The following is a 58,706-nucleotide window of genomic DNA, read 5'->3' on the forward strand; positions in this document are numbered from 1 at the left end:
CACTTTGGACATCCTAGGACGAGTGTTAATGACAGAGCTCTCCTGGGGTCTGACTCTCAGCGTTTTATGTGTGCGTCACTGACCGGCACGACCATTGGATGCAGTACTTGCAGTGAGCCTGGGTATGACCAACACTGCTCCTGTGGAGTCAGTGTTTCGGACTTTGTGTGGGAAATGCTCACCAGCCACCATGCACTGCAACTGAGAAGGCAAGGGGAAGCTGAGAGTATCCAGCCGGGCAGGGCTGGCTTTGCCTTCCTGAGTGTTTTCAAAAAGACTGTTTTATTTTAAAACATGCACAGGGTTGACAGGAACGACTTCAACTGCACGGAGGGGTCACTCTGATCACCTCTTCCTCTCTGCTGTGTCCATGGGCCACGAGATGCGGCTCATGAGGATGTGGCTCTTCTTTTCCATTGTTTGTGGTATCTTCTTTGTGGTAGTAGTTAGTTACATGACCAACCATCTGGCGATTATTAAAGTTTCGCGGTGGCAGGTTTTCCTACCGGCGTCTTACAACCTGAGACACACAAGAGACATAGCGACAATCATTGTCTTCTCTTGTTCCCTGACCTTGGCGAAAGACTGGGGTCTGCTCTGCAGGTATGGCAAACACCGAGACAGCCAGCGGGGCACAGGGGAGCGTACTGCCCACTCCAGCTGCTGCCCACAGGAATCCCCATTCCCCTCCAGATCTTGCCTGAGTTTCAAAGTGCACTGTTATTGGGCATGACATACATGGAAGATTGATTCTGACAAATGGGCTGACCTCCCACCCACATCAACAATTCTACTACTCTTCCCCCGCTCCTTGGTCACTCTCCTTCCATGGCCCAGTCCCCAGTCCTACTTTTCCTACTGCCTCCTTCCCCCCCCAACGCATCTACCCAAAGCTCCCTCATGCAGTCCTAGCATAAGATTAGATACAAAGATGCTATTGGTAAGAATATCCATACTCAGCGATATAATGCATATTCAATATAATCCACACATACACACACATTTTTTGGTTGGTTGTAGGGCTTGAACTCTGGGCCTAGGCCCTGTCCCTTAGCTCTTCAGCTCAAGGCGAGCACTCTACCACTTGAGCCACAACTCCACTTCTGGTTTTCTGTTGATTAACTGGAGATAAGAGTCTCATGGACTTTCCTGCCTGGGTTGGCTTTGAACCACAATCCTCAGATCTCAGCCTCCTGAGTAGCTAGGATTATGGACATGAGCCACTGGCTTATGTTAGTATCTCCTCTTCTGAAATCACCCATTATCTCTGTTAACAGTGCTCTGCTCACTCAGGCAGGCACTAGTGCATATACACAGAGCCTACTCTCTATACAGGGACCTTCACTTACATGATGACAGGACCTAGCACAAGGGTGAGTGGTCCTCTTACAGCTATACACTAGCTGGAGCTATGCATCCACAAAGTCTGTGCTAACATCTCTGGCCAGGACAACAGAGCAAGACCCAGGACTAGAGGAGAATCTCGCCACAGACAGCCACAAGGGATGTGAGCTGCACATCCAGTCAGTGCTCAACTCTGACCCCAGTCCTTGCCAAGACCACAGAGAGGGAAGCAAGCAAGAATCAGGACCAGTGCTTGCCACAGCCAGCCAAGGGATCCACACCCCATTCACACACCCCTCTCTGCTGGGACCAGAATCTTTGTGTTGTACAAGTCTGCCCATTTTATGACTATTGTGTTTTCTTGCTTAATTTTCTTTGCACTTTCTCTTTAGTTTCCTTGAGAAAATTCTAGACTGAATAGTTCTGTTTATATAAGAATAATATATATTATTGTTCCTTTTGGAGATGTAGCATAACCCTCTTGCTCTAATATATTCATAAACACGTTTATCAGAGGACGCTGCACTCACCAAGCATTTCTTCTAATCTGGTGGTGGCAGATTCCTGCACACTAAATATGTAGCCATCGTTTCTGAAGGAAAGAACAAGCTTCGTTACTGCACAGATCGGGGTGAAAAACAAGTTCTGCATGGATGGGTATGTTGTTCCCAATCCCACAGCCCATGGCGTTTTACTTATGCAGGCATCTGCAGCACTGGGAAACCCTGGTCTCGTCTCCTAGGCTTTGTGCTTCCTTCTCCTGACCACACTTTATGCTAGGTACATTTGCTCCCGCAGGAAACCACCAATCACCCACTCACCTCCCCTCACAAACATGTTCCCAAGTCTTTCTTATAGTTTCTATAGGTAGGTCAGAGCACTTGTTCCTATAGTTCCTACCCTCTTCCCTTCCTCCCTCCCTCCCTCCCTTCCTCTCCTTCCCTTCTTCTGTCCCTCCTTTTTTCTTGGTGCTAGTCTGGGGCTTGACCTGAGGGTCTGGGCATTGTCCTTGAGCTTTTATGCTCAAGGCTAATGCTCTACCACTTGAGCCACAATGCTTTTTTTTTTAGTGGTTAACTGAAGATAAGAGTTAGTTGTTTTGTTTTTGCTACTCCTGGGGATTAATGAACTCAAGGCTAGGGTGCTGTCCCTTAGTTTCTTTTACTCAAGGCTAGCATTCTACCACTTCCACCACAGCAACACTTCTGGCCTTTTCTGTTTATGTGTTACTAAGGAATGGAATGGAACCCAGGGATTCATGCAAGCACTTCACCACTAAGCCACATTCCCAGCCCTGGAGATAAGAATTTCATGAGCCAGACACTGGTGGCTCATGCCTGTGGAATCCTAGATCTGAGGATCTGAGGATCAAGGTTCAAAGCCAGCTGACCAAGAAAGCCCATGAGGCTCTATCCAATTAACCACCAGAAAACCAGAAGTGCTACTGTGGCTCAAAATGGTAAAGTGCTAGCCTTGAGCAAAAAAGAGCTCAGGGACAGAACCCAGGCCCAGAATTCAAGCTCAAAGCCAAAAAAAAAAAGTCTCATGGACTCTCCTTGCCCTGGCTTGCTTAGGAACACAATTCTCTGATCCTCTGATCTCAGCCTCCTGAGTAATTAGGATTATAGGTGTGAACCAACAGTGTCCGGCGTGTGTGTGTGTGTGTGTGTGTGTGTGTGTGTGTGTGTGTGTGTGTGTGTGTGTGTGTCCGGTGTGTGTGTGTGTGTGTGTGTGTTGAGCTCCATGTCTGACTTTCTACTCATGGACTTTTCTGCCTAAGCTGTTCTCAAACCTTGATCCTCAGATATAAGCCTCCAGAGTAGCTAGGATTAGAAGCATGAGCCGTTAGTGCCCAGCTTAGTACTTCCCTTCCTGCCTAGGTTTCACGTGGTACAGGATTTTCAGGTAGTTCACACTGACTGAATGACTATAATGTGTGGAAGGGTAGGCGCCACAGTGCATTTCCCATACATCTCTTTAAGTTTTTCAAATAGTACTTACACCTTCCTCTTCTCTACCACACCAAGTCGCACAAAAGCTGCTAAGGCATTTTTCTGCACATCAGAAGACAATACATCGTAACACTGAGAGGCACCTACAATGAGGAACAGAAAGGGTTAGTGGATTACTTTCATTCTCACCTAAAAGAAATCGCCAGACTGAGTTGTAACTGACCTTGATCGAGAAGCTGGTTTGTGAATCTCCTAACTGCAGCCAAGTACTGTTTCTCAGTGAAGCACTCCTCCTCTTCATCCAAGAGGTATCTGCAAATTATCTGATTACGAGAGGAGTAGAGAGGGTAAAATAGTCAAGTCCAGTAAATGTACTGCCTAGAATGTACATCTCCAAGGTCTGAGCAGGAAAAGCAGGAGAGTTCTTAGGACATCTCATTTGAGTTTTTATTAAATTTTACAATTAGAAGAAAGTCTGGAGCTGAGTATTGGTGGCTCATGCCTATAAGCCTAGCTACTCAGGAAGTTGGGATCTGAGGATCAAATTCAAATGAATATGAGACTCGTATCTCCAATTATCCAGCAAAGCCAGAATTGGAGCTGTGGCGAAAGTGGAAGAGCACCAGCCTTGAGTGAAAAAGGCCTAATTAGAACATGAGGCCCTTAGTTCAAGCCCCAATTTTTTTTTTTTAAAGTCTGAAATACTATGGACATTTGTTGAAATTGTAGTTCTCATTTTGGCTGGCTATAAGGAAGTTACTTACTACAGCTTCCTATCTCTTATGCCACCTGGGAAGACAGAAGCCAGTTAGGTGTAACTTTGGTCTTTTACTACACCTAACAGTATAGAGCGTGCTATGGTAGAAAGGCAGAACTTCCCTTTACCAGGAATCCCCTGGGCTGATAAACCAAGAGCCCTCTCCTCTCTAACATGCATGGCTACCACAGGTTGCATTTCCTGTGCCCTCCCTGTGGTCCTGGGGCAATTCCCAGGGGGCTTATCATCCCCTCCTTCCTGTCCCCCCTCCCACACACCTGATGAGCACCATCCCCCCTTCCTGTCCCTGCCCCCATGCACTCTCCACCCTCCAGACATGTACTTTCCCTCCCACACTAGCATTTAGTAGCATCAGTAACTGACATTATGAGGTATTCAAGGCTACATTCACTTAGAGCCTACTACGTATCAAACACCCCCAAATCAAGCTGGACATGGCCTGACAACAGGGCCTCATGAGTGGCTATCCTTTCTGGGTACTGAGGTGCTATCTGGTTCCATCCTCCTCCTCAGGGAGACATTACCCTCAGAGCAGAAATAAGAGCAGAGTTGGAGGGACAGTATTTGATATGGGGGCATAAAGAAGACTGCAACATTTACGTACCTGGTAACATTCCACAAAAGGCTTAAAGAGTCTCACTAGAAAATCTAACACAGCATCTCCTTTCTTTGTGATGAGGATATCCTTCCCAAAAATCTGTATGGCTTCGCTTTTACAAAGCAGGTAACAGCCTTCCTCAAAGTCCTTCAAGGAAAAAGGAAGCCATGGGCAGCACATTTAGCTACCAGGCACATGAGGATCAGGGCACGCAGTCCCACAGCCCTCCCACAATCACTCTGCCACACACTTGCCCTAGCACAACACAAACACCCATGGGGTCCCGATGGGGTGAAGTGCTGCCTCCTCACAGCCTGTGTCCTGATCTTAAACAGCAAGTGCACACACCAGTCCTAAAATACCCTTGAAATCCAGGCATCCCTCCCCCTCCTTCCTTTTCCCCCCACAGGGAAAGGCAAAGCTGCTTCCTGGCACAGCCCACAGAACGTACAGCTCTACCTGCCTTATTCTACCCCTGCCTGCCTGCCCCAAGAAGCCCAAGAGGCCCTTAGCCAGTCCCCGGAATCTGACTGTTCCCTGTAGTTCACACGCCAGGCAACATCACACTTGATATCCCCACAATGGCGCTGTGGCTGACCAAACAAACAGTGTGCTGATTTCTAAATACTTAACACAACAGAGTTATTTACAGTAGCTGTTTTGGCTGTTCAGAATGACCTTCCTCTTATCAATGTCTACAATATTAGCTAAGCCTGACCAGGAATCACAGCGATGTCTGGTGAGTTGTGGGCATCCTCATGTCTCATTGTGTTGCGAAGGGATGGACTCACACTAAGTGAGACACTGAAATCCAGATACATACTACCCGAGACACACCAAAATCCAGACACATGCTACGTGAGACATGCTGAAATGTAGACAAACATTACCTAAGACACATGCTGAGACATGCCAAAATCCAGATGCACACTACCCGAGACACACCAAAATCCAGACACACGCTACATGAGACACTCCCAAATCTAAGCCTGCAGCCTCGCTGTCATCTACTGTCAGGACTTACCCTGAGTGTGTTTCCTGGAAGGAATATGAACTCATCTAAAAACACATCACGCAGGAAGCGGAAGCAACTGAAGACATTCTCTGCAAAGAATCCATTACATGAAATCACAACTTTGCTTTCCACCATTAGGGCATACCGTGAAGCCCACGACACCCCGGCGGAGGTCCCAAGAGGCAAGCTGTTACCCATGTAATGGGGACACCAGCCCCAGCCTCACCCACAGCATCTGCATGCCACTGAAGCTCTCGGCAGGGACCCACCCTCCACCCCTGGGTGCCCAGCAGAGCAGGAAGGGACTTGTCCCTGTTTCCCTCTACAGCCCATCCTCTACATCTTTGCTACGTTTTTAGCATGCTGCCTGCGGACTGTGGAGGAAGCAGAACCACCAAACACTGCTGTGGCACCCACAGTGGTTCAAAGTCAGACCTGCACAGACACTGGTAGAACTTCTACCCTCATGTGACTCTCCTGGGCTCCCTGTCCAAGGGTTTTCAGGGGACCGGGGCAGACACTGCGGCCTTCAGCCCAGGCTCTTTCCAGAAGCACTCTTCAGCAGCCCACCTCCCCAGACCTCAGCTCCCCAGGGCACGTGCTAACGAGGCGCTGCCCACCTGCTCTGGGGTGAGGAACCACCAGAGGGTAAGAACTGGGCAACTGCTCACTGGCAGCACTCACTATCCTTCATGATAGAAAGTTTCCAATAAGGGATTTTAACTCTTCCTAGTTAAAAAGATTCTGCTTTTGTAAGACAAGGTCTCGCTGCATTGCATAGCCTGTCTAACAATGTGGGCAGGTCTCCTGACTTAGACTCCCAAGCAGCCGGGACTACAGATGTGGGACAATTGCTCCCTCCGATTCTAAAACTCTAAGCAGATGGCCACGTATTTAGGGAACAAACCTAACTTCTTCTGAGTGTAAAGCCCGGTCCTTGCTGGCGTGTGGGCTAAACAGATGTGGCCGCACTTTACAAGGCTCCAAACACTGCTCCCTTCATGGAACTGGAAGGCCAGGCCTCTTCCGAATTTCAAGGTCACACTCCAGAAAGTTACCTTTCCTGAACCCAGGTGTCATCTGCAAGGCTACAGCTACTAAGGAAGGACGGAGAAAAATGTTGAGCAATTGGTTCCTATAAGCTGAGCACATAAGGAGGGTGATATGCTGGACGAGGAGGCCGTCAACCACTTCCGAGTCTTCCAGCTTCATGTGCAGAGCCACCTGGTCTCCAACAAGGCTGACGAGGTTGGAGTGCAGAAGAAAGCTGGACTGGATAATTTCTTCTGGGGGCTTGTTATCTACACACAAGACAGTGGGGGTGGGGTGAGCACCCCGGCCTCCTCTGCCCCACCCTGCTCTCTCCACAGAGCTGGCAGTTGGCAGCAGTGTGGTTTCCAAAGGCCTGTGACAATCCAGAACCACTTCCCACACCCTGTGGAGCCCAGTGCAGGGCCATAGCCTGCAAGACTGCTAGCCACGGGCTTCCCGCCTCAGTGCCACCCTTGGAACACACCTGCAGCAGCGCCTGCCTTGGTGCCAGGCACTGACCCTTAGCTGGCCCAGCTCAGGTTCTACACTCTCTCTCTCTCTCTCTCTCTCTCTCTCTCTCTCTCTCTCTCTCTCTCTCTCTCCCCCTATGCGCGAACCCTATCCCTGGGAGCTCCGGGGCCCTCACAGTGCAGAGCATCCACCACTGGTCTCCACCCCACAGCCCTCCCCTCCATCTTCCAGGGACCACCTGGCCAGCCCTGTGTTCTGGAAGGACCCAACACAGGAGGGCCCAGTGTGAACACCAGGTGCCTGACTATAAAACCACGAGCTAGGTTTAAACAGAAAGTATTTCCAGCTGTGCTGCACAATTTTAAATGAAATTGTAAATGTGAGCTCACCATCCTTATGGCACCCCAGTTCCCAACACAGGGTTTGTAAGTTCCAGGGCATTTTCACCATGCCAACTTTATGTATATCAAACCCTGTAAGGCCAGCCTTCAACTCCTGATCACAAGGGAGGCAGACAGGGAAAGCCTCAGGTCACCACTCTCCACTCTGCTGCAGTACTCTATCCTCAAGGCTGAGGGTCCTGGAGGGGAACTGACTTGAGAATGGCTAGTCTCTGGTGGTCCCTGGCCTGGGCAGCCCATTGTGAGTGGGACAGCAGACGAGGGTTCTGCACCTCGTTGTCTTACGCAGGTTTTCAGGTCTGGGACACAGCATGAGGGCCGTGGCTGCAGCTCAGTGAACAAACACCTGCCCAGCCAAGGCCCAGCCCCAGCTTCACCTGGGCACCAGAGCCATAGGAAGCAAACACACTCGTGTCGCTGTATCACACACGTACCGGGCCACAGGAGGAAGCCTCCAAATGCCTGGGCCACGCCCTTCAACCACAAAGTCTTCTCTATCAGAGCATCAAAGTCCATGGATGGCCGGTTCTGAAGCAGAACAGCAACTACCAGGGCCCAGGGGCTCAGAACCAGGTTTTCAATTTGCTGAAGCTGTATCTTGTAGGCAACTTCGGCAACAAAGGCATGCATGTCCTCTGACTGTCTCTGAGGGATGCACCTATGAGGAAGGCACAGGACACGTTACACTTCTGCTCCCCCTCAGAAGGCCTCTCTTCTGCTTCTGCTCCCCTTAGGCCTCTCATGCTTCTGCCAACCATGTTCTCAAGCCACAGGCAAGAACGTTTCCCTGCTTTGCTACATTGTCATCTATCCGAACATCTACAGAGCCTTCTTAACATGTGACAAGAAATGCTAGTAGTTGCCATTCTAGGCAAAACAAGGATTCCTTGTTAACAGGATGCTACTTGCCTGCTGGGAACATGACCGCCTCTACAAACCCTAGCCTGTGGACTACTAGTGCACTCTGCTGTCAGAGCGAGCTGTGCATGGGAGGTCACTCAACTATGTGCCACAGGTGCCTGCCCCAGCCTTGGCCGACAGCCTGTTCACACCGAAGCCTACATGGAACACACACTTAGCTGGGTATAGCAGAGACATGCAGGGGACACACAAGCAGCTACAAGAAGGAAATGACAGCTAACACAGGTGCCTAACCTGTAACACCTGGTCAGGCCCACGCACACTCAAGGAAGGCTCAAGAGGAAGGTAGCAAATGCTACCTTCTGCTTTCTGTGATCAGGCTAGCTGCCAGCTAGGTACCTGTGATGAGGGAATCGCCAGAGCTCCTGATGGGCCTGGCTGGGCACTTGATTGCCTGTCTCAAGTGCCCACACATACTATCTAAATACAAACCATAAACCTCTAAATAAGAAAACATGTAAGGATGCCCTACAGCATGAAAGAAGTCCTGAAGGCTCAATTTGTTTTCCGGAGCTGGGACTCAGCCAGCCCACCTCTAGTGCCTCACCCTGTGACATGCACCTGTTAACAACAGCACCACAGCTTCCTGGCCTCCCAAGGATGACATCTTCTACATACATATCCTGCTGGCCTTTTTTTTTCCCTCAACACAGGGCTTGAACTCAGGGCCTGGGCACTGTCTCTGAGCAATTTCGCTCAAAGCAAGCATTCTACCACTTTGAACCACAGTTGCACTTAGTTTTCTGGTGGTCAGTTAGATATAAAGAGTCTCACAGACTTCCCTGCCTGAACTGGCTTTGAACTGTGATCCTCATATCTCACCCTCCTGACTAGCTAGGATTATGGTGTGAGCCACTGGTACCAGGCTTCATACAATTCTTCCTCAACTGAACCTTTCCATTGACAAACATAATATGACATGACTTCCTTGACAATGTGTGATATGAACGCAGGTAAAACAATGTTCAGCCTCCAGAGTCACCATTTATTTTGTGTGAGCCAGCACTGAATCTCCAACTCCTTGGGTGCTGTCCCTGAGCTTTTTTGCTCAAAGCTAACACTCTACCACTGAGTCACAGCTCCACTTCCAGCTTTTTGGTGGGTAATTGGAGTTAAGAGCCTCTATGCCTGGGCTGACTTTGAATCAAGATCTTCAGATCTCAGGCGCTTGAGTATGAGTAGCTAAGGTGTCAGTAGCACCCGGCACTGTACTTTTGGATTTTAATCCCATTTCTCTGTCAAGTATTAAAACACAGGCACTGCACCTGGGGACTAAGTTGTATGGATTCCGATTCATCCGCCCGGCTGCTAGAGACCGAAGAGACATGGGGTCTCCAAAGTACACATGGATGCTCCCAAAGTTCTCGGAGAGAACCCTTCTGGCCTTTAGCAGCCCCTAGAAGACACCAGACAGCAGAGAACAAAAGGAGCACGTTTGTAAGTCAGATGGTGGATATTCTCTACACTCAAAGAAAACAAGTTTGGCTCTCCTCACGTACACTTGTAGATTCTTTCGGTTTAGGAACTCCTAGAAGCTCATAGGCATAAAGACTTTCTTCCAAAATCTTATCATAACTGATGCTAATTGGGACAAGGTAGGTATCAAAAACTTCTCTTTTAAAAAATGGTTCCATCACAATGCTCAGGAGACCTGCAAACACAGGGAGAAAGGCTGTCATCATGCACACCCGAGGGCAGGGCACACAGATACGAAGATCCACAGTGAGCAGGCACAGTAAGCCCATAAAGAGTTCCATCAACAGTTATGTTTACAAAGAACAAGACTGTCTTGCAAAAAATAAGTTGAAAGCATTAAGTTCTACTTAGCAGGATAATGACAGCATACTGAAAGCCTTCAAGTTTACCATCTTTCTTCCTAGTCTGTAAGCCACCTACCAAATTTAGGAGTCAAGGTCTTGGCAGAACGGCTTCTTGTCCCTTCCAGGAAAAATTCAACAGGAGCATAACCATTCTTCAGGAGAAAAAGCAAAGCACAAAACGATTGCCTACTCTCAAAATAATACATGCTTCATTGCCTATTCTCAAAATAATTACATGGTTTTGTTTTGTTTTTTTTTGGAGGGGGGGGTGTTTCTGGGTATGGAGCTCAGGGCCCTATGCATGCTGGGCAAGGGATCTTCCACCAAGCCACACTCCTAGACCCATAAATGTTTCTTCTGATTTTTTCTTTCCCATGCCTCCCTCCACCCCAGCCCCTCACCATGGCAGGCAGACACAGCGCAGAGACACGGCTTAGGGTCGGGGTCCGGGAGGGTGGGCGGAGTAAACTGCTAAGAGGTCCGTTCAGACATTAAAGAATTTAAACAAGCAAGCAGAGCTGGAGTTATCATTGGCATTTACCCGCAACATCGTTTTTACGTATTCTGAGAACACAGCCCAGTAGAGTTTATTGCCACCAAAGGTACGCCTCATGAAAAAGGCCCCGGACATCCGGAGCAGCTCTCCAATCATCTTCATGCCTAGGAAGTCTGGGAAAACAAAAGCAGAATTAATTTATTAACAGTGAAGTGTCCCATAAGGATTGCAACCCAAGCACTGCTACAAATTTCATGCATGTGAGATGCTACCAATGATACTGATAGACTTCCTAAGACTCAATCCATAGAGACATTTGAGAGAACTGTGTGACGGATGCCTGTTGGATGGTGACTGGTGTCACTCTGAGCAGGGTGGGGGGAGGGGAGTGCTGTTAACTTATTTGCGTTAACAATCTGATTTTGAGGAACCCATCCTACAGAAATAAAAGCACTGATATAAAAGTATATTTCAACATGGCAGGCACCATGCCTATAATCCTAGCTACTCAGGCGTCTGAGATCTGATGCAGTTCAAAGACAGCTCAAGCAGGAAAGTCTGTGGGACTCGTATATCCAATTAACCACCTACCAAAAACAGCCAGATGTGGAGCTGTGGCTCAAGTGTTAGAGCATTGAGTAAAAAGGACATTGCGTGGGACACACACACACACACACACACACACACACACACACACACACACACACACACACACACACACACACACACACACACACACACACACACACACACACACACACACACACACACACACACACACACACACACACACACACACCTTCACCCAGACCCCTAGTATACAAACACCTAGATGGGAAAATTTATGTTATGTGTATTTTACCACAATTAAAAACATATTTTAAGCTCTATTTGTTAACCTAGAGGGATAACCACCCATATATTATCAAATAAAAAGGCCAAGGGAGGGCTGGGAAGGTGCCTCCGTGGTAGAGTGCTTGCCTTATATGCATGAGGCCCTAGGTTCGATTCCTCAGCACCACATAAGCAGAAAAAGCCAGAAGTGGTGCTGTGGCTCAAGTGGTAGAGCGCTAGCCTTGAGCTGAAGAGCTGAGGGACAGTGCCCTGGCCCAGAGTTCAGGCCCATGACCAACCCCCCCCCCAAAAAAAAAAGGCCAAAGGATTTTGCTTGTATATTATCCGGATTAAAAGCGCTGGCTTCCAGGGAGAAGAGGCTGCAGCAACTCTTCAAGTTCTTCAGTAGTTTAAGAACCACTACGCTCACCAGTGTGGATGGTACAGTTAACAGGAGGTAGAGGACAGACAGTACATACCCACCCCTGCTGCTATCACGGGCACAGGCAGGTCGTAGCTGTACAGGAGGAAAGACAGCATCAGGAAGTCAATGTAACTCCGGTGGCTAGGCAGCAGGACAACGGGGTGCTCCTGGATGGCCTGTTGCAGCTTGGAAAGACAGGTACATTGTGAATCATTTCGGTGGGCAGGCCACAGCTCAAATCAGAGTCCAGAAGGGCAGAGGGAATACTCATCATTTTATCTTCCTTCCTCATACTCACACACTGAAGTGGGTCTGATAAGGTCTAAGGGTTGCTTCAGAGCTCTAGGTCTGCACTTTCACTTAATGGGAGATTACTAAAAACACACACATTATTTATTTCTTTGTTCTTGGTCAGTTGTGGGGCCTGAACTCTGGGCCTAGGCACTGTCCCTCAGCTCTTCAGTTCAAGGCTAGCACTCTACCACTTGAGCCACAGCTTCACTTCCAGTTTTTTTTTGGTTATATGGTGCTGAGGAATCGAACCCAGGGCCTCAGGAATGAAAGGCAAGTGCTCTACCACTGAGCCACCTTCCCAGCCCCACTTTAAATTTTTTTAATATGTTTAAGTAGCTGTACAAAAAATTTCAACCCCATAAGTCAGTATGTGAGTACAATGTCACCCCTTCCATCTTTCTCCCTGTCCCTCTCCACACTGTATGTGTACAGAACACGTATCCATTAATGTGTTGCCTGTGTCAGCTTGGTCTGCACCTAAACAATGATAGTTCATGGAAGGATCCCACATAAATCAACTTAGAAAGCCTTGCACTGGGTTTTGTCATAGGAGAAAACAGAGCTGCTCTCAGAGATTTTTTTTTTCTCGGTCATAGGGCTTGAACTCTGGACTGGGGCACTGTCCTTGCACTTTTCAGCCCAAGGCAAGCACTCTTGAGCCACAGCGCCACTTCCGGTTTTCTAGTGGTTTATTGGAGGTAAGAGTCTCACAGACTTTCCTACCCGGGCTGGCTTTGAGCCATGATCCTCAGATCTCAGCCTCCTGAGAAGCTAGGATGACAGGCGTGAGCCACAGGGGCCAGGCCCAGAGATTTTGTTTTTAAGAAAGAAAAAGACCTATCAACTATTGGAAGAAAATAAGAGGGACGCAAGAGCCACTGCTGCCCTCCACTGTCCCGAGGGGAGAACAGGAGACACACCTCCACTTAAGCTGTCCTTGCTACTCACAAGGCAGGTAACTGGTAGTCAGCTGACACACACCTTTCAATGGTCCCCAGCCCCAAACATTCTTTGACAGACCCACAGGTTAAGTGGGCAACATGAAAAACAGTCAGAGGAAGCCGGGCACAGGTGGCTCATGCCTGTAATCCTAGCTACTCAGGAGGCTAAGATCTGAGGATCATCATTCAAAGAGAGCCTGGGCAGGAAAGTCCGTGAGACTCTTATCTCCAATAAACCACTAGAAAACTGGAAGTAGTGCTGTGGCTTAAGCAGTAGAGCGCTTGCCTTGAGCTGAAGAGCGCAGGGACAGTGCCTAAACCCAGAGTTCAAGCCCCACGACTGACAAAAAAAAAAAAAAAAAAGAAAAGAAAACAGTCAGAGGAGAAAGAATACTTGACAAAAAAGTAAATGCCAGGGTTAAAGCAAAATGTTTAAAGACCTGAGGAAGGGTGCAAATGGGCTAAGAGTTGACCTGGGAGAAAATGAGCAGCAAAACAAAGAAATAAACACAATGGTTATAGGAAAAGCTCTTCCTTACAGGGGACAACAGAAGTGAGGGAATTATACGGGGCAGCCATTAGCATAATAGGTTTGGGCCAATCATGGAGAATCAGGGCAAGTCTAATGGAAACAGGACACAGTTATTTTCAAGTGCTGCCCAAAGTAGGGTCTTTGCAGACACCTCCTTCACCAGATATCCAACAGTAAAGGGCAGACAGACACCGGCTCCTGAACATACAGACACACAGTTGCCTGGGCTTGAGGCACAGCAGGAGTACGCTCACACCACCTGAGCCGAGTTGTGATCAGTGACATTGTTAAAACCCAGCTCAAGGGCCATTATAAAATAACTGACCTAAAATAAAATAAAATAAAAATAAAGTAAAATAACTGACCTGCTATTTTAAGGGCTTAAGGCGCTAAGGAATCTGAACATAACAGGAGATCTAGGGTTTTATGTTAAACAGGATAAAATAGGTGCAGGAAATGAAGAGGTCTGAACTGCTACTGTCACAGCCAAGCTCAATGCTGTGGTAACTGGAACCTAAGAACATATCCTCACTCACAGGAAAATGTACCAGAGTAGCAGCAAATGGATAAAGGAAATACTAAAGAGCAATCTGTATTGGAAGCAAATACAAAAAAATTTGGCATTGCTTTTGTAACTTTAGTAAACATGTGACTAACGTGCATATAATCTTACCTTTACTAAATAAATCTCAAGTTTGTGGGCTTGTAGAAAAAGAGAAAAGAAAAGTCCTACCCTGAGCATTCACTCCAGTGGGCTGCCCTTGGGCTGCCTGTCACTGGGGGGGAGGGAAGACTGCTTTTAGCCCTCAGTACTCACTTTCTGAATGCCTTCTTCATTCACACACACCTTCGAGAAAATCTGTTTAAAAATTTTACTTAGGACAAAAGCAAAAAACCGAATAGCTCCCAGACGAAGTTTGTGACTCATTTCCTCCAGGATCTCACAGGCTTCCTCTCGGAGGGCAGTGACAGAGAGACAGCATTCCTTGGAAAGCTTAAAAGAAATGGAGAACAAGGATAGGCTGTGAAAGACGAACCAGAACTCCTTCTGTTCAAACCAGTCTGTCAGGTCCCAACAGACCCATGCACATAACTTAAAGATGGTGTGCTGTCTTCATTTAAATTGACACTCATTTTCTGACTTAGTAAAATAAACGATTTTCTTCTCTTCCAACAGAGTCTCATTCAGTAGCAAAGGCTTGCCTTAAACAGAAAAATCCTCCTGCCTTTGCCTCCCAAGTGCTGGGAAGATAGGGCACAATACGAAGCCCAGTGAGGATCATTCTATTTAGACAGATTAAAATCCAGAGAAACAGCTCTGTAGGACAGCATTTCAGAGTAAAGAAATCATTCCCCCTTCCCTTTGGTGTGCTTTAAGTTTCCATTTCAACTGTCTAAAGAAATCTGCTGCCCAGGTCCTGGCCATCATGAAGCAGCTGCAGGAGATGCTCCCAGGAGAGCACTGGAGTGACCTGACTGCCTCAGTTGAACAGGCTGCTGGTACAAAAGCCCCAAACCTTGCCTCCAAGGCTAACGACTGAAACCATGCATCTCACAGCTCATACAATAGTGAGAACAAGTGCAGGCGCTGAGTCAAGGTCACTCAGCTTCCATAGAAGCACAACTTGGAAGGTGGTGTAGTAGAGTCAAGATGGCTCGGCTAGCCTGGCACCTGTGGCTCATGCCTGTAATCCTAGCTACTCAGGAGGCTGAGATCTGAGGACCACCATTTAAAGGCAGCCCAGGCAGAAAAGTCCATGAGACTCTTTTTTTTTAATTATTTTTTTTGGGGGGGTCCGGTCATGGGGCCTGAACTCTGGGCCTGGGCACTGTCCCTCAGCTCTTCAGCTCAAGGCTAGTGCTCTACCATTTGAACCACAGCGCCACTTCCGTTTTTTTTTCTTTTTGCTTATGTGGTGCTGAGGAATCGAACCCAGGGCCTCAGACATGCAAGGCAAGTGCTCTACCACTGAGCCACCTTCCCAGCCTCTCCATGAGACTCTTATCTCCAATAAACCACTCAGAAAACTGTAAGTGGCGCTGTGGCTCAAGTAGTAGAATACTTGCCTTGAGCTGAAGAGCCCAGGCCCAGAGTTCAAGCCCAACGACCGACCAAAAAAAGGGGGGTGGGGCTCAGCTTCAGCAGGAGCTCAGCTTGGAAGGCAGGGCGGGGTGCTGGAGTCAAGATGGCTCAGTTTCAGCAGGAGCATGGCTCAGAGGGTAGTGTGCTAGAGTCAAGATATTTCATATCTTTTTTTCACCGATAATGAAATTCATATGACACTAGCTTAACCACTTGGAGAACAATCCAGTGTATTTAGGACATTCATAAATGTTAGGCAACCTCCTCAGCTATCTGACTACCTATCTCATCTTTGGGTTCAAATCACAGGGCAGGGCCTGGGATAAGCTGTTTCCTCTCACCTATGCCTATTTTACTCACAGGAAACCTCAAACAGTGAGGCTGCCAAGAAGGTTCTTACAACAGGATCAGAAAAGAATCCATACGAGATCTAAAGGAACTGAGGAATGAATGGGTGGGGTGGCACACACAGGCTGCACATACCCCAAACACAGCAGCCACAGCCAGAGAATAACTCCACAATTTGAATGAGAAAAGGGAAGACAAAGACTCAAGCAGAAACAATTTCCTAAGTTGAAAAATCCTTAGGCCTGTTTTTATTATTGCTCCTTTAAAAATACATTAAGATAAGCTGGTGCACTGGTAGCTCATGACTGTAATCCAAGCTACTCAGAAGGCTGAGATCTGAGGATCATGGTTCAAAGCCAGCCCAGGCAGGAACATCTGTAGGAAGTCTGTGAGTCTTATCTCTAATTCCACAAGAAATCAGTAGTGCCGCCGTGGCTCAAGTGGTAGTCAGCTCACCTTGAGCTGAAGAGCTCAGGGACAGCACCCAGGCCCAGAGTTCAAGACCCACAACTGACAAAAAAATAAAATAAAATTAAGATATATCTAACACAAAATTTACAGTCCCACAAATGCAGGCAAGCTCAGCAGACACTTAGCCATGCAACCTGTGGGCAGGGATGGGAGGGGAAGACAGGGAAAGCAAAGGAAGAGGTAACAATGCCCAAAAATATGAAACATAACCCCTCTATATAACACTGTACTAACAACAATAAAATTTTATTAAGATGTGCAGTTCTAAAACATTTTTTTCAGTGTACAGCTGTGTCACACTAAAGCCTTGAGCCCGTCCATAGCGGACAGAGATGTTATGAAAACCAGGCTGCCACATCTCTGAACAAGGCAGATGTAACCACTGGGAGATTATTCCATAGAGGAGCGAGCCTAGAGGTGGCCAGGAAACAGAAGTCAACCAAGAGCAAGTGAGTGAGGCAGACAACACAGCGATCTTCTCGGGCGCAGAGAAGGGCAGGGGGCAGGTGGAAGGGGTAGCAACTAGAGAAGGCACGGGGGTCAGAGGAGGCCTAGTTAACCCCAAAGGAGCACATTAACACGTATGGAAGACCGAGCTGAAGCTGTGTTAAGGGGAGGTTAGTGAGCACAGGAGTGGGAGACTCAGCCAGGGCAGAGGCAGGTGAAGTGAGAGAAGGGGTCCCCACTTCCTGATACAAGAGAAGAACAGGAGTGCTAACTGCAGCCGACCAGAAACGGCTGTGGTCCCAGGGAGCTACCCAAGCCTCCTGCAACGCCTTCCATTTTCTCTGGGGAAGTCAGGCACTGAGGGGAGGGGGGGGTGGTGGAGATGGAGGCTCTATGAGGGAGGTGCTGAGTGGACGCTCACTGGCACACAAAGCCCTCCTGGAACATGTAACTACTCCCATCTATCTCAGTGAGTCTTAACCAGGCTAAGTGGCCTGAATGTTATCTTTTAAATCAGCTCCATTCCACTTGGCTGTACCCTGCAACTGGGAGAGACTAGGACTCGTGTGGCTCCAGTGACGCAACACCTGCCTAGCCAATTTGGCCCCAAGTTCTGATTCCAGGGAGCTTTAAAAATAGGAGAGAGAGAGAAAGACCTGGTCCTGTACCAGCTCAGCCAAACCATGACCTCTACACAGAGGTCACTGCATCATTTTTTTTTTTGCCAGTCATGGGGCCTGAACTCTGGGCCTGGGTGCTGTCCCTCAGCTCTTCAGCTCAAGGCTAGTGCTCTCTACCACTGGAGCCAAGCACCACTTCCAGCTTTTTCTGCTTATGTGGTGCTGAGGAATCGAACCCAGGGCCTCATGCATGCAAGGCAAGCACTCTACCACTAAGCCACCTTCCCAGCCCAACTGCATCATGTTTTTCACTCACCAATCCGACCAAGATAATTATTGAATGCTGAATATATGGCAGCTATGGGGTACATACCAGTGAGAAGACAGACAAAAACTCTTTGACTGTGGAGTTCAGGCTTGAATGATTATTAACCAGTTACATGCCACAGAACAATGTTTTGGTCACACAGACCACAAATGTACATAAGAGCAGTCCCCAGATTGTAACAGAACTGGAAAGTTCTATTGCCAAGTGATATCACTGCTGGGACACCACCCTAGCACAGTGCATCTCTTCTACATGTTGGTGATGCTGACACTAAAAACTCCCTACACTGCCAGATACAAAAATATACCATTAGTGAAGGGCCGGTGGTTCATGCCCATAATTCTAGCCATTAGGAGGCTGAGTTCTGAGAATCCTGGTTCAAAGTTAGCCTGGGAGAAAAGTCTGTGAGACTCCTATCTTTAAAGCAGAATGTAGAGGTGTGGCTCAAGTGGCAGAGCTCTAGCCTTAAGTGAAATAGCTAAAGGAGAGTGTCCAGGCTCTGAGTCCAAGCCCCAACATCAGCGTGCATGCGCGCACACACACAATTACTATGAAGCTATATGCATGGGGCTGCATTGTAGCTCAGTGGTAGAACACTTGCCTGGCATGTTCAAAGCCTTGGGTTCTATTCCCAGCACATCATAAAAGCAAAAACAAAACAAGCGGTTTGCTAACTTTCTAGCAATACCCTCATAGATCACAAGTTTCATTGGGTCTCCAGATCACATCATCCACTCCTATGCTTGACTGAATCTCGTGTTGCTTTCTTCACCACAGGCCTATGAACAACAAACTGTAATTCACTCACCTGCTTAATGACATAATTGATCTCGTCAGAACTGAGAACCATATCCTTAATATCACCAGGCTTGCAAGGGGTAATCCCCTTATAGACCGGAGGCGTGTAGCATTTCATGGCAAATTTCAGGTCACTAGTGTGCCTCCTCTCCTCCAGTATATCTTCAAACTCATCCCACTTTTTGAGCTTTTTCTGTGGATGGGCAAATCAAAGAGGAATGGTCATATTTCATGAATAAGGACAGGCAGGGACTATACTAGGTTTTACCTTTCTTGAAACTTGTTCTACCATGTCTGAACAAGAATGGAATATTAGAAAGAAATGTGTCAAATTGGATCAATAAATTGACACTGAATTAACATGTTATTATAATCATATTTCTGGTGGCTATCTTTGTTGAGCCAGTACTCCTTTGAGAAATTTAGTAAAAATAGCAGAAACAAGACATTAAGCTCTAGAGTAAACCAGTTGAGTCTACAAGGTTTCATCTATCACAATGACAAATTTATCTTGTCTAGCTCTACTTAGCTTTAAAAATCATGACACATATTTAAAACTGCAAACTAAGTTGAATAAAACAAACCTCTTGGGTGCAATGAAAACGAAAAACCACTCAAGGAAGAACTTGCACAGAGCAGTCAGTACTGTTGTGACATCCATCCTGTGGCCCAGTCTCTCCATGCGGCTTCTCCCCCTGCCCGACACTGGTCTTCAGAGAGCTGCCAATAAGGCAGCTAATGTTTTACTTTGTGTGTGTGCACGTGCACATGCGGGTACTGGGGACACTAATTCATGCTCTTCCTTAGCTTTTTCCACTCAAGGCCTGAGCTCTACCACTTGAGCCACAGCTCCACTTTTTAGCTAAGAGTTCCTCAGATTTCTCTGCTGGGGCTGACTTTAGCCTCTTATTCCCAGATCCTGAGTAACTAGGATTAGAAGTGCAAGCCACCAGTGCCCAGCTATTTCAAATTTTTTATTAGCCTCTACTAACTGTACAGTGTGTGTGGGTTTACTATGTTGTTTTCATACATTCATATAACATACCTTGACCATGTTCACCTTCTATTCCTCTTCTCATCCCTCATCCTTTTTAAAAATCTTTTTTTTTTTTATGGTTGTTGTTGGTGGTGGTGGTGGGGCTTGAACTCTAGGCCTGGGCACTGGCCCTCAGCTCTTCAGCTCAAGGCTAGTGCTCTACCATTTGAGCCACAGCACCACTTCCAGTTTTCTGAGTTGTTTATTAAAGATAAGAGTATCACAGACTTTCCTGCTTGGGCTGGCTGTGAACCTCGATCCTCAGATCTCAGCCTCCTGAGTAGCTAGGATTACAAGCGTGAGCCACCACACTGGCTAAACCCTTTTCTTTTTTTTTTTTTTTTTGGTCGGTCGTGGGGCTTGAACTCTGGGCCTGGGCGCTGTCCCTCAGCTCTTCAGCTCAAGGCGAGCGCTCTACCACTTGAGCTACAGCGCCACTTCTGGTTTTCTGGTGGTTTATTGGAGATAGGAGTCTCACGGTCTCTCCTGCCCGGGCTGGCTTTGAACCGCAATCCTCAGATCTCAGCCTCCTGAGTAGCTAGGATTACAGGCGTGAGCCACCAGCGCCCGGCTAAACCCTTTTCTAAAATAACAAAGTCCTTTTATTTTCAGTGCTGGGATTAAGCACAGGGCCTCCTGCATGCTAGCCAACTGGCCTAACACTGAGCTCTTCCTTGTCTAAGTTTTATTTGAAATTGTACAGAAAGACATATGTAGGTGGATTTTTTTGTTTAATGCCAGTACTAGGCTTAAACTCTGGGCCTGAGCACTGTCCTTGATCCTCTCTGTGCTGAAGGCTAGCACTCTACCACTTGAGCCATAGAGCCATTTCTGGCTTTTTCTGTGTATGTGGTACTGAAGAATGGAACCCAGGGTTTCATGTGTGCTAGGCAAGCACTCTACCACTGAGTGACTTCCCAGCCCCGCCTCCCTCCCCCACTTGGAATACTAGGCCACCCAACCCCTTTTTCATTTTTGTTGCCAGTCCTGGGGCTTTAACTCGGGGCCTGAGAACTGTCACAGAGCTGCTAGCACTCTACCACTTGACCAACAGCACCACTTCCACCCTTTTTCTGTGTATATGGTACTGAGGAATTGAACCCAGGGTTTTGTGCGTGCTGGGTAAGCACTCTACCACGAAGCCACATTCCCAGCCCCTTGCTGATTTTTTTTTTGTAGGCACAATTATTTTTATTATTACTAAGTGGTTGTACAAAAAGGCTGTAATTCCAAGTGTTAGGCTGTGACATAAGCAATGCCCCCCTCTCCTTTCCATAAACCCTTTCTGATCCCATAACCATCAACGCCCAACTGTCTGTACCTCTCTGTGTTGCTCCAGGTGCCTCCTCACGGCCTGGCTGTGGCTCTGCCTCCTGGGCAGCCTGCTCTCTTCCCACAGCAACCTCCTTGGCTATAAGTTTACCTTTTCAATCAATCCTTCTCACTGTCATGCACTTTTTTTTGGCCAGTAATGGGGTTTGAATTCAGGGCCTAGGTACTGGCCCTTAGTTCAAAAGCTTGAGGCTGGTGTTCTACTTGAGTCACAGAGCCACACTTTTTGTTAGTTAACTGGAGACAGGGAGTCTCCCAGATTTTCCTGCCCGGGCTGGATTCAAATTGAGATCTAAAGACCCTGGGCTCTGGAGGAGCTAGGGTTACAGGCTACGCATGGGTGGAACCTGGCTTTCCTCATGCACTTTTTTTTGGGGGGGGGGGGGAGAGGTGGTCCGGTTGTGGGGCCTGAACTCTGGGCCTGGGCGCTGTCCCTCAGCTCTTCAGCTCAAGGCTAGCGCACTACCACTTGAGCCACAGCGCCACTTCCGGCTTTTTTCTTTTTGCATATGCGGTGCTGAGGAATAGAACCCCGGGCCTCATGCATGCAAGGCAAGTGCTCTACCACTGAGCCACCTTCCAGCCCCTCCTCATGCACTTTTCAAAGCACAGGTTGCTCCTGCTTATTAAATGACTCTTGTCTCCTCCAAGTAAGATCTAAGCCATTTCCAAATGGGAGTAAGACTTAAGGGGGGTTGGCCTCTCTTCTGGCTGCAGACAGGGCCTGCTCATTGACCACTGTCCTGGTGCACATGCTTCACCTCCACAACCATTACTTCTCCAAGAAGGCTTTCCCTAAGTTCCTGGCGGGCCTCACAGGGCTTCTCTGCCTACCACAGTGTGCTTCCCTGAGCTCTGTCTCCATTAATGTGCAGTTATCTTGAGGTCAGCATGATCCATTTCCTCTTCATCTTTCCAACATTGGGCCATGTGCTGGACTGGAGACAATGCAACACTATCACACTCTTGCTTACAAGGCTGGAGAATATTCTCAAACCTGTTTCTCATTAATAACCTAGTCATATCAGACTTGGATTCAACAAACGACCTTTAACAGCCTATCAGCAAGCTTAGGAACTTCCCATCTGGTGACTCTGGGAGTGACAAGAATCAGTAGGGAATCAAAAAGGAGTAGCTTGCCCAATATCCACAGTTCATTAACCTAGAGGATCAAGGCCACACCTGAGCGGGTGCCCTGGGTGCTTCATGACCTGGCTATGTGGAGATCTAGACAAGTTATGCTCATTCAGGACTCCCCAGGCAGCTGTAAGCTGCCACTCTACAGAAAAGCATTCATTCTCAAACAGTGGAGTTCTGCTGTATGCCTGGCATTGTCGCCTGGGCACTGGGTTTATACAGCGATGATCAAGACAGTTTCCTTTATGAGTAAGTAGTGCATGGTGGTACTAGCTACAGAGAGGGTCATCTACAAACATCTGGGAAACACTGCCATGGCACAGCTTGGGATGCCCTGCTCGGGGCTGCTTTCCTGGCCTCCCCTTGATGCCCAAGCCTCCTAGTTTACTAGGTGTAAGAATGTGCTGGCCCACTAGAATTCATGATCAATTGCTTACTACCTGCCCCCCTCCCAATATCATGCTGTGACCAGTAAGTACTCTGCACGGCTATGCAGCCAGGAGCACAGCACAAGGGGCAGCTCAAGCAAGAAGACCTAACGGCTGCCTCTCCCTGTGCCTCAGTGTCCAGGCCTGTCCATACTGATGGCTGAACAGAGTCCTCCTCCAGCTCTCTCTTGAGTCCTCTGGGGCTCTACCTATTCACTCAGCAGACAGCCCAAGTATACCAGACACGGTAATGCTACATGAATAAGAAAGGTAAGCTGTAATAGTAGCTACTCAAGAGGCTGAGATCTGAGGATTGTAGTTTGAAGCCAGCCTGGAAAACTCTTATCTCCAGTTTGCTACCAAAAAGCCAGAAATGGAGCCTCTGTGGCTCAAAGTGGTAGAGCACTAGCCTTGAGCACAAAAGCTCAGGGACAGTGCCAAGGCCCTGAGTTCAAGCCAGAAATGACCATAAACTCCAGTCAAATAATAGAAAATGCTAAGTTTGGCAATGTGTATGGCCTTTGTTTTAATAACTTTTTACTTTTTAAATTAATTTTTGTATAGCCTTTGTTTTAATAATTTTTTATTTTTTTTAAAATTAATTTTGTATTATCTTTATTTTCTTTTGGTCGATTGTGGGGCTTGAACTCTGGGCCTGGACCCTGTCCTTCAGCTCTTCAGCTCAAGACTAGCGCTCTACCACTTGAGCCACAGTGCCACTTCTGGTTTTCCAGTGGTTTACTGGAGATAAGAGTTTCACGGACTTTCCTTCCTGGGCTGGCTTTGAACTGCAATCCTCAGATCTCAGCCTCCTGAGTAGCTAGGATTACAGGTATGAACCATGGGCACCCGGACAATTTTGTATTATCTTTAAGCAGTTTTACAATGGGGTTTCAAATAGACATGTCAGTTCATGAGATGACCTTTGTTTTTAATAGAAATTTAAATTTGTATAATCCAATCTTTGATTTTTAAAATGTCTGTGTTTTAACAATGGGCTCAGAAACTCCATGCATATTTACAAGCAGCTCTGGAAAGCTAGTACAAGACTGCAGGAAAAGTAAAACCAGCCCTGATGGACTCATCAACTACAAGAGCCTGAGTGCTCCCTGAGGACTCTGTGAAAGAGGGAGGGACCTGAGACTCAGTGCTCCCTAAGGACCCTGTGAGGGAGGGAGGGACATGAGACTCAGTGCTCCCTGAGGACTCTGTGAGACTGAGCGCTCCCTGAGGACTCTTTGAGGGAGGGAGAGAGAGGTGTGAGATTCAATGCTCCCTGAGGGAGAGAGGGAGGGACGTGAGACTGGACTCCGTGAGGGAGGCAGGGAAGGAGGGCCATGAGACTGAGTGCTCCCTGAGGACTTGGTGAGGGAGGGAGGGATGCTTGGGCTGGCCTCCAGGCAGTGTTGTACTCAAAGAGCGCCTAGGAGCATCCAGAGGAGGCAGCTTGCCAACTGCAAGGAGCGTGAAGCCCTGCAGGCACGACTGGTACAGTCAGAGTGCAGCATCACCAGCACCCACACTCTAATGAAATGTTCCGACGGGAACAAGGAGGCACCAGGATCATTCCCACAGATTCTAGCAGGGAGCCAGGACCTAGAGCATAGCTCAGCAGTGGTCACCCACCCCCACACGTCTTCTCACCCCAGGGACTTCAAGCACACCTCTGCCCACTGACAGATGATTGCCAAATCCACACGTTCAGGCCAGACCTTCTTCTTCCCCTCCGCTATCATACTCCAATCTTTGTGTTCAAAAGGCACTTATATATCCAGTCCATAATTCACAGGTTAAAAAATCTCATGCCTGCCAGGCACCTGTGACTCATACCTGTAATCCTAGCTACTCTGGAGGCTGAGATCTGAGGATCACGGTTCAAAACCAACCCAGGCAGGAAAGTCTGGGAAGACTTATCTCCAATTACCTACTAGAAAACCAGAAGTGGCGCTGTGGCTCAAGTGGTAGAGTGCTAGCTAGTCTTGAGCTGAAGAGCTGAGGGACAGCACTCTGGCCCAGAGTTCAAGCCCCACGACCCTCTGCCACCTTCTTCCATTTTGTCACCCCCCTTCTACTCATTATCACCTAACGAATCATTCTCTCCACTCACGGAAGGCAGTGCTTTCCCTACATCCATGCCCTCCAGTCTTCCCCTCCCTTACCTGATGTTCACACCTCAAAAACTCAGCCCAGGTGTTACCTTCTCTCATCCGCCTTCTCCCAGTCCCCAGATAAACCAGGTGCCCTTTTCTGACTCCCACAACATGCTAAAGTCACTGCTCTTATCCCACTTAACTGTAACTATGTGCTTATTTGTAGAACTTCCTGTGCTCTAAGAGGCAACCAGTCTTAAAAGATACCTTAGGCATTCCTAATGTAAACATCTCTAAAGTACTACTTTCAGATTAGACTGTATTGCACAAAAACAGTGGCAAAAGTAAGAACAACCTGAAGTAGTATGAAAAAGTTCAGGCTATCTTGGAAGCAAAGCTATGCAGTTAGAATAGTAAAAACTAGCTGGGCACCATTAGCTCACACCTGTAATCCTAGCTACTCAAGAGGCTCTGGTCTGAGGATCAGGGTTCAAAGCCAGCCTGGGCAGAAAAGTCTGTAAGACTCTTACCTCCAATTATCCACTAAAAAGCTAGAAGTGGAGCTGTGGAGTGAGTGGTAGCCTTGAGTACAAAAGACAGTGCAGAGGCCCTGAATTCAGTACTACCACCCCTCCTCAAAAAAATAGGGGGTGAAGAGTGGAAAGAATAGTAAAGACCGCAGGTAAGGAGAGGGCTGCTGTCCATTGTTGGAGGTAGCAATTACTAAAAATTGCTTTTTGTCACGTGAAAATATTGACAAAAGTCTTATCTTTGAAGAACAACAGGTGAAGCAGGAAGCCAAAAGCAAACTCCTATGTGTAATTCAGTTAACTCACAAAGCAGCTTAATGGGAGAGGCACACAACAGCCCTCTCCTCCCACTTTCCTGCTCTAGAAGCAGTCAGAACACAAGGAGAAATGTTTTCACCAAAGAACTGCCGGCTGACAAGGTCATTGGAGAGAGAAGCTTAAGCAATACACTTAGCTTAAAAGTTCTTAACAGAGAGGGAACTTCTAGAAGTTACCCCATGTCCGATATTCTCTTAGGGAGGAAGGAGGAGGTGTGTATGTCTCTTAGTTTTCCTTCCTTGGTCCTTTCTGTACCAATCAACCGGACACAGTTCTTAGGAACTAATGCTAGTTGCTTGTGTGAGGAAACACATATGTACTGTTTCCTCCCAAAGTGGATAAAGGCTAATTTAGCGGTTAAACACGCACACAGACACCTGTCGGTGACCCTCGCTGCTCAGGAAGCCGGTTCTGAGGCTGGAGCCGGGGCAGACGAGGGAGGGGCTCCGGTCAGCCACCCAAAAGTCTGCCCAACGTGGAGCTGTGGCTCAGGTAGGAGACACTAGCTTCGAACGAAAGCGTAGAGCGAGAGAGGTTCCGGCCCGGAGTTCGAGCTCCTGCAGAGGAGCAAGGCCCACATCAGCTGCCCCGGGAGTGTGAGACCCTAAGGGCGATGCGCCGCCGCCGCCTCGCGGGCCCGCGAGGGACCGAAACTCTGCGGGCGATCTACAGGAACCGGCGGGGTCAAGGTCGGCGGGGAGAGAGGCCGGACGGTCCGGCCCAAGGGCGGCGAGCAGGCGCGCACGCAACTTGCACACGTTCCAAAGCTTCGCGGGGCTCGGGCCGGCCAGGGCGGCGGGGGGGAGTGCGGGGTCGGGCGGCCCGCTGGGCCCCGCCGCCGGCCTGGGCCCCGCGAACCCGCGGCCCTCCGGCCTCGCCCCTCGGCCGCGCCCGGCTCGGGGCCCGCAGGCGCCGGGGGGGCGCGGGCGGGAAGGACCCCGAGAACCACCAAGCGGGACGGCGCGACGCGCGGTTGCCGTGGAGACCGGGCCGCGCCCCCTTTCCCCCCGAGGGCCCGAGCCGCGACCGCCGGCCTACCGCATGCAGGAGCACCACCGCGCCGGGGCCGGCGGAGCCGGCGGAGAAGCCGAGGTCGGAGAAGTGCCGAGAGTCCATGGCGCGGCTGTCGTCCCGGGCGGGGCTGGGATCTGGGCGCTACGCGGCGGTGGGGCGGCCGCTGGGGGCGGTTCTTCCGCGCGGGGCGGCCCGACCTCGCCCTGGGCGGCGGCGCCCTCTGCAGCCGCCGCGCCGGACCCCGGGGGCCGCCATCTTAGTCAGGACGGAAGCCGCGTGGGGCCCCAGGGCGCACGCGCGCTGACGACGCACGCGCCCTGGCCGTGCCGGAAGCGGAAGTGGTGGGCGGCGGGCGACCATGAAGCCGGAGAGTCAGCCGGTGTCCGGGCCGACCGGCTCCGAGGAGGCCCTGGACGCCCTGCTGCAGACGCTCTACGACCTGGGTGAGCCGAGAACGGGCCCCGGGCGGCCGGGCCAGACATGGCCGGGCCCGGAGTGCGCGGCGCCCCGGGCCTCGCCCTGGGCCGGTGCTTACCCCTTGAGCCGCAGCTCTGCTCCTGGCCTGCTCTGTGGTGCTGGGGAATCGAACCCAGGGCTTCCCGCGTGTGCCAGCTGTGAGGGCGCTGCCGTTTCTCACGTGGAGGCTGCTGAGTACTGGTTCCCGTGCCCAGCGCCCCCGTGCCTTCGGAGTCTCGGAGATGGTTTAGTTAGTCTCTGACCGCCCCTGGTTTACAGGCTGCAGGGAAGGACCCTGCAACATCCTAAGCACAGTTGATGGCCACACAGGCTGTGGGGAGCCCTGAAGGCCTAACCTGGGCCTGCTCATTATTATATTCCTAGCTTTCTGCTTAAGTAAAAAGACTTGCAGAGCTCATTTGTGCTCCCACTGTACGTGAGTGATGAGGTCTGGCATTGTGGTCATAGTTTGAACAGATCAAACAAACTGTGGATGCAAGACCTAGAAAATATTCAAGCTAAGTCAGCCACCTTCAGTTCTACTTAGTGCAAAAATGAAAGAATATAGGAAGAGCATTGCCTAGACCTTTCACCCCAGGAAGTGTTTGGAGGAACCACCAGCGTCATAGCAGGTGTTGATAGTACAAAGTGTGAGCCAGTTGGGAATCCCAGTCCTAGGAACAGGTTACCAAGGTGACTCATGGAGTGAGGAGTGCGGTGAGGATCAGATTAACTGTGCTAATTAAATTAAGGTCAGAGACGTAAATACAGTTACCTAGGAGAGATGACTGCAGTTTGAATACTACAAATTGTGCAGCTATATCTGACTTGAAGAAAAACTTTAATTGTTGCTGTGGCATTTGATGTTAGTGTTAGCTAAAACTGAAAAGACTTCCCTTCTTGTGTTTCAACAAATAGGAGAGACAGAAGGTGAGACAGAGCAGAAGAGAATCAGAACCAGAGGCACTCAGAAGAGCAGTGTAGAGGCTGTGTCCTTGGCGGCTGTGGAGCCAGCCCTCCCTCCTGGCTCCCCTGTGAGACCCCAGAGGAAGAGCGCATCCATCTTTTTCAAGGAACTCAGAGAAGAACTGCACCACACTCCTGCCATCCCATCCCCAGCAGTCCCTGCAAGACCAAAAGTCTCTGCTGCTTCTGCAGTATTGCCCACCCCCCAAACGAAGAACAAGGAACTAGTTGAAGTGGTAGAATTTCACAGCAGAAGTAAAAAAAGGAGACTGAAGCCAGTTGGAGATGAGCACACAAAGGTAATAAATTGGTTGGTTTGAGTACGGTGATTGTGCATTAGGTCTTGTCTTTGTAGATTGTACCAGGCCCCTCCCAAGGCACCCTCATGGCTGAGAATTTGCCAGATAGTTTGCAGGACTCCGCAGGGACTTCTCTGTCACCGAGGTACTCTTTCCAACCCTCTAACCCTTGAGAGAAAAACAGCTGTTTACTGTCAATCTCATTGTTGGTGTAAACTACTGCTCAGACTTGGTCAGAAGTAGCTGAGGCCTCAGGTCTGAATCCACACTCAGATCAGATGGGCACATGAACTGGCAAGCTGTAAACCGTCATGGGAGCTTCAGGGTTTGCTGAACCCAGGCCATGTTAGCCTGCTGTTTGTCTACTGGTGCTGAGAGAATAACTCAATTGTACAGTAACTCTTTCTGATACTCCTAATGACTTTGGCAAATTTACTGTTAAAAAATCCAAGTAACTGAGCTGGGAATGTGGTTCAGTGGTAATTCTACCACTCATGCATGCCTTCCATGCATGAGGCCCTGGGTTCGATTCCTCAGCACCTCATAAGCAGAAAAAGCCAGAAGTGGCACTGTGGCTCAAGTGGCAGAGCACTAGCCTTGAGCTGAATAGCTGAGGGACAGCACCCAGGCCCAGAGTTCAGGCCCTACAACCGACCAAAAAAAAAAAAAAAAATCCAAATAACTCATTTCTTTCACATTCTGTGTCTTGTACACCTTTGTTTATGGAAAAGGAAAATAGAAAATGAGGAGGCTGAGATTTGAGGATCACAGTTCGAAACTAGCCCATGAGACTTATCTTCAACAAACTACTGAGAAAAAGCCAGAAGTGGAGCTGTGGCTCAAGTGGTAGATTGCTAGCCTTGAGCCGAAGAAGCTCAGGGACAGCACCTAGGCCCTGAGTTCAAGTCCCAGGACAGACACAAAAGGAGAAAAAAAAATGAGAGTTTGGTGCAAGTGGCTCACATCTATAATCCTAGCTGCTTGGGAAGCTGAGATAATGTGGATTGGAATTCAAAGCCTGTCCAGGTTTATCTCTAATGAATCACTAAAAAGCCAGACATGGAGTTGTGGTTCAATTGGTATAGCACCAGCTTTGAGCAAGTTTAAGTCCCAGTACCAGCACACACACACACAAAGAAAATGGGATCAAGGCTCATGTTACATACTTGTAATCCTAGATTTTTAGTTAGGATTGTGGTTCAAGTCCAGTCTAGGATAAAAGTGAGATACCATCTCAAGAAACAAGCCAAGTATGGTGGAATATTTATATAATCCCAACTACAAAAGAGGTATATAAGTAGGATGATTATGGTAGACCATCTGAAAAATAACCTAATGTAAAAAGGGCTAGGGGTACAGCTCCAGAGGGAAAACACCTGCATAGATAGCAAGCATAAGACCCTTAGTTCAAGTGTCAGTACCACACACACAAAAGGATTGTATTTGTTTTTTTTCAGTTTTTAAGTAGTTGTACAAAGGGTTTTGGTTTATGAGTACAATGCAGCTGAAATTAAGATTGCTCCAACCTCAGTGACCTAAAGCCACAGTGATACATTGCCTTGTAGTTCTGGAGGCTAGAAATCCAGGGGAATGTGTGGCCTCTGACCAGAGGTGGCTTCAGGCAAAGGACAGCGCTGCCTCTACATGGCTTTTGTTCTTACGGGGTCTGGGTCTCAGATTTCCTCTGCTCTTCTTACATTGGGAATAAGGCTCGCCCTAAATCCAGATGGTCTTTTCTAGAGATCCCTCCTTCCAAATAAGTCATATTCACAGGTTTTAGAGCATAGAGCATGGCATGTTTTTCTGGGAACTGTAGGCTGTCTACGAAGATGGCTTAGCTTGTATTGTGTTTTAAGTGTGTGGGGGGTGCGAGCCCGTGCGTATGTACGTACCAGTTCTGGGATTTGAACTTGGGGCCTGGGTGGTGTCCTTCAGTTTTTGTTTTTTTTGTTGTTGTTTTTTTCACTCAGGACAAGCTACCACGTGAGCCACATCTCCACTTCCAGCTCTTTTGGGGGGAGGAGGGGCACAACATGTTAATTGGAGAAGAGTCTTGGGATTTCCTGCCCCAGCTGCCTCCAAATCACAATCCTTAGATCTCAACTTTCTGAGTAACTAGGGTTACAGGTGTGAGCCACTGGCACCTGGCTTACATGGCTTTTTATGGTTGTATGAACAGATTTTAGTGCCTAGTGTTTGCCACATCCTTATTGTTTGCGTTTGGCCCCCTGCTTTCACTTGGCTTTGGAGTACTGGGGATTGATTGTACTATCTAGGCTGGCTCCAAAAGGTCATTCTCATATATCAGCTTCCTCAGGAGCAGGGATTAAGGGCATAAACCACTGGTGCCTGCCTCTTTATTGTTTTAAAAATATCTATCAGGCTGGGTTACAGCTCAGTAGTAGAGCCCTGGCCTTACATTTATTTGGTCCTGGGCTCAATTGCCAGTAGTGCAAAGCAAAACAAGTGTGTATTCTGGATTTCAGGTGTCATACCATGTCCAGTTCACTCATCTTTTTCTTAAAGGTTATTAGGACACTCCAATCATATCTTTATTTTAAGGTTCTAGGCCAGAGTCCCAGCTCTTGCGCTCTTAACAGTGGCACTCAGAGCCAAGAAAGCCAAGAACTGGCCCTCAGGCTGCCAGAGCTGATCACCTGGCCTTACGTTAGCCCGATGACCTTGCTGGGATCTGATTTCAGAGTGACTTAGCTGGAGAGGAACACTGACATGAAGCATCTTGGGTTCTAGACATCTCTGTGTTCACCACAGAAGGCCAGTGTGTGAGTGTACCTCTTCCTGTCTCAGTAATACAACATCTTCTGGAGCTGTCCAGTTGCCTCCACACTCCAAGCAAGCCCTTTTTCACTTTGCTTATATTTTTGCATAATGAAAACTTCCATTTATCCTTACGCTCTCTTGCTTTTTTTTTTTTTTTTTTTTTTTTTTTTTTTTTTTGTCGGTCGTGGGGCTTGAACTCTGTGGCGCTGTCCCTCAGCTCTTCAGCTCAAGGCGAGCGCTCTACCACTTGAGCTACAGCGCCACTTCCGGTTTTCTGGTGGTTTATTGGAGATAGGAGTCTCACGGTCTCTCCTGCCCGGGCTGGCTTTGAACCGTGATCCTCAGATCTCAGCCTCCTGAGTAGCTAGGATTACAGGCGTGAGCCACCAGCGCCTGGCTCTTGCTTTTTTTTTTCTCCCTTCCCTTCACCTTCTTTCCTGGGGCTTGAATTCAGAGCATGGGCACTGTCCCTGAGCTTTTTTTCTTAAGGCTAATACTGCCTCTTGAGCCACAGATCCACTTCTGGCTTTTTAGTGGTTAATTGGAAATAAAAGTTTCATGGACTTGGGCTGGGAAGGTGGCTCAGTGGTAGAGTGCTTGCCTTGCATTCATGAGGCCCTGGATTCAATTCCTCAGCACCATATAAACAAAGCTGGAAGTAGCTCAAATGGTAGATCGCTAGCCTTGAGCTGAAGAGCTGAGGGACAGTGCTCAGGCCCAGAGTTCCGGCCTCATGACCAACCAAAAAAGAAAAAAAAGTTTCATGGACTTTCCTGCCTGGGCTGGCTTTCAACAGCTATCCTTAGATCTGAGTATCTAGGATTACAGGTATGAGCCACTATTGCCCAGCCTGCCTTTTTTTTCCTAAATATAATTTTATTGTTAGTGCTAAAGTGTTATACAGAGGGGTTATAATTTCATAAGTCTGGTCGTGAATACAATGCTTCTTGAATAATATCTCCCCTTCCTTTCCCTGTCTTGCCCACACATTGCATAGTTCAGATTTTACACAGTATATATTGAGGAGGGTATGTGTGTGTGTGTGTGTGTGTGCATTTGTTCACCCTTCTGCCCTCCATTTCTGTGTACCTATTTTGCCCCTTTCCCCACCAAAAAAAAAAAAAAAAAAAAAAACAAGAAAAATTACCCTTTGAACATGTGAGTTGGAGGCAGCATGTGGGCAGTGGAAGTCTGTAGAAAGGCCTGCAGCACTGGCACCGCAGCTTGTGAGTCAGGGACTGCGGCACACCGTGTCTACTGGGACAGTGCTGCACGAAGAGCTGTGTCACACAGGTGTCGCTGGCCTCGCTCTCCAGTAGCACATGAGCCATGGGATAATTCACATAGACGGCAGTGGTGGAAGCACATGGCAAAATAAGGAGAACTTGAGAAAGGAGAAGGTAGTGGCCACTTGGATAGTAGTCTAGCCTGCTGAGCCTAGGAAATGGCCTTCCTTCCCCAGAACTTGGACTTGAACCACACAAGCTTTGGTCAAATTGTGTGATGTATTGTAACAGGTCTTCATAGGCTTGTCTAGGAGCACATCTACCTGTTCTGTTGCTTTTATCCTGTTCTCAATGTCTAGCCTATAAGTGAGTGGTCATAGCCTGTCTTAGTGCAATGAGAACAGCAGTTTCACAGCACACAGTCCATAAGAGATGACGTGCTCATTGGTTTATCCTCATCACTGGGTGCTTGCTGTCAGCCAGCCCCCAGGGACACAGCAGTAAATGCAATTGTCCTTTGCCCTGGTGGAATGTATTATATACATCCCAGGTGATTGATATTACAATTTTAAGACAGTTGCAAGTACAGCAAGAAACAACTAGGGTCCTGAAAGGAGCAGGCAGATCCTACTCCCAGTAGTATAGTCAGAAAAATAAGCCTGAGGAGGTAATGTGGCTAACACTGGTCGTGGTGCTAGACGGGCAGGACAGAGCAGTACAGTCAGGGGAAAGCAGCCAACAGATGTGAAACACCTGATTGCGATAAGGAGCTGGCCAGGCAGCAGGAGTGGGACAGAGGCGACAGTGGCATGAGGTCACATGGGGAGACAGGTGAGGCCACAGCCTCTACTTGTGTCAGGAGTGGTGGTAGGACCTTATGACTTGAGAGTATGTGGGACGCCACCAAAGAAGGTTAGGTGAAAGCTGGGCACCGGTGGCTCATTCCTGTAACCCTAGCTATGCAGGAGGCCAAGACCTAAAGATTGCCATAGGCAGCAAAGTCTACCAAACTATCTCCAGTTAACCACCAAAAAGCCAGAAGTAGAGCTGTGGCTCAAGTGGTAGAGCTCCAGCCTTGAGTGAAAAAGCTCAGGTACAGTGTCCAGGTCTACCCGGTGCCTGGTACTACCACCAAAAGAAAAAGAAGCGAGGGTAGGAGGTGATCTGGTAAGAGTTTTGAGAAGAACACGGGTGCTGAGTAGGTGAGCAGCAGCACAGGCAGAGCAGCGGTGGTTTTGTGTTGTCCAGGTTTGAAGTGGAGGCATACGGGCTTGAGTGAAGCCATTCCTTCACTGGTGTGGCTGCCTGGGAGGAGGAAGTTTCTGAAACCAGGAGCGCTTCTGGAAGCGGCCTGGAGCCATGAGGTGTTGCTGGCCTTGGCATGCTTCTCCATCCTCTGCATTTCTTACCCTAGTGACCTGAGGAGAGGGATGGAAGCCCGCAGGTGGAGTATTTCTGCCTCTTGTGGCCTCAGCTAAGGCTGTACCTGTGCATGAACTGTGTTCGTCTTGCTGAGCATCTGATGGTGGTGTTTTCCTCTTGTAAATACTCTGAAAGAACAGATTGTTCTTGGGGCTCCCTGACCCATAGAGGAACCTAAAGTTTTCAACATTATCCCACACATCCTGTGTGCAACTCAACACTCAGAGCCCTGGAAATCAGTTGAGTGGAGTTGGTGTTTTAAAATGGTACACATTTATTTGGCAGAAAAATCTGATGGGGCTTGTTAACAATCACTTTTGGCTGGGACATGTGGGGCTCACCTGTACTCCTAGCTACTCAGGAGGCTGAGATCTAAGGATGCGGTTTGAAACTAGCCCAAGCAGGAAAGGCTGTGAGACTATTCTAATAAATTACCAAAAAAAAAAAAAAAAAAAAAGCCAGAAGTTGCACTGTGGCTCAAGTGGTAGAGTGCTAGCAAAAAGAAGCTCAGAGAAGTGCCAAGCCCTGAGTTCAAACCCCAGGACCAGCCCCAGAAAAACCCACTTTTGTTCACCCTATGTGTTGTAAATTAGCAGACTGTTGTAGACCCTCTCCCCCTCTCTCCCTCTCTCCCTCCCCCCCTTCCCCTTCCTCTCTCTCTCCCTCTTTTTCCCTTTCCTCTCTCCCTCTTTCCTTCTCTCCCTCTCTCCCTCCCTCCCTCCCTCTCTCTCTCTTCCTTTCTTCCTTTATCTTTCTTTCTTTCTTTCCTTCTGTCTTTCCTTTCTTTCTTTCCTTCTTTCTTTCACAGAGCTGGGTGTGACAGCTAGGCCTTGCCTGTGAGGTAAGACCTCACTCCTGAGCCCCACCCCAGCCCTGCAGAGATACTCAGCTGTAGTAATCAATTATGGCTGCTGCCTTGGACTACACAGGAAGTGGAAGTGCTCAGTTTATTCACAGTCTTGTCTTTCCAAAGTGTAGGGTGTCTGTCATTTGAAGCTGGAACCTGACTATAGGTGTTCCAGATAAAGGATTGTGGATCTAAAGCCTCAAGAATCAGGTTCTAATCCAAGGCTTTTTGGCTTCAAGGTGGTGTGCTTAACGTCTACACAGGAGATAAAATACAGATTAAGGCAGCCTCTTTGTGCTTTGAGTAACACAAGTGCACAGAGCCAGAACACCAGTGAGCGAACCTTTCCCCACACTATTGCCAAATAGTGCCGATTGCATCCGGAGGCTGCTCCCTCCTACAGCATCCAGCTCACCCCACAGCACTTTATTTGAGCTTTATTCACACTTGAAATACTTGCAGTACAGTGGTCAGTTGCAGCATCCAGTAGGGTTTAGGCAGAAAAGAATCTAATTGAAAGAGCTAACTTCTTAATACTCTAACACTGCCTGTGGTTTTTAAACTAGGATGTTTAGAGATAAGTTGGGTTTGGGGAGAGGTGGTGGTAAGTCATGGGGCTTGAACTCGAGGCTTAGGCTCAAGGCTAACACTCTTACCATTTAGAGCCATAGCCCCACTTCTGGTTTCCTGGGTTAATAGAATATAAGAGTCTCAGTCACTTTGCCGAGGCTGGCTTTGAATTGTGATTCTCAGATCTTAGCCTCTTTAGAGTAGCTAGGGTTACAGGAGACACCAGCTCCCGGCAAGTTGTACATTTTAACTAATAAATTTTTTTAAATCTAAGCCATATTTGGAAGATGTTTTGGTCACCGAGACAGCCAGCCTACAGACAGGTTTCCTGAGCCTGGTGCACAAACTTATTCGAAGAACAAAGCACAGGACTGGGACTGCGTTACATTTGGACTGGTGGCTGTGTGGGACAGGGTGCTGTGAGCATAGATCACACCCTGCAGCATGCGTGGCTGAGTAGACGCCAGTACGTGGCAGTGAGCACCTGTGCACCAGCTTTATCCTCTTTCCTCCGAGACACTCATACCTGCTCAGAGGCTGCACACCGCTCATGGCTGCTTCCTGTCTACAGACTTGGGGCCAGGATTGAGTGGGACAGCTACTGTTGGCCAAACATGGATTGTTTCATGGTAGTTTCCTTAAGATCCCAAGCTTCCACTTGAAGCCAGTGAGTCATGTGGTCTGATGGAATTTGCAACAGTATCATTTCACATTAGAAATAAAGCCTACTTTCACCTGTCCTAGAAATCTGATGTTTCCCAAAGAAATGTTGAACTTGAGAGGTTTGCTAGCCATTATTCTAGATAGGAGGGAAGAAAAGAGATGACTCCCAGCATTTCATCTTCTGACCTCTGCTCAGGCACTGGTGGCTCCTCCTGTGCCTACCCTGGAGCAGGACTTTCCTGCCTCAGCATTGGAGGTACATTGTCCTCTCATCAACTTTGCCTTCTTTTTTCATGCCTTAGGTCTAGCGGCCTTGAGGACACGTTTCTCCCTCTCCCTTCTGTTGGCTGTTAGTTGTCTTTAAGGTTTTTGATATATGTATGGCCCAGAGTGAAGGCATCTTTTTTCTTGTTTTCTTTTTTAAAATTATGCTAAAATACGCATAATGAAAAATTTACCAATATAACCTTTTTTTTGGGGGGGGGGTCTGGTTGTGGGGCCTGAACTCTGGGCCTGGGCGCTGCCCCTCAGCTCTTCAGCTCAAAGCTAGCGCTCTACCACTTGAGCCACAGCGCCACTTCCGGCTTTTTTCTTTTTGCTTATGTGGTGCTGAGGAATTGAACCCAGGGCCTCAGGCATGCAAGGTAAGCGCTCTACCGCTGAGCCACGTTCTCAGCCCCAATATAACCATTTTTGAGTGGTATTAAATACATACTGAAACTTTGACCTCAGTGAGCACTGACTGCTGCTCTCCTGACTGTCTGTCTGTCTGTGAACTCACCCTTTGAGCTTGCGTGCCTTTAGAGATGGGCATTTTCATTTACAGTGTCCATTTTTCACTAGTGTTCATACAGTTACAGCATGTGGCCGAATGCCCCCTCTTTGTTGTTCTCATTGTTGGAATTTGAACTCAGGGCCTCGTGTTTAATAGACAGACCCTCTACCACTTGACCCCAAACCCCCAATCCTTAGATCTCAGCCTTCTGAATAGTTAGAATTACAGCATCTCAGCTGGTGTTGGGATTTTTAACTTGATTTCAGCTTGCTAGGCAGGCATTTTGACACTTGAGCCATATATCATTGTTTTTGTTGTTGTTGTTTGCCAGTCCTGAGGCTTGAACTCAGGGCCTAGGCGCTGTCTCTGAGCTTCTTTTGCTAAAGGCTAGCACTGTACCACTTGAGCCCCAGCGCCAATTCTGGCTTTTTCTGTGTATGTGGTACTGAGTAGTGGCTCAAGTGGTAGAGTGCCAGCCTTGAGCTAGGCTCAGAGACATAGCCCAGGCCCTGAGTTCAAGTCCCAGGACCAACAAAAATAAATAAATAGGAAAGGAACAAATATAAATACCATGATGTAGTAACAGTTGATTTAAGTAATTCTTTTCTTTGCAGACTAACACTAGTATCTTTGAGAAAGATGTGGATATTCAAGAATTTAACCTAGAAAAGGTATGTATTGGCAATTGCTAATTTACTTAGAGTTAATTTTATGTTTGTCTTCACTATTTGGAATACACTTACTATATATTTTTAGTAGACAGCTGTATGGTGGAGGTGAATATTTTGCATGTCTGGTAGCAAGGGACAGATCCCTCTGAATGCAATACCCTCAGATAACATCACACCCACTAACTGAATGAGATATACTCAGGATACCACCATCCCCCTCACTGAACGAGATATATTCAGATACCACCACGCCCCTCATTAAACGAGATACACTCAGATACCATCATGCCCACTCACTGAATGCAATACACTCACTATAACACCACACCCCTCACTGAATGAGATATACTCCCGATACCACCACGCCCCTCACTGAACTAGACACTCTGCAGACGTGGCGCAGGAGGCATGGATCACGTTGTGTTTGTCCACAGGCGCGTTTGGAGGTGCACCGCTTTGGGATCACGGGCTATGGGAAAGGAAAAGAAAGAGTGCTGGAACAGGAACGTGCCATCATGCTGGGTGCCAAGGTGAGGGCTGCCTAAGACAGAGCAGAGGACACTGGGACGCTTTTGCAGAATAAACACTGATTGTCTGTCCTGATGCTTTCATTTTAGCCTCCCAAAAATAGTTATGTGAATTACAAGGTTTTGCAGACACAGATCAAAGAGAGGAAAAAAGCAAAGGAAGAAGAAAAGAGAGTGGTAAGTGTGATGTCTTCCACATTTAAACTAGGATAGCCAGGACTGGCAGGAAATGGTTCTTTCACTTGGGACCAGGCATGCTTGCTAACTCCAGCTGGGGCGTCAGGCTTATGGCTGGGAAGCTCCATGCTCGCTCACACTCGCTGGGAACACTTGATGTGGGTGAGACTGAAACTGTCGTCCTGAGGCCACATGAAAAGCGTCCTGAGGGCTGGGAAGGTGGCTCAGTGGTAGAGCGCTTGCCTTGCATGCCTGAGGCCCTGGGTTCGATTCCTCAGCACCACATAAGCAAAAAGAAAAAAGCCGAAGTGGCACTGTGGCTCAAGTGGTAGAGCACTAGCCTTGAGCTGAAGAGCTGAGGGACAGCGCCCAGGCCCAGAGTTCAGGCCCCACGACCGGACCCAAAAAAAAAAAAAAAAAAGAAAAGTGTCCTGAGACTAGATGGTAGCCAGGTAGCTCTGTTGCTACTGTCCCTGTGTATGCCAGTCCTGGGTGCTGTCCCTGAACTTTTGTGCTCAAGGCTTGCACTGTACTACTTGAGCCACAGCTCAACTTCAAGCTTTAGGGTGATTAATAGGAGATAAAAGTCTCATGGACTTTCTTGCCCAGGCTGGCATTGAGATACATTTCTTGGATTTTAGCCTCCTGAGTAGCTAGGATTACTTTCATGAGCCACTGATGCCAAATTCTTGCAGTTATTTTTTTTGACTCTCCATTATCTACTAACATCACATATATTGTCTTAAATTCTAAACTCAGGCTCAGGATACAGATATTTTCAAGAAAAAGAAGAGAAAGCTGCAGGAGGACAGGTGAGTAACAGTAGTGGGTACAAGGCCGAGCCCTAGCTAAGACCTGTTAGTTCTGACCTGGTATCTAGAATGGGTGCAGTGGGGCAGCCTGTTCGAGACTGCCCACTATGGTGCTTCTTTGCGGTAGTTACACTGCTCACCCCTGTGAGAGGATCTGAAGCTGAGCTTTAGTAAACATCTGTGTGGGTTTGGGGTACCTGATCTGAACCCTGACTGATGCCGCTTCAGCAGGGAGGATTTGTTGTAGTTCTGGGTTCAGAGGCAAGAAGTTTGGTCCATTGCAATATCTAGGAAACAGAAAAGGGGAGACATTTGCCAGCGCAAAAATCTTCCTGAAAGGCCCTGCCTTCTCTTTTCCACCATCTTTCAATAATATACCCATACTAGAAACCACTGATGAGGCCAGTGCCCTCGGGACCTAGACATCTCTAAACAAGCCTCCGTGGATGACCAGAGTTGTGCTTTGGTAATCTGGGTGTCTCTTGGTCTGGTCAAGGTGACGATCACGATGAGCCACTGCCACCAAAGACCAGCTGCCCCAAAGCTGACTGGGGCCTTCTCCCAAGTCACATGTGCTGTGGCTGGGGTCTCCACCTGGCCTCCCCTCCTGGGAGCCCACGGGTACGCAGTGCTGCCTGCTCTGCAGAACTGGGTAACGCCTGTGGCCCAGGGATGACTGCGTATTTGTTTGTGTGCAGGTCTTGGGACTGGAATGCTCCCTGAGCTTTTTGAGCTCATGGCTAGCACTCTGCTCCTTGAACCTCAGCTCCACTTGTAGCTTTTTTTTGGTGGTTAATTGGAGATAGGGGTCTCATGGACTTTGGGGGATGACTTTGATCTGTAATCTTCACATCTAAGCCTTCAGTTGGGAGTCTAGGGTTATAGGCGTGAGACACTGAAGCCACGTCCCTAACTTCGTTGCAGTCCCTGCTCTTCTCCCAGTTATTGTTCAAGAATCAGGTCTCGGTGCTGGGAAGGTGGCTCAGTGGTAGAGTGTTTACCTTGCATACATGAGGCCCTGGGTTCAATTCCTCAGCACCACATTAGCAGAAAAAGCTGGAAGTGGGGCTGAGGCTCAAGTGGTAAAGCGCTGGTCTACAACTGAAGAGCTGAGGGACAGCACCCAGGCCCAGAGGTCAGGCCCCACAACTGACAAAAAAAAAAAAAAATCAGGTCTCAACTCTTTTTCTTAGGTCCCCTCTGCCCTTGTATATGCCGCAAAGTGGTCATTGTCCAGGCCACAAGTATCTGTTAGGTTGACCAAGTGGGAGCCCTGTCTTGAACGTGTATGTAGGAGGGAGATGTACAGGTGTGGTGACCACAGCACTCACAGGTCCTAGGAAGAAGCTGCAGTGGCTCATGGTTAAAGAATACCACTTGGGGGCTGGGAAGATAGCTCATTGGAAGAGTGCTTGCCTTCCATGCATGAGGCCCTGGGTTCGATTCCTCAGCACCACATAAGCAGAAAAGGCTGGAAGTGGCGCTGTGGCTCAAGTGGTAGAGTGCTAGCCTTGAGCTGAAGAGTTGAGGGACAGCGCCCAGTCCCAGAGTTCAGATCCCACGACTGACCAAAAAAAAAAAAAAAAAAGAATATCACTGGGTAGGTAGGTCAGGACATCCCTTGAGGAAGGAGATGTAAGCCTAGAAAGCATGTACAAAAGGCCTTGAAGCAGGAAGTGTTTGCTGCAGCGGCCAGGGTCTGCATGGGAGGGGAGGCGTCTGCGCGCAGCTGAGTGGCTTGTGCCTCCTCCCACACCTCACTGCCTGGCACCTTTCTTTCACCTGGAACACAGGAAAGCCAAGAAGAAGTTGGCCCCCAGTATTTTGTCAAGTGGACAGATTGGACAGGTTGGGAAATTCAAAAATGGAACATTGATTTTGAGCCCCATTGATATCAAGAAAATAAATTCTTCCCGAGTGGCTAAATGAAGTGCTTTATCAGACATGAAGAATGGGATGAAGTGACTGCTAGCAGGACCCCACGTCTGCTGGCTAGACTTCTGGACTTCACACATACTCCCATGTGCCTTGACCTTTGAGAAAGACATCCTGCAGAAATCCTTCTTAGCTGCAGAAGCATCTGCCTGGTACCCTGGCCAGCGCATAAGCTGGTGTATTTGCTGGCCACCAGCTTGGTGCCTGACCATATGTCTTCTCCTGCCATGTCAGCACTGCTGGTGGGTATCTGGGTGACTGTGTGCTACATGAAGGAATTAAGAAGAGTCACGTGTCTGTCCTCTGAAAAGCAGCTTTCATTTTTTAGATTGTTAAATTAAAACTTATTTTGTAAAATATTCTGTAAAACACAGCTTTTGTAGTGTGTGTGCCTGATTACCAAATAACTGAGCGGTGTAACTGATTTGGTATACAACCCCTTCTGCTGTCACCTCCTGGAAGCCCACTGCTTTACCTAGCTGTACTTTTTATATTTAAGGAGGTTGTCTTTCCACAAAGCTGGTATGTATGTATTTCTTTTATTTTCTTAAATATTTCATTACTAAGGGAAGTTGGGTGGTGACCCTGGATTCCCCCACCTCCCTTTTTTATGTGTATTTTAACGTTGCCTTTCATTAGGGTGTTGGGAGCTTTTCAAAGTTTGTGGCCCATTAAGAAAATTCATGCATGATGGTAGCAATTTTGGCCTTTGTTTCTTTTTTTTTTTCTTTTTTTTCTTTTGTCGGTCATAGGGCCTGAACTCTGAGCCGGGGCACTGTCCCTCAGCTCTTCAGCTCAAGACTAGCACTCTACCACTTGTTGGCTTTTTTTTTTTTTTAATTGCCAAACCGTTTAGATCCTAGCCTAGCAAATTATACACTTTTGATCAAAAGAACAAGGACTAAGGCATTACCAAACTCAACTCACAAAGATGGAATTGTGCTGGCAAAATGGAAATGAGGCAGGTCATCAACTTCCAAGCTTCCTTTGAAAGGCTGTGGCCATTTGGAAACTTAGAATTTTTAGAGTGGCATGTGTAGCCAGGTACTGGTGGTTCAATGCTATAATCTTAGCTACTTAAGAGGCTGAGATCTGAGGATCACGGTTCAAAGCCAGCCCAGGCAGGAAAGTCTGTGAGACTCTTATCTCCAATAAATCACTAGAAAACCAGAAGTGGTGCTGTGGCTCAAGCAGTAGAGCGCTCGTCTTGAGCTGAAGAGCTGAGGGACAGTGTGCAGGCCTAGAGTTCAGGCCCCACGACCAACCAAAAAAAAAAGTAGCATGTGTGTACTTGTGTCTGTATTAATACATATTCACATGTGTGTGTCTTAAGCATGACAGCATTGGTACTACTCTTAAGAGCTAGAAATGATCTGAGGAGATGCTAAGGCTGGTGGAGCAGGGGTTGTCGTCAATTAGTCCTTCTAACCACTACCTGCAAACCGTGTGCCTCACACAACCAAACCTCAGCACAGATCATTTTACATGCCAACTCCAGGTGTGAATGACTTAGTTTGGCTTTTATTCCACATTATTAGATTAATGTACAAATATTAGAAGGGCAGTTTTTGGGCAAGTGAGTGTTCTAGAAGCAAAGAAGCACACAAAGCATGGGCAAGCCAGAGCCGGAGCTTGGTGCCTGTCGGTAGGATCTCCAGCCCGGTCAGCAGCAGTGGCTGGAAAGGGGTCATGCGTGAGGACTGGTGGAAGGGCTAAGGAAGAGCCCTGGTCTGGTATCTAGGGTGAGTGCTTTCCTCGTCATGTGTCCCCGTGTGCCCTGGGCAGACATTGCTTCAAGCTGTCTATACGGGAGCAATGTGGCCAAACTGCTCTGTAGGACACTGGACAGAACTGGGTGAGATGGGGCCCCCAGAACTTGGCCCTAGGGCAGATGCATCACCAGGGAAGGGCTGTAGCCCTAGTCCCTGATGGCAGTGTGACTCAATAATCCCAGTCACTTCTTCCCTGTTAGGGCCTCGAGGCACAAAGAAGCAACTACTGTAGATTGAACTTAGAACATCACGCTTGTTAGAAAGGTATTCTACCACATGAGCCAGTCTCCAGCCCTTTCTGCTTTTAGTTTTTCAGATAAGGTCCAGACTAGCCTCTGAATATGATCCTCTCTGCCTCCAAAGAAGCTGGGATTACAGGCTCATGCACATGATCACATTATGGAGTCAGCCTGAGGGAACAGAGCAGTGTCACCCCTGGCACCTGTAGTTCCTATCCTGTTTGAACACCCAGCATCACCCCTCCTTCCAGATCAGTTTGTTTTGTTAATGCTAGAATTTGAACTCAAGCTCAGCAGGCTCTATAACACTTGAGCCATACTTTCGGATTGATAGAGTTCTGGTATGTTGCAGGGGAGGGAGGGTGGGGGGGGAGGAGAAAGCACAGGATCATGTGGCTTGAATTCAGGACCTGGGCACTGTCCTTTCAATTCAAGGCTAGTGCTCTTAGCACTCTGAGCTCTAGTTCTAATTTTTCTGGTGGTTAGCTGGAGTTGAGTCTCACAGACTTTCCTGCCCAGGCTGGCTTCAAACCGTGATCCTCACATCTCAGTTTCCTGAGTAGCTGGGATTACAGGTGTCTTCTACTCTACTTGAACTAGCATTGGACCATATTCTTCCTCATGCCTCCCACAGAGCTCACAGCTGGTCTGGATATAGCATAAGTGATGTTGAGCTCCAGCCTATTTATTGTGACTTCTGCCCTGTGGAAGGTGGTGACGTGTAGTTATGTGATCACCTCAGGGTTTTGGCTGGTCCCCTTCCCTGCCCCCAGTGCAGAGCCACACAGACTGCACACAGCACCATCAGGTACTGTAGGCAAGACTACCAAGCCCTCCGGTCACTCCAGAGCACATCTGTCTTTCCATTGTTGGCAGTGTGAAAAGAATTTATTTCAAATCCGCTTAAGAATGTGGTAAAACTCAAGTTTCTCAAAAGGTAATACAGGAAGTTAAGCCAACTCCCAAAGACTAGAACAGTGTTCGCAATTCAAAAAATACAAACGCTTGTGGATACCAATACAAAAATTAGAAAAACGTACTTTTCCTTCCCACTGCCCACCCCTCCGTGTTTAAAGTGGAACACGAACAGCCACAGAACCAAGGGCTGCCACAGAATACCAACCACAAAGACAAAAAGTGACAGGAGAGAAGAGAAAGAAGGGTGGGACAAGGGGGCTCTGTCAACAGCCAAATCAAGGACATACAGCTTTTTGCTTCTTGTTAAATTCCTTTGCCAACATTACACAAATACCTCTCATGCTAATACACAGCTCAGCGCGAAGGCGGTGATCTACATCATGCATTTACGTGTTCTGCCTGCTGGCACCTGCTCCCTCTCACTGCTGAGTCCGGGCTCAGGGGTGAGGGGTGGGAAAGGCCATCCCAGGCCGCCCAGTGTGTGTCCCCACAGCCGCAGTGGCCTCCTCGCAACTCAATCCTGCCTCCGGCCTCTGCTCAGCGCCTCCCTCAAGGCCACAGGCCCCTCCCCAGAGCTGGGCTGGCAGCCAGCCCCTTGCTGAGACTTCCCAGCCCATTTTTCATGGAGAAGTTAAGGACCCCCCCCCCCTTGGGCCAAGAAGTCCAGCAGCTGTCACTTGTCTGAAAGCGACCTGTGACTGTCCGGTCCCTGTTCTTAGGTTCAGCCCGCTAGTATCTCACTACACTTGTACCTGTGGCTTCTGTGGCCCATCCCGCTGCAGAGCTAGGGAGCAAACAGCGCCAGCCAGCATGAAGGTGATGGAGTCAGAAGAGGCATCAGGAGGTTCTGCACACCATGCCCCAGGCAGGGGACACAGGTAGGATGCCGGCAGGCTGCCCAACCACCTCTCCAGACAGAGCCAGTAACCGGGTCCTCGTGGGAAAGTAGTCTGCAACACTGCTTTGTTCCACAAGGTCCGGCAGCAGGGAGCTGCTGGGTGGGAAGACATTTGGTCAGAAGATGTCGGAAATCTCCACACAGGTTTGTGGTTGGGGAAGGTGTACCACGAGCCTGGGCTTCAGCGATGACAGAGGGACAGTCTTCAACGGCAGTGGAGACGGGGCGATTACAGGTAGGTACCGAGGCACAGGAGGTGTAGATTTTCTTACACATGCGCTCAACCAGGATCACAGCCAGATTGGAGGGGAGCAGACTGCACTGAGTATCTGACCCGTGCGCCTCACTTTGTTTTTGGTGTTGGTTTTAGTCCTGAGGCTTGAACTTGGCCTGGGCTTTGTTTGCTCATCTAGCACTCTACCTACCATTTGAGACACAGCTCCACTTCAGGCTTTTTAGTGGTTAATTGGAGTGAGAGTCTCATGAACTTTGCTGCCTGGGCTGACTTCAAACCAGGATCCTCAGATCTCAGTTTCCCGAACAACTAGGATTACAGGCATGAGCCACTGGCCCCTGTCTCAGCCTCATCTCACCCATACGGGTCCCTCACCTAAACTGCTGGATACCAGAATGTCTACAGGGACAACCAGACACTTCTAGCTCACTTTCCACCTCCAGGGTGAGCACATGCTTCAGGTATCTTCTCACAATATCCCATTTTATTCCTTTAACCATTTAAAGATCACAAACCCATTAAGAAGTTCCTGTGAAGGTTCAGTAAAACATGGCCAAGGAAACAGGACAGGAGCTTTTGTTACCAGCCATGGAGGTGGGGACTGGCCACACTCTTCAGTGAGCACAACTGGCAGCCCCACAGTGGCTTCTGTTGGTGGTTTATAGCAGCCCCACCGAAGACCTGTGGAGAATCCTGCTCTCGGGTTATTATGAAGGCCGACGGCCTTATGACAGGCTTTCCATGTGACACAGGTGTGGGTACCAGCATCACTCTGAATGTCAACACAATGAACTCAAGCCATCACCTACAGTCCTTGGCTTGGGCCACCTCAGGGGGCACTGGACTAAGTCTTTTAAGTGTTTGTAGTTACCACAACTAGTAGGGTTGCTACTAGCATCTAGTGTTGCTAAGGACCCTGCCCCCAAAGTCCAGAGAGGCAGGAAGCCCCGCCTCCCCAGCACCTGCAAGGGGCCTTGCCACGGAGTGGCTTTGCATGCCCTGGTTTGGTGGCAGGGCCAGCCACCAGCCTCCGGCCTCCTGGGAGGACTTAGCCTTCCACTCCAAGGTAGAATTAAGGCTTAGATGCAAAGTCCCTGGGAAAAATGCACATAGATTCTGCATTCGGGTTCCAACCCAGGAGTGCTCTGGCTGGGCCAGGCACCGCAAGGGCAGGATACAGTGACCATGGTACCGTCTCCCAAGGGTGCGCCACAGTGCTGGGTCGTGGGGCAGCTAAGGGTGCTGTCAAGACACATCCAGGGCTGAAGGCACAGCCTGGACTGGCATCAGTGCCTAGAGGTCGGGTGTTTTGTCCTCCAAAAGTAGGATTCTTCCCTCCCTGCAATGTGGGAGGGGGGGTGCCAGGGGTGGGTGTGCTGGGTACGTCCAGGGGAGGAGTATGTAGAGAGGCCAGCGTGGCTTGCGACAAAGAACAAACTCAGCACTATTACAGAGGTGCTGTTCACAACTCAACCAACCTGACATTTTAACTTCTTAAAATTCCTTTCTCATAGAAAGTGCTTGAGAGATTTAAACCACATCCTTCCTCAGCTAGCCTAGCCGAAGCATCCTGTGCTGCCATTTGTGTACCAGACACTGTCCTATCACCAACCAGGCGGAAATCGGACTCCTAGGCCAGGGGCCTTCCCGCCATCAGGAGGAGAACTTCCTTCTTTGCTTTTCTGAATCCTTAGACCCACAGGTGCGTGGCCCTGCCCTTCTCTTATCCCTGAACGGTGAGGGCACGGAGGGGCTGTGTCCCTTCCCTCTGTATTGCTTCTGGGGAGACGAGGGCAGGGGGCTGCCCAGCCCCTACCCCCCTCCATGCTGCTGGTGGTGGGAGGGGCTGTTCCTCTGAGCTACAGGGAGCTTCTTGGGGAAGCCTTCTAGGGGGGCATGCCTGGTTTATGCCTGTGGATCTGAACCCCAGCATTGAAAAAAGAAAATAAGAGTAAGAGGGAAAGAATGGAATACCACCCACCAGGGCGGGAATTCCTCCTCCTCTAAGGTGTTACAGACCTGGGCCACTCCTGCTCCCGAGATGAGCGGGCAGGCTGGCGCCCAGGGCCTCCACTCTACTACTCATCCACGCCTCCAGGATTGCTGGACTTCTCTACAAGAGAACGTGGTATTCCCAGGCCACCGGCATCTGGGCCTAGCTCCTCTGCCCCAGGGAGGCCATGGTGTGTCAGTCTTCAGGCTTCAGGCCTCTGCCGCCATCCTCCCGGCCAGAGAGTCCAGAGGCCTTGGCCACGGCCTCAGCTTTAGGAGGGAGGAGGCAGAGAGGCCGGGGACACAGCTGCCCAAGCCCTGTACGCTGCTGCATGGGCTCTGGACAGGACTCTGGACACGAGAAACAGCCAGAAACTTTTCAGCAGGAGGAGAAAGGACCCAAGGCAAGACCAGGGCATCCACAAAGCAGATGGCTCCTGGGCCTGGCATGGAGGCCAGGTCGAAGTGCGGAGCAGCCCCTGGATAGCAGCCTTCCCGGGCGGTTCTGCAGAGATGGTGAGCCTCGAGCGAGAGCTTTGAGGTAGGACTGTTGGATCTGCTGGCCCAGTAGCAGATGCTCAGGAAACAGGTACAGGGTGTGAAGGGAGGCAATTGAGGAGGTGCAGCGGGTGCCAGTGTGCAGGTGCAGCCAAGAAAAATCCAACCAGTCCAGCAAATGGACAAGCTTCCCCTCAACATCAAGTTGGATAGTTGAGGGCACAGATTCCAGAAAAGGAGAGGAGGGTGACCAGCTGGTGCAGATGGAGAGACGGAGGGGAGAGTGCTGAAGGCCCCTAAAGTGTCCTGGAAGAAGCGGCCCCTCGGGACACAGCACGGGGCGCTGTGCTGCAGAGACAGGAGTAGAGCACTGCCCCGACCCTGGAGAGCCAGCCCACCCTGCCTCCCCTCCCAGTCATGCCCTCACTCCGCCAGTCACAGGCCGACAAGGGGGGTATCCTGAGGCCAAGCAGGGGCAATGTGGGGTTCCTAGGGTTTCCAGCTTCTGTGCTGAGCCATCTGAGGGGTCTAGCTCAGAGAAGTGGCTCAGACTCAGTTTCCCGTTAAGTCCTTGGCCAGCCAGTTCCAGCCAGAGGAGCCACATATCACAGTTGTTCGAATCCTAGTGTTTCATTGGCAGAATCTAACAGTGGGTGAAATTTAGCAGACCGCTGCACGTGCCTGTGTGTGTCAGAAAGTGTGAGAAAGGAGAGAATGCGCAGGGCTGGTTGATTAGTAAAGGCCCAAAGGAAGCCCTTTTAAAAGGTTCTCGCAGTTCAATGAGACAGGCAGAAATTAAACACGAATAGTTGATATCTCCCTCCTTCAGTCCGGAACCAGGCGCGCCAGTGCACAGACGTACCAAAGGCTCCAGGGCCAAATGCCACAGACAGCTTCCAGCAGAAATGCCAGCCGGGGCTCAGGAGGGTGACACTGCAGCTCCCCGACTCCATCCCCCAAGGCCAGTCTCAAAATCTTCTTCAGCAGACAGAGGCAGGAGCAGGTGTGGGAAAGCAGAGGTTTTCTCCAGAGCCGCTCAGGAAGGAATGAGGGTGGCATCTGTGAAATGCACTGTGCGTGTACCGCTGACCGTGGCGGACAACCCCCACCCCTTGGCTGAGGAGCCCCCTCCACGCGTCAGCCGTTCCGCTGCAGCGGGGCTCACCCGCATGGCCTGTGGGGCCTCTGGGCTCGGCGAGTGTGGTGCGGCTCCACCATGCACCTGGGCGCCGGGCGGTAGGAGGCCTGGCTAGTTGCCTGCCGGCTGTGGCTGCCCCAGGCTTGTGGGCACATCCAGGCCTGTGTGCAGAGTGACCTGGAAGAGAAGTGAGGGGTTCGGGTAGCACGCCATGGTGGAGCCCTTGCCCCACATGCAGACAGACCTCACTTCCACTGCACACACGTGTGCGCATGCGTGAGAGCAGCAGGGAGGGGAGGGGGGAGGGGGAGGAGAGGCCCGTGGAGGCCGCCTGGTGCCAGCACAGGCCATGCCTGTGCCCTCTGCCTGCATGAAGACGGCGCCTGCCCCACCCTGGTTGGCCCTAGGCTGGTGGTCAGCTGCCAGTGGTCTCCCCGGGTGGCAGTGACAGCAGCGTCCCATGGGATTGTTCAGGCTCCATTCTACCACAATAGTGGTGGCCCGGTCCCCGCAGCCCTGCGTCCGTGGCACTGTCTCCCCACAGCCACGGCCTGGCCTGTGCCGCGGCTGTCTGCTGGCCCTGAGGACGGAGTGGCCACACTGGAGTGCCTCCAGTGCTGCCAGCAAATGACCAGGTGACTGCTGTGGACTTGCCATTCTGCAGGGAGTGGGCACCAGACAGGGGCTGCCCGGCACAGGACAGGAGGACTCTCCTACAGACGCTCTCCTCCCCCTTGCACCCCTGGCCTCTCATCTTTCTGTGCTCAGCCCTCGCCGAGGACCAGCCCAGCCCCCAGCACTCCCTCCTGTCCCGGGCTGCAGGGAGTGCCCAAGGCGGGAGGAGGCAGGCGGGCAGGCAGAGGGGACAGCCGGACCAGCTGGGCTGGGGGGGGATGGGGCCCAGGTACCTGCACATTGCGGTTGAGACTGAGGGCGGGCATGAAGACCCCGTCCACGTGGCTGAAGGCTGTGGGGCCCTGCTGCTGCCCATTGATGAAGAAGGTCAGGCTGTGCTTGTTCAGGTCCAGCAGCACGCCCACGGTGGCTCCTTTGCACACGCCGCCTTCCGTCCTGGCAAGGGAAGACCGGGAACAGCCTGTCACCAGCCCCAGCCAGCACCGCGGGAAGGGCTCCGGACCACTGTGGCTAACACCAGCACTAGGGGGTTGGCAGTGCCTCCCACTGGTGTTGCAGATGTTGCAGCACGCTTCCCACCTATTAGCAGGCCTCGGGAGAGGGTGCCTGGGAGAAGGGGCTGCTGTACTCCCCGCCAATAGGGCTGACGGTGAATCCCACCCACAGTGCACCACTGAGAAATTAGCACGAGTGCAGAAGGCACTCAAAGAACTAACTTGGCCCCTTTCTGGGGGAGGGTAGCGAAGGCTTCCCCCCCCCCTTTGCCGGCCTCCCCAGAACCAGCATAGGGGCTCCCAAGAGGGCTGGCGTGGGAGTCAGGACCTCCAGGTTGAGCTCAGATGGGGCAGGCTTGGCAGATGTTGAGAACCATGTCCTCTGTCATGAAAGGAGCACTAAGTGGAGAACATCCCTGGCTGATCTGGCCTTTGACCCCATGGGCTGCATCCACAGACTTTCCTTTCCAATAGGCTAGCTCCTGCTTAGCATTAACCTTGCTGGGCCTTTAGAGAATAATTCCTCATTAGGGCTGGGCTTTTGCTGGGGCAGACGGCCATGACAAGTGTGGAGGCCAACCAGGGTCCGTCCCCTAAGAGCCCTAGTCCTGGTCCTGTTGCACTGCTAGGGCTATTCCGGTATTGTCCACCAGATGGCAGTGCACAGCCCTGGGTCCCAGGTCCCGTGCTTTCAGTGAGCAACTGGCAAACCTCCCAGGCAGGGTGCTCCACACACGCGCCCACACCTGCTACGCTCTCTGCTGGCTTCCACATCCCTCCAGCTTCCTCTGAGGCCCCAAACGGCTGCCGGGCCGGCAAAGGCCCTCACTCTGGGGTTTAGGAATTGCCCACACAGGCAGAGATGTGGATTCTGGCTAATTCCTGATCGCACCCAAGATTCTCAGTGGCTGGCCTCTCTCTCTTCTTCACTTTCCCCTCCATTCTTCCTCCTTTTGACTTCTTTAGTTGTGAAAGGCATTTTTTTTTTATAGTGGTAGTGTGGTTTTTCTTTTGTGCTCATTGTTGTGTGTGTTTGAAGTCAGGGCCTGGGTGCTGTCCCTGAGCTGCTGTTTCTCCAGGCTAGAGCTCTACTACTTGAGCCACAGCTCCACTTCCAGCTCTTTTTGGATAGTTTATTAGACGTAAGAGTTTCATGGACTTTCCTGTCCAGGCTGACTTTGAATCACAATCCTCAGATCTCAGCCTCCTGAGTAGCTGCTAGGATTATGGGTATGAGCTATTGGCTTTGTGTGTCTGTCTTTTGAGTGCTGAAGCTTGAACTCATAGCCTTGTACTTGCTAACTACTCTATTACTTGAGCCATTCCACCAGCCCATATGTTAGTTAGTACAGTACAGTACTGGCGCTTGAACTCAAAGCCTCACACTCCTGCTCAGGCATGGCTGGCACTCTACTTTTGAGCAATGTCCCCAGCTCTGGCTTCTTGCTTTCTAACTGGATATAACTATCTGCCAGCTGCCTTTAAATCACAACCCTGACATCTTAGTCTCCTGAACAGCTCGGACTACAGGCATACACTCTCATCACCTCACATGTTTCTTTGTAAAATTAAAGTGTATTAATTGTTCAAAATACTAGCAGGTTTCATGATGACATTTTCCTACTGTAGTTTGGTCTTGGTACCTGTCTCCTAATTTCCAAGGCAACACAGTGGTAGCACAGTGGTCACACAGTGGTAGCTCAGTGGTAGTACAGTGGTAGCTCTGTGGTTGTACAGTGGTAGCTCAGTGGTAGTGCAGTGGTAGTGCAGTGGTAGCTCAGTGGTAGTGCAGTGGTAGTGCTGTTGTGAGGACTGTGCAGGCTGGGGGCCAGGTGCTTAATCTGGCAACAGGAAAGAACACCCAGCACACACCCCTGGCTACACTCCCGTGCACTCCCGTGCCCAAGTGTCAGTTTGGCTTAAGGTAGCAGAGCAGTGGGTGTGCATTTGGCTCTGCAGTGGGCAGGAGGGTGAGCATCCAGTCTGCAGCCCTGGGTCAGCCAGCTCAACCTGTGGCACCTGCTCAGCCCTAATCTCCTGGCCTTCAGCGACTGCTCAGTTTATATAGCCAGCTCTCCCTGAAGCTCGGGAGCGGCGGGAGGGGGAGGGGTGGAGGGGGGTGGTTCTGCCTCTTCTCTGGGTTGCTGGAGTCACCATCAGAAGGGCTAATGGGACCTGAGGACCCTCAGGCAAGTTCCTGGTCAGGCTGGCCTGGTTTCCCTCATCTTCCTCAAGGAAGACTGGCTGCAGCAGAAGCAGGTTGGCCTGCTGCTGGACACCCCAGAGACACTGTGTTGTTCCCCTGGCTCCTTATTCCCGGGCGGACACGGGCGGGGCTGGTGCTCTGCAGTGACTCACGGAGTGGGTGGTGGACCAGAAGGTATCCCAGAACCGGAAGGAAAGCTGTGAACTGAGAAACCCCGCAGAGCACAATCGTGTGGCCTGCTAAGTGATGGAAGAGCTGTGCATGCTTATTCGGGCCGCAGGCAAGGGGTCACTTCTCCCTGAAGTTGAAGCCAACGGGTGCGGAGACCACAGTGCCCAGCAAACCCTCCCCCGTCCCGACGCCTGGCTTGGGGCAGTAGGACAGTGGTCGCAGGACCCTCATTCCTAAACGGGGGCAGGAGCCCAGGGGTGGGGCGGGCGCACCTGTTGGTGTGGGAGTTGCAGTGCATGAACCAGCTCCGGTTGTTGTCCACGTACATGGCCCAGGCCTTGTCGTCCTTGCCCAGCATCATGTCCTTGGCCACGCTGGCCCGGGCCACGCCAAAGGCGGGATCGGGGTGGTTGTCGTAACGGTCCACGTGCAGCTCCCAGTAGTGCACACCCTTGGAGAAGGCGGCTGTGCCCAGCACCACACGGTCATCATAGCTGCTGCAGGTGGCTGTCTGGTTGTCATTGGACAAAATGATGTCTCGGTGCCCAGAGTTGGGGTCAAAGGTGAACCAGGCCACTGCACAGGAGATGAAAGAAGCAGGGTCAACAAACAGAATAGGCCAGTGGCTCCCAGTGGGCTCAGGGACACAGACTGACTGGCTTCCACTGGAGAGTGAGCAGCCTTTCTCTGGATTGTGCGTACACGCACGTGCACACATGCACATGTTTCCTGCTCTATTTCTCCTGTTTCCTGTTCTCCAACTAAGCCTTGCAAAAGAGCCCTGCACTCAGACCCCCAGCCTCAGCCTCTGGCCGCCTTCAAATGCTGCCAACTCTGTCAGGCAGAGGAGGAAGTTGGCCTTAGTGGCCAACCTCAGGGGTGGAAGGTTGAGGCAGAGGTAAACAATGTGTCAGTTCTTTTTTTTTTTGGGTCCGGTCGTGGGGCCTGAACTCTGGGCCTGGGCGCTGTCCCACAGCTCTTCAGCTCAAGGCTAGTGCTCTACCACTTGAGCCACAGTGCCACTTCCGGCTTTTTCTGCTTATGTGGTGCTGAGGAATCGAACCCAGGGCCTCGAGCATGCAAGGCAAGCGCTCTACCACTGAGCCATCTTCCCAGCCCCAATGTGTCAGTTCTGGAGGCTGGGCTCTCTCTGACAGCCCACGGGGTGGCAGCACCTGTCCTGGTACCCAGACCCCAAGGGAGTGGGAAGTGATGCTTCCTCTGAAATGATTGCTAGAGGCATGGATGCAGGGGGCCATCACGGAAGCAGTCTCACCGTCTGAGGTCTGCAGGACCACTGTCTTGCTGTACGGCCCGGCACCGGCGGTGTTGAAAGCTTTTACTCTGGCGTTGTAGGTGCTGTTGAAGTGGAGCCCGTCGATGGTACACAGGGTCTCCTTGCCCACATACACTTCCTGCAAGAGCCACAGCCACCATCAGCCCCTCAAACTTGTTTGTTTGTTTTTGTCACTTGTGGGGCATGGACTCCAGGTCTGGGTGCTGTCTCTGAGCTTTTTTGCTCAAGGCTAGTGCTACCACTTTTAGCCACAGCACCAATTCCAAGTTTCTGGTGGTTAACTCAAGATAAGAGTCGCATGGCTTTTCCTGCCCAGGCAGGCTTTGAGCCTTGATCCACAGATCTCAGCCTCCTGAGTAGCAAGCCAACAAAGTCTGGCTGCCTGTTACTCTTCAGCCCAACCCCGAGATCCAGCTTTCTCATGGCCACCACACCTAGCAAGGTATGACTTAATAGCTTTGGGGTTAGTGAGTCTGGCTGTCTAGAAAGGGGGTGATCTGCAAGGCCTGGGATTCACACACATCTGGGCTTTGCTGCTTAGTACCCCGGGCCACTCTGCTGAGTCCCAGGTCCTGGCAGAGGGGAAAGGGAGACGAAGCCCTCAGCCTCACAGGCTCCTTGTCATCCTGCCCACAGCCCACCAACGGTACAAGTTCATTGCCATCCAGTCCAGCACCCAGTTTTCATGAGTCTTCTATTAATCCAGCACTTTTCAAGGTTCTTGAGGGCCCGTGAGAACCAGTGCTGCAGGAACACACACTGCCCTTCTCCAGACACCCCGAGGCTGCCCCTGAGCCAGCACACTCCCAGTGGAAAGCCTCCCAGCACATTGAGGGTATGGTGGGCCACAAGACCACAGAAGACATGGGCAGGCAGGGAGGTTGTGGAGGGGTGGGGATGTGGAAGGGTGGGGATGTAGAGGTCCTGGAGGGGTGTGGATGGGGAGGTCGTGGAGGGGTGGGGATAGTGTTGGTCATGGAGCCCAGGCAGATGGGGTAGTGATGGCCATGGAGCCTGGGTGCTTGTAAAGATCATAGAAAATGTGACCACAGCAAGTCTTCTAGACCCCTGCTGGGCAGGAGAACAGGCAGGCGCCGCCTCTGAGCTGGCCCTGCCAGGCAGCTGTCAGCCCTCACAGGGCAACCTCCTCCAGTCCTGGCCCAGTCCCTGCATGTGCCTGAGCTCCCCAGCCTGCAGCTCACCCGGAACTGGCCCCCATCGCCATCATCCAGCTCCAGGATGTAGCCGTCGGCGGGGCTGTGGGCGAAGGGCGGCGTCCTCCAGGCCAGCGTGACGCTGTTGTTTCGCGTGCAGCATTTCTCCAGCTGCAGCAGGGGCCCGGGGGGCACTGCGTCAGGAATGGCTCCGTCAGCGCGGGTGTCCACTGACAGCTCCAGCCCCACCCTGCAAGACGCTTCTGTTCTTCCCCTGTGACCACCCCAGGCTTGAGGTGCCGGGGCTGGGGAGCAGATGCCTTGCTCAGCCCCGGGAGGGGACACTGCAAAGCAAGTGTCTGGAGAAGGAAGTCCTCCTACGGTCTGCCTGTGGAGAGCCATGGCACTCAGCCAGGGAGGAGCAGAGCACCCCTTTCGCCCCGTTAAGAGTGGGGTGCTGGGTTTAAGTGTCCTCCAAAGGTGATGAAGGCTTGGTGCCCTGGTTCAGGGACTAGGTCCAGGCAAGGGAGGTGGGGCTGCTTTGCTCAAGGGAGGTTACACTGAGGGGAATGGCGGGGGGTCTGTCCTGGATCTGGTCACACCCGAAACTTTCCAGCTGGCTGCCATCTTTTTTTAAGGGGAGCCGGCAAGGGGGTCTAGCACAAGTGGCCACGTTCAGTCTGGCTGCCAAGCAGGAGCCGACAGCGAGGTCACGCTAGGTCACTCGAGGTCTGCCCCGATCAAGGCTGTGCTCTGGGGCGGTGGCATGGCCAAGACTCTCCACCTCTCTCTGGATCCCGAGCCTCCTCCCTCAGGGCCTCTACTTCCAGGCCTCCCCCCCCCCACCTCCACTCGGGTGCCAGGCCCCTCCCGCTGCGTGGCACTGTGTCTCACACCCCTTAGTTTACAAGTGGCCACACCCCCTGCGGGCCCCGGCTGCCCGGCATGGTCTCTGGCCCTGGAAGCCTCGCAGGTCCCCTCAGGCTCCCAGGAGAGGAGCAGAGCAGCCTCTCCTTCTGGACATCACTTGCCAACTTCGCCTCTCGCTGAGCTGTGCCAGCTGTACTGAGCTCTTTGCTGTGTGCCACTCGGCTGTCCTCCACCCCACCTTCCAGCCAGCCTCTTCCAGCCGGACCCCTCCCCCCAGGCTGTCCTGCTGCTCTGCTGCTCTGCACTCGGTCCCTTCTGCTCTTGCCTCTGAACTTCTTGTCCTTCCTTGGGACACAAAAAGCCTTACTCCAGCCTCTATCCTTCTGCCTCCTGAAATGCTCCTCTACCTCTCTACCTCTGCCTCTCCCCCCACCCCCACCTGCCTTGCCTCCTTGCTACTCTCAGACAATACATTATGGGTGGGTCTGCAAATGGTCTACTTTCTCCTGAAGTCTACAGAGGACCCTCCAGGAGTGCTCCCCATGGTCACAGAGTGCTCCCCACCATCATAGAGGACCCTCCGGGAGTGCTCCCCACCGTCACAGAGGACCCTCCGGGAGTGCTCCCCACTGTCACAGGATCCTCTGGGAGTGCTCCCCACGGTCACAGAGTGCTCCCCACTGTCACAGAGGACCCTCCGGGAGTGCTCCCCACTGTCACAGAGGACCCTCCGGGAGTGCTCCCCACTGTCACAGGACCCTCTGGGAGTGCTCCCCACTGTGCTGGGTGCTGAGGGGACTCCGGGCCCACAAGGGACCCTGCCCCAGACCACCCTCCCCTCCACCACGCTGTGTGTTGCTGGCTCCCACCAGTGCTACCCTGGCCCCAGACCACCCACACGCCTGCTGAGGAAAGGCCCCAGCTGAGCCAGGCCAACCGCAGCCCAGCCCTACATTTCATCTGGATGAAGTCCAGCTGGTGGATGGCCTGCAGTAGAGGCTCGCTGTCCAGGGTCAGGTCAAACTCCGCCGACACCTTGGGCTCCAGGGCACCTTTCACCCACTGCTCCTGGGACACCTGCACACGCTTGATCAGGGCATCAGAGATCTGTGGGCGGGGCCAAGGGGGGCGGTCAGCGGTGGGGAGGGGGGCTGAGGAGGGCAGTCAGTGGTAGAGAGGGCAGTCAGCAGTGAGGAGGGTGGTCAGCGGTGAGGAGGGGGGCTGAGGAGGTCAGGCAGTGGTGAGGAGGGGGGCTAAGAAGGGCGGTCAGCAGTGAGGAGGGGGCTGAGGAGGTCAGGCAGTGGTGGGGAGGGTGACAGTGGTGGGGAGGGTGGTCAGCGGTGAGAAGGAAGTTCAGCAGTGGGGAGGGTGGTCAGCAGTGGGGAGGGCAGTCAGTGATGAGGAGGGGGGCTGAGGAGGTCAGGCAGCGGTGGGGAAGGTGGTCAGTGGTGGGGAGGGTGGTCAGCGGTGAGGAGGAAGTTCAGCAGTGGGGAGGGCGGTCAGCAGTGGGGAGGGCAGTCAGTGATGAGGAGGGGGGCTGAGGAGGTCAGGCAGCGGTGGGGAGAGTGGTCAGTGGTGGGGAGGGTGGTCAGCAGTGAGGAGGAAGGTCAGCAGTGGGGAGTGCGGTCAGCGGTTGGGAGGGTGGTCAGCGATGAGGAGGGGGGCTGAGGAAGTCAGGCAGCGGTGGGGAGGGTGGTCAGTGGTGGGGAGGGTGGTCAGCAATGAGGAGGAAGGTCAGCGTTTGGGAGGGTGGTCAGCGATGAGGGGGGCTGAGGAGGTCAGGCAGCAGTGGGGAGGATGGTCAGTGGTGAGGAGGGTGGTCAGCCGTGGGGAGGGTAGTCAGCAATGGGGAGGGCGGTCAGCAGTGGGGAGGGTGGTCAGCAGTGGAGAGGGCAGTCGGCAGTGGGGAGGGTGGTCAGCGGTGGGGAGGGCAGTCAGTGATGAGGAGGGCGGTCAGTGATGGGGAAGGTGGTCACTGATGAGGAGGGCGGTGTGGTGTGTTCTCCTCACAGCTCAACAGTGTGTCAATGTAAAGAACACCAATAGTTAAAGCAATTGAAGCCCCCTCTTTTTTAAGTAAACGGAGCTCTGTTAAAATACATGAAGAACACCTGCTGTCTGCCTGGCTAGGTCTAGGCCTTTGCAAAGTAGCACGTACTAAGAAAATACTAGTCATCTGTCCCACGTGTGGAGGAAGTGTGTCCTGTTCTCCACGCGTACTCAGTGCAGGACATAAATCACACTCAGGCTCTCCTCTGCTGACCTGCCTTCTGGGAACATCTGTCTTGCATCTGGAGACGTGAAGTCTCAGGCATCTGTCCTGGGGGAGCCCCCAGGGAATTCCTCATCTCCCTGAGACCCATACCCAAGCCAGGCCAGTGCAGCCATTCTGACACAGTGCCCTCACCTGCTCACTACTGGGCTTGACCACTGGCCACCAGGGCAAGGCCAGCTCGGCAGGACTGCACAGAGAGGCCCAGGCCATGTGGGCAGCAGCTGCCTCCGACAACAGTGCATTCAGCACGTTTGCCAGAGGCTGTCCTTCCCACTTGTGGGGAGAGGTGAGGCCAGGCCGGTGGTCCCAGAGACCACATTGCATGGGTGAGGCAGGATGAGGCCACAGCTAGGAGAGTCCAAGCCAAGGGCAGAGCCTGTGCCTTTGGGCAGCACCAAGTCAAGGAGCAGGATCTGGCCCCCAGCCTGGGACAGGCCTGGCCTGGAACATGGGCCAGTGTGGGAGGGCGTGCCCGAGGGGACTCACCTGCAAGAACCCCGAGGCATCATCGTCCTTGATCACCTCCAGGCAGTACTCCATCAGCCCCGTGGACTGGCGCAGCTTCAACGTGCAGTGATTGACCTGGTCCCAGACCATCTGCGAGGAAGACTCCCGTGAGGACCTGCATGGCTCTGCCCCATCTGAGCTTCCCGTGCACCCCAGGTCCAGCTCAGCAGGCTGAGTTCTGGGCGGCAGTGTGGAGAAAGGCTTCATTGGAAAGCCCCTGAGCTGTGGCCGGTGCCTTGCCCTGCTCTGACCCTCGGCTGGCCCTCGATCACACGGTGGGAGGTGCTTTGCTCCCACGTGTCCTCTCCTCACAGGCAGAGCTGGATGCTGGTATACACCTGCAAGCCATGCACTTGGGAGGCTGAGGCTGAGGACTGCGGTCAAGGCTACAGAGGGAAACCCTGATCCACAACCCAAGGTCTGCGGATGGAGCTCAGGGCCACCGC

The 58,706-nt window shown here is 50.8% G+C and overlaps 3 protein-coding genes across 5 annotated transcripts in view; 1 reads left to right on the forward strand and 2 right to left on the reverse strand.

Annotated features, from left to right (window-relative positions):
* Nucleotides 1-263: 263 nt before the first annotated feature.
* Gnpat (glyceronephosphate O-acyltransferase) lies at nt 264-27,108 on the reverse strand. Of its 2 annotated transcripts, none has more exons than XM_069998151.1 (16): nt 26,858-27,108; nt 18,959-19,141; nt 14,671-14,847; nt 12,142-12,271; nt 10,874-11,001; nt 10,409-10,484; nt 10,012-10,163; nt 9,778-9,908; nt 8,026-8,249; nt 6,746-6,988; nt 5,697-5,776; nt 4,679-4,819; nt 3,520-3,619; nt 3,346-3,439; nt 1,875-1,936; nt 264-520 (listed from the first exon to the last, which is right to left on the reverse strand). In XM_069998151.1, exons 1-16 carry the CDS (start codon nt 26,933-26,935, stop codon nt 477-479), a joined length of 2,043 nt encoding a protein of 680 aa, XP_069854252.1. In that variant the 5' UTR covers nt 26,936-27,108; the 3' UTR covers nt 264-476. The 2 variants fall into 2 exon arrangements, with proteins under 2 accessions (XP_069854252.1, XP_069854253.1); XM_069998152.1 differs by lacking the exon at nt 26,858-27,108 and adding an exon at nt 26,189-26,262.
* Nucleotides 27,109-27,163: 55 nt separating this feature from the next.
* On the forward strand, nt 27,164-41,333 carry Fsaf1 (40S small subunit processome assembly factor 1). The gene is made up of 7 exons (XM_069998153.1): nt 27,164-27,276; nt 28,208-28,554; nt 37,453-37,509; nt 37,944-38,039; nt 38,127-38,213; nt 38,973-39,025; nt 40,819-41,333. The coding sequence occupies exons 1-7, from the start codon at nt 27,192-27,194 to the stop codon at nt 40,952-40,954; spliced, it is 861 nt and encodes a 286-aa protein (XP_069854254.1). The 5' UTR covers nt 27,164-27,191; the 3' UTR covers nt 40,955-41,333.
* A 7,347-nt stretch (nt 41,334-48,680) lies between these two features.
* Nucleotides 48,681-58,706, reverse strand: part of Trim67 (tripartite motif containing 67) — a 22,301-nt gene continuing 12,275 nt past the window's right edge. The window contains exons 4-11 of one of the 2 annotated variants that reach the window (XM_069998313.1): nt 58,240-58,350; nt 56,432-56,585; nt 55,894-55,899; nt 54,657-54,802; nt 53,434-53,572; nt 52,430-52,733; nt 49,559-49,721; nt 48,681-48,827 (exon numbers count right to left, since the gene is read on the reverse strand). In XM_069998313.1, the coding sequence (XP_069854414.1) occupies nt 48,762-48,827; nt 49,559-49,721; nt 52,430-52,733; nt 53,434-53,572; nt 54,657-54,802; nt 55,894-55,899; nt 56,432-56,585; nt 58,240-58,350 (1,089 nt within the window). In that variant the 3' untranslated portion in view covers nt 48,681-48,761. The remainder of the gene's footprint in view (nt 48,828-49,558; nt 49,722-52,429; nt 52,734-53,433; nt 53,573-54,656; nt 54,803-55,893; nt 55,900-56,431; nt 56,586-58,239; nt 58,351-58,706) is intronic. The other variant, XM_069998312.1, reaches the window with a different exon arrangement.

This window comes from Dipodomys merriami, unplaced genomic scaffold, assembly GCF_024711535.1.
Source record: "Dipodomys merriami isolate MVZ:Mamm:240054 unplaced genomic scaffold, mDipMer1.0.p SCAF_51, whole genome shotgun sequence".
Taxonomy (NCBI): domain Eukaryota; kingdom Metazoa; phylum Chordata; class Mammalia; order Rodentia; family Heteromyidae; genus Dipodomys; species Dipodomys merriami.

What these genes read in the sequence shown, in the direction of transcription:
- Fsaf1 (XM_069998153.1), top strand. Translation starts at nt 27,192, where the DNA reads ATGAAGCCGGAGAGTCAGCCGGTGTCCGGGCCGACCGGCTCCGAGGAG. An exon ending in TTGGAGATGAGCACACAAAG is followed by an intron (nt 28,555 to 37,452) that starts GTAATAAATTGG and finishes TTTTCTTTGCAG; the next exon opens with ACTAACACTAGTATCTTTGA. An exon ending in CCATCATGCTGGGTGCCAAG is followed by an intron (nt 38,040 to 38,126) that starts GTGAGGGCTGCC and finishes CTTTCATTTTAG; the next exon opens with CCTCCCAAAAATAGTTATGT.
- Gnpat (XM_069998151.1), bottom strand. Translation starts at nt 26,935, where the DNA reads ATGGACTCTCGGCACTTCTCCGACCTCGGCTTCTCCGCCGGCTCCGCC. An exon ending in ATGAAGAAGGCATTCAGAAA is followed by an intron (nt 12,272 to 14,670) that starts GTGAGTACTGAG and finishes TGTCTTTCCAAG; the next exon opens with CTGCAACAGGCCATCCAGGA. An exon ending in GTGGTAGAGAAGAGGAAGGT is followed by an intron (nt 1,937 to 3,345) that starts GTAAGTACTATT and finishes TCTTTCCTTCAG; the next exon opens with AAACGATGGCTACATATTTA.